At 45.0% G+C, this 72,089-nt stretch overlaps 1 protein-coding gene across 1 annotated transcript; it reads left to right on the plus strand.

The window, feature by feature from the left end:
* The first annotated feature begins 255 nt into the window (after window positions 1-255).
* On the plus strand, window positions 256-40,372 carry LOC139371815 (multiple C2 and transmembrane domain-containing protein 2-like). Its single transcript, XM_071111963.1, has 23 exons — window positions 256-388; window positions 1,463-2,552; window positions 4,748-4,807; window positions 4,911-5,007; window positions 7,926-8,068; window positions 8,295-8,371; window positions 8,452-8,563; window positions 8,676-8,696; window positions 11,205-11,405; window positions 12,111-12,241; window positions 12,468-12,654; window positions 12,832-12,925; window positions 13,038-13,140; window positions 13,240-13,342; window positions 13,466-13,567; window positions 13,730-13,804; window positions 14,149-14,268; window positions 26,058-26,177; window positions 27,295-27,336; window positions 32,706-32,815; window positions 33,004-33,113; window positions 37,135-37,232; window positions 39,465-40,372. Exons 2-23 carry the CDS (start codon window positions 1,506-1,508, stop codon window positions 39,522-39,524), a joined length of 3,213 nt encoding a protein of 1,070 aa, XP_070968064.1. The 5' UTR covers window positions 256-388; window positions 1,463-1,505; the 3' UTR covers window positions 39,525-40,372.
* Window positions 40,373-72,089: the final 31,717 nt, after the last annotated feature.

The following is a 72,089-nucleotide window of genomic DNA, read 5'->3' on the forward strand; positions in this document are numbered from 1 at the left end:
TTATGAAGCACTTCCATAACTTGAGGATTTCCCTGACTTTTCAAAATAATATGCTAAGTACAGTAAAGGTATACATTGTGCTATAATCCACGACTTCAACCTGCTATTAGTGGACAGAAAATATCACTATGTCATGAAACTCACCTGGTGGGACTGGTGTGGCCTGTTTGGCCCTGCTGTTGCTCTCCACCCAATCATCAAACCTATCTAGAACAAGAGCATGTATTTATAAGTTCATTTGAAAGGGACTTCCTCATTTTCACCATACTATTGTCTGAGGGCAGTCCACTGACTAGCTCTCTGGAAGTTTCCTGAGACAACGGACTTGGAACATATTTCTATTTCCTCTTTGTAAGGTTGTGGAGCAGCGTTGTAACTGTCTAAGAAAGTATGTGGCTGTTTCATCATATTTCATTATCCAAATTCTGAGGCTGTTATATTATGATAGTTTGTTAACCAATCTTTATAGAATGATGATTTTAGTTTTCTATGTCTGATGTGTGCCTCGTAGATTGTGGTGATATAGCCTAGGCCCAGGTAAAGAACATTTGTTTTTGAGAGGGGGAGAGGAGAGGGATGAGGTCAGATTATAAATGGCCTATTTGGATGTCTCTTATTGACATTGGATTTCTGCATCTTAAAGGTCCAATGCAGCTGTTTTAATCTCAATATCAAATTTATGGGTAACAACTTAAATACCTTACTGTGATTGTTTTCGTTGAAAATTGTGAAAAATAAACAAATAGTTTCTTAGCAAAGAGCAATTTCTCAAGCAAGAAGAAACCACTCTTACACTTAAATTATCATAATTTTCAACATTTCACAGTATTATTCCGTACGTTTGTTTATGTGTAACTCTGTGTTGTTGTTTTTGTCGCACTGCTTTGCTTTATCTTGGCCAGGTCGCAGTTGTAAATGAGAACTTGTTCTCAACTGGCCTACCTGGTTAAATTATTACAACATCATAGTGTGGAAATGTATATAAAATACAGGAAAATCATGTTTTTGACTGCACTGGGCCTTGTATTATCTATACAAACTCATCATATAAGCTGTGATATCTTTCTCTCTACCATAACAAGATGCTACAGCTAATATTGTATCTTTGTATTGATGTATCTTTTTGGCTCTGTGGCTTTTTTTAACCCCATGTCATCAGTAGGAGTGAATAGTGAACGGATACGAGTAAACGGCAGTTCCTACAGTAAATTGAATAACAATGTGATTTGTGTACCAAAAGCTTGGCAAGTGTCATTATATCATTACAGTATCACTCAGGGCATTGTGCCAATATAGATTCAGAGTTTGCGCCCAAAAGCGTCCCTGAATGCCACTCCTATGATGAGAACCAAAACAATTGTGCAATCATGTTTGTCAGGCCTGAAGCTTTTTTTTTGTAAGAGTTCAGTAGACAGTACTACTTAAACAATAATGCTGATACTACTTCATCTTGTTGTTGCAGTCTCTGTGTGAAAAGGTGTGGTCTGCTGCCTGCACCACTCAGCATGGACCCAAAGAAGAAGACTGTGTGGGAGAACCTGCGTGAGAAGACCAAGACCCAGTTCAACAACATAAAGAAGAAGAAGACCCCTGGGAAACTGGAGAAGAAGAAGCCCAAGCCCCTGCAATACAGGCGCAGTATATCAGTGCCGGACCTGAGGTTTGTTCAGGCTGAACCATCTCCCACAGACAGTGCCTTCTGCACAGCCCCAGACGCCATCTTCTTTGACAGCTCTTCAGGCTCCGGTGATAATACCTCTGTTAACTCAGTCCCTCTATCCACTGACAGGCTGACTGCAACTGATGCAGGCCCCTCAGGTAGAAAGACTGTGTATGATTTGACTTTCATAGATAACATGAATGTATCTGGATCTAAAATGATTGCACCGGTGGAGACACAAACTCTCTATGAAGAATCTGAAGAGGAGGACATGGCAACCTTTATGGGTGGAATCCACACACCATTAGACAAACAGAACACACCTGCAGAGAGATCTACTTCTTATGCTTCTTCTTCTTCAGCAGTGGACAGAGGAAAGCCACCTACCCCGAGATCAAATTCTCCACATATTCCTGTGCCCACACCAAGATTGGCTGCTTCAGTAGAGAGAATGAATATTTCTACAGAAAGATTGTTCTTCTCTAAAGACAGAGTGGTCACTTTTAGCGACAAAGTGAGTGCATCTGCTGAAAGATCTGCCTCTTCTGTCTCAGACCAAACAAACCTGGTTACAGAGAGACTGGCTGCTTCCAGGGAGCGAGGGAAACAACCAGCAGAAGTTAGATGGTCTGTTCCTACAAATCCACTTGACAGACTGAACATCTCTCCAGATAGATGGTCTCTGCCAGTGGACAGGGCAGACAGAATGGGCACCCCAGACAGGATGGGCACCCCTGCAGACAGTGGGGACGGTTCTGTGTGTGGAACCCCGTTCGAGGAACAAGCCTACTCGTTCTGGCCCACTGACTCTGAGGACCTGGATATGAGGGAGCCCTCCTTCTCGACAAACATCAGAGACATCTTCTGCAGGGAGCCCCAGGAAGACATTGAGGTCAGATACCATACTAACCTTGTACTTTACAATACCCTCCACAGATATAGATATAGACCTACTGCATACAGTGTAAAGTCTAAATGCGGACTGACAGATTTCACACGTTTTGATAGAAAATACATGTTTCTATGTGACAGTAATACAGGAGGATAGTTTAGTGACCAAGACACAGTACAGTGTGTTAAAGCAGTGCATTTTCACTGGGGTCTAATTAGCATTTGCAAGCTCTTTTTTCATATTCAAATACTGTGGTCTGGGTTTTCACACCCTTGAGCTGTTATGCTGACTCTATGCCTAGAAGTTTTCTATGATCAGTCTCCAGATCAGCTACAATAGATATACTTTAAAGTCGTGGATTGTGAAACCCTAATTGCTACATCCATTTTTGGACTAAATTAATGATATATACCCATTGAATTTTGAAGAATTATAACTTAGGAATTCCTTATGAGCTTAGTTCAACTATCATAACTCATCAGAACCCAAAATATGAAGTTGTTTTACTCTCAATGTTTGTAAACAATGTAAATGTGAGAGGACTGGGCATTTGAAATGTTTTGATTATCTTAGTACTTGCAGGATTTGTTTTAGAGTACTCGAATGAAAAAATATATATAATAATTAGAAAACGGCCCGCACTGGATTTCTGTTGTTGCATTTATCTATATGCCAACAGTACGGAACAATGCCTAATTGATCATAACCATTACAGATAACACATCCTAATTGCTAAATTGCCTCATATATATATATATTTATATATAATATCGATGAAAAAAATATTGCCATTTAAGATTAATTTATTGAAACCATAATATCAAATCTTTGAACACAATCTTCAAAAAGGCAGCTACATCAGAAGTGGTGCTTGCTTATAGAAGCCTTATGTTAGGAATCAAAAGGACTATGTAAAGGTAAGTTAGGTAATTAAATGTCAACTGAAATCAAATTGCCCCATATATACTGAACAAAAATATAAACGCAACATGCAACAATGTCAAAGATTTGACTGAGTTACAGTTAATATTAAGGAAATCAGTCAATTGAAATACATTCATTAGGCCCTAATATATGGATTTCACATGACTGGGAATACAGATAGGAATCTGTTGGTCACAGATGGGCGTGGATCAGAAAACCAGTCAGTATCTGGTCACCATTTGCCTCATGCAGCTTGACACATCTCCTTCGCATAGAGTTGATTAGACTGTTGATTGTGGCCTGTGGAATGTTGTCCCACTCCTCTTCAATGGCTGTGCGAAGTTGCTGGATATTCAGTTCCAGTTTCTTTGTGTGTGATAAGCATATGATTTCTCATGGATAGGGACATGTGTTTTGGTTAATCATGTCAAACAATCTGGATTTGAACCTTTATTTTTAGCCATTTCCAGAAATGAGAATTCAACCCAAAATGATGATGGCGCTGGACCATCTGACATGAAAAGGAAATCGGACAGTTTGATGAAAAGCTTTAAATAACGACAAAAATCCAGGTCATGCAAAATGATTAACCAAAACACAGGGCCCTACTCATGGAGTTAGTTGTGCTGTGATAGGAGAGCTTGAGCTGGTCCAACGCTCTTAACCGCTAGGCTACCTGTCGCCCTGTTTTCAATTTTGACCAGAGTTATGAAATAAATCAGACAGTTTTACAGTATTAGAAAAAAATGAATCTCTGGTTAAAGATCGAGTTCTGACTTCCGTTTGAGTACTCGATTAAACACTGTATACAGTAGCTTAAAAACATGCTTAAAACGATCATTTTGATTTCATGGACGGTCAGTCCTTGTATCCATAGAGAGTGGTTACGAAACAGAGGCGGTTGGCCGCTTTGTTACTGTTTAAAATAACATTCTATCTTTAAGACAATGCTTCAGTGATTCTTTGTCAGAAATCCCATTGCAGATAGCAATCCCTATACTCATATAATGTATATGCTGAGCAGAAGAAACCTTATTTTAGTAGCTCTTATGCTGACCTGAAGTCCCGTCCATTGTATTAAATGTAGATCTGTCTTATTACAAGGCCAGACATTGTTGAGGCTACAAACCTGCCTTACTGGTTGCCGGTACAATTATAGTACCTGAGGTTAAAAAGTGGTAAACAACGTGACTGAACATGATAACATCTACATTTGTTCCATTCTTTGTAGATGTCTTTTTGATAAGCTTACATTTTTTTCTCTCCCTTAGTTACCCAATGAGCACAATGACTTCTATGCCCAACTCTTGCAGGGTCAAGCAGGCAACAATGTGAGTACTGGACTTGGATGTCCTGACCTTGTCAATGATAATGGACAACACTAAGATTTTAGACTATAAAGCATCATATTAATGTGATTCCTTTCCTTGACAGGCTGTGGCAGCAAGGGGCCCACCAGGTCCTATCCAGAAGTACCTCCTCACCGTCAACCTGAAGGAGGGCAGGAACCTGGTCATCAGAGACCGCAATGGTAAGTGGACGAAAATAACCTGGTACTTTTGGAGGTCTACATATGGATGAATGTAAAGTCTGAGGCATGCTGGGTATATTGATAGACGCATACTTTCAACTTGAGAAGGTGTCCCTTATGCCGTGAGTAGGATGATGACAAAGCAATTCATCATATTTACTTTGTTGATCTTGATTTTGAACATGTCATCAAGAAAGTATTTTTTAGTTGAAGCACATACATTACAAAGGGCCCCTAACTGTGTGGAATGTATTTTTGACAGTGATTCCAGTCAGACCAGAATCTGACGCCAAAACACACCCAGGAGCCTTCCCTTAACAACATGTGTGGAGAAACAAATGATGTGGTATGGTTTTCATAACCAATGCAAATTTAGATGCAACATGTTTTTGTCAGTTGGAGAGTTCATGCAATGTTTCACTGTTGCTGTTAAATAACATTTTCCCGCCACAAATGACAAGCTGCCACCTGCTGGAGGTTTGCTAAAATACATCCTAGGAAGTTAGGACCTCTGCTGTAATTCGTAGTGTTCTGAACACATTGAAGGAAATCCCTAGTCTTAAATCACAATGGTTGTAAATGTTTATGTTAACTTATGTCATACTTATTATTTTGGTCTGTATAGGACAGTAGATGTTGATATGTTGGCATGTCATAAACTGAGTATACTCAAGCAATAATGTACGAGGGGGTGTGATATATGGCCAATATACCACGGCTAAGGGCTGTTCTTAGGCACCACGCATCGTGGGGTACCTGGACACAGCCCTTAGCCATGGTATATTGGCCAAATACCACAAACCTCTGAGGTGCCTTATTGCTATAATAAACTGGTTACTAACTTACTTAGAGCAGTAAAAATACATGTTTTGTCATACCCATGGTATTACATTTTTTTTGTTTGACCTTTTAACTAGGCAAGTCAGTTAAGTACAAATTCTTATTTTCAATGACGGCCTAGGAACAGTGAGTTAACTGTCTTGTTCATCGGTAGAACAACATATTTTTACCTTGTCAGCTCGGGGATTCAATCTTGCATCCTTTCAGTTACTAGTCCAACACTCTAACCACTAGGCTACCCGCCGGATATACCATGGCTGTCAATCAGCATTCAGGGCTCGAACCACCCAGTTTATAAAAAACATTAGGATCACCTGCTCTTTCCATGACATAGACTGACCAGGTGAATCCAGGTGAAAGCTATGATCCCTTATTGATGTCACTTGTTAAATCCACTTCAACCAGTGTAGCCAACTTGAGACAACTGTGGGAAGCATTGGAGTCAACATGGGCCAGCATCCCTGTGGAACGCTTTCAACACCTTGTAGAGTCCAAACCCCAACGAACTGAGGCTGTTCTGAGAGCAAAAGGGGGCGCAACGGTGTTCCTAATGTTTTGTACACCCAGTGCATGGCATTCCATTATAGACAGCAGATAAGATACCGAAGGCTTGTGGAATACTGCTGACTGCTTGGGGTTTGTATCCCAAAATTATTGATTGTTATATTTAATATTTACTGAATATGATGTAGTCTCCCCTTCAAAATACAACTAAAATATTTCTCATATGCATACCTCAATTGTTCAATTTCTCAGTCATCTGCCCACTGTCATTGTGGGCTTGTTGGGATGCAATGCAATTGGTTTGGGGAAGCAGCGACCTCAACTGTCCATAAACTGAATTGCTGTTTGAAAGACACAACATGGACTTTATTCATTTCTCCGCTGCTATTGAAAACCAAACATCTCTGGAACATTTTGTTTATTTTATTTTATGAACATATCGGTTGGAGGTTTTTGGCTGAAATTCAATCAAACATGTTTTTTGTCTGCAATCTTAAGTTCCTCCTCTTTGCCTGGCTGACCGCTGCTGCCATATGCAGGCTATATTATTTTCTCTATGTAACCCTCAGCTTGTGCTAAGGTTTCTTATGTAACTGTCGCCGTGGCTTCACTAACCTTGTCGTCTCGGGCCACAGCTCCCTGCTAGTTGAGACCTTACTTTTCCTGACAGGATGGCACCATGATGATGATGCAATACCCACACGCCCCTTGCCTCTCCACTGTTTGCCCTACAATCAACACGGTGCCTGAGACCCACCAACACCATCCACTGTCATTACATATTCTGAAAGGACCCTCGCCACCAGCCCCCACTTCTCTTTTTTTGTTCTCCCCTTTTTTCGCGGTTAATTTCAATGGTCACCATTCTGTCACGCCAGAGCTTTTCTCCTCACTGGCTGCCACATTCTCCTCCTGTCAAGTTGCCTGGAGGTTTTCCTGTCAGACTGGCAGGGCGGAGCTGCTGTGGGTCCTGCCTGCCTTTGGGAGATGTTCATTTGGAGTGGGGAGCTGACAGGCCTGACAGCCCATCCCCACAGGGCCTTTGTCATGTGATTCAAGCCTCCCTGCAGGTTCTCTCAAGCACCCTTTCATTTCTCCATACAAATGAAGGCATGGGACTGGCTTTCATTTTTCAGGCAATCTTCATACCATGGCTGAGACAAAGACGCCCCGTCCCCCCACCCCACCACCAGGCCGACTTACTTAACAGGCTTGTGAGATTAACACTGGTTGCTCCTGGTTTCAGGACTTTATTTGCTGGTTGCTTCATGCTGGCGAGAGTTTCTTCTCTTTCACAAATAAACAGATACATCCCTCTGTTTTCATAAATACATGTGCGGTGTACCTCATCCCTGCATATCTCAGTCTCTGTGTGTTCTAATTGGTGCGGATCTGACTGGTTTCCTGTCATATATATTACATTTTGTACGTTTATTTTTTAATACAATTGTTGTATAAATGACACCCCTTTGCAAGTACGAATTTGTCTCATATCATGATTGATTGTGTTGATAATCTGATATTGCTTTTATCTGCAATTTTCTGAACATTCCGTTTTGTTTTTGAATCTCTAGGTACAAGTGATCCTTATGTCAAGTTCAAACTGGAAGGGAAGACGATTTACAAAAGCAAAGTTGTGTATAAGAACCTAAATCCAAAATGGAGCGAGTCCTTCTCCTTCCCCCTGCAGGATCGAGAGCAGGTTGTTGACGTGAGGGTGAGTGTCACGTTGATTTGTTGTTTTGACTTAGTTTGTCTAAGTAACACCTACAAATGAACGGCAATGGACTTATACTGTCATAAAAGTGACAGATTGACACTCTAATCATGTCATAGCTATGGCCTGCAAAGGATACAAAACTGACATGCAATAACAGTTCATTGTGCCAAACCTGATTGACATACAGTTTTTATATTGAATATGGTGTTTCTAACTGTTGCAGGTCTATGATAAGGACCTAACCACTGATGACTTCATGGGTTCCAGCACGATTGTCATCAAAAACCTTGAATTAGACAAGTGAGTAATACACATGCTCTGCTAATCACTCAGTGTATTATCTAGTAAACTGCAGTACGTCTCTGTCTCTCTTTGTCCAGGACCGGTGAGATGGTGTTGAGTCTGGAGGACCCCAACAGTCTGGAGGATGACATGGGGGTCATCGTCATGGACACATGCCTCACTTTTAGAGACGCTACTATCAAAAAACGTGTAAGCCTGATTTGATTTGAGTCTAATGTTACATCCCTAATTTTCAATGTCAATATTTTCAATCACTATATTTTCAAATTTTCCTGATTTTTTTTCTTCTTCTCATTAACAGAAATGGCACCAGAAAAAGAGGGTAGGATCTAGAATGTTCTATTTTCCACTGGTCTCCTTTCTACTTGCATAATTTAGTTGTGTGCATCTTATTCTAAAATCTGTTCAATGTCAGTAAATGCCAATGTCTATTGCTAGAATAGACATACAGTACTAGACTTACTAACAGTACAACCATTACTTTAGTCAGAGAAATCCAAATATGGCTGAGATTGTGCCTGATATCCAGCAGCAGGGGGCAGTAGATCACTGTATTATATATGACTATCATAACAAAGAGCGAAGTATAGACCCAGGATTTAGTTTTTTGTGCATGCATTTTCAACCTTAAATAATGTATTTTGTACACATGGTTTCATAATGACAAGTTGTATTTTCAAGTGTCAGACTAAACCATGCATATTTACTTGTTGACTAAGCACAGTTTGGAGTAGAGCCTTTATTGGGTTTAATATACAGCCCTTAATACAGCTCTCTCATTTGAAGCATTGTGATGAAGGCTGAAATTGGATGCAGTTAGTGTTGATGTGTTTTGGACTGGTGCTCTTCTCATGATGGTGCTTGTGGGTTTATTCTCACACCTATCCAGTCACTTCATCTGCCACTGTTTCATCTCTCTCTGAATCTGAGTTTGATGTTAAACAGGTAAGAAATAAAGCACAATTCACATAGTCACTGTATGCTCTGCAGATGGATAAATGGGCAGATAGAAAGACAATGTGAAAATGTTCATCACATCGTGGTGCAAATGTACCCTGTCATTTGGCAGAGGCAGATGGCGGTACCAAGACATTTCGGTGGCCGTATGACAATGTTAATGTGATGTTTGAACCCATATTTTTAGCAAAGATGATATTTCTCTAAATTACTGTTCCATTTGACACCTATCTGATGGCCGGGACTGAGCACTAAGCTAGTCATTCTTCATCTCCCACTGCTACTCCCCACTCCTGTTCACTCTCAACACTACCACAGAGACAACTACCACAGAGACAACTACCACAGAGACAGTGAATGGCAACTGCCCCAGTAAAACTCTGTTTCTGTGCTTTGCTTGATAGTGTTTCTGTCTGGAGGAGGCCGTGTGGGAGGAGGGGTGGGGTGGAGCTCTGATGTTCGAGGCACATTGCCAGTGTGGGATGCCGAAGATTCGCGAGGTTGATAATTCCCAGGCATAGCGGGCAATAACCCAGATGTTAGGATGTAATATCACAGCTGTGGATGGACAGAGCCGAGGTACCAGCCAAATGGACCTAGGTTTGAGCTCATCCTGCTCGTCCCCATGCTGTCCCACCATATGGAAGCAATCGCATACCCCTTTTAGGACCAGGAATAGACTCTCTTTAGGGGCCACTTACAGTTAAGTGGAATTGTTTTATTGGCCGCTGAGATAGAACTCTGTCCAAGATAAACACTTGGGATGACTTGGCCAGGCCCTACTTTATGTCGCTCCTCCACTCCTCTGTATTCCTCCTCTGTAGAGAGCAGAGCAGGGGTATTTATAGGGCCGAGCAGCGCTGTGCCGTGGTATTCCATGTTAATGCAGGTCCCTGAGACCGGCGTACAGGCTCTGATCCCCAGCAGCCTGGGCCCTGGGCTGCGGAGTGGGCGGTGACCCTGGAGAGAAGGGGAGAGGAGATGGGAGGGACTGGGTGGCAGGGGAGCCGTTTGAAGCTGTGCCGGCCAAGGCAGCAGAGGGAGACAGAGTATCAAAGAGGCCAGAGCAGATTATAGCCCTGCTCTTTAATTAGTCAGCCCACACAACCTCTCTCTCTCTCTGCTGTTTGTTTTGAAAGAGACGGCCTATCACTGCACAAGCTCAAGGGAACTTTAACACAGGGACACATATCAAGGCCTGTTTCTCCTCCTCTGTTTCCCGCTGTGCCACGGCAGGACCGTTGGATCATTTGGGAGGGGCTGTCCTTGATGTCTCAGTGTTTTGACATCCTGGACATTTAACACCCTAATAGTTGATTTTAGAAATTTGATTGGACAATTGAGATAAGAGATATCACTGAAGACAGTCAACATTTTGGTTTGGGATTCAGTGAAGAATAGACCAATGTGTACAATGCTGTGTATATCATTCCCAGACTGTATGTACACCCGTGCATAATTTGCTGATGAGAGGGTTGTGTGGTTGGATTGCATCATTACTCACTGCTGCCTGCTGTCTCCTGTGCAGTATGCCAAGTGTCCTGCCTCCCCCCACTCTGTCTCTGGGTCTGTGATGAGTGGGACTGTCACAGCCAGGGACATCTGGCTGCTGTGCTCTGCTCACTGACATTCCCTCTCTCCAGGAACTGCACCTCTCCTCGCTGGTGTGGCTCTGCTGCTGTCACTGGAGATGGGCTAATGTTCTCAAACAGAGAGGGTCTGGAGCCTAGCGGAGTCCTACAGTACTTTCATACAATCCATATATGTAATGCCAGATTTGAGGGGCAGGTGAATGAAGTGGGGTAGCCACTCAGAGTGTTTTGTCATGGAGGGAGTCCTAATGTAGCTGTGTGTCCATGTTTGTGTCTCTTAGGGAGTCCAGAACCAAAAGGGGAACCAAACCCAGCCCCAAGATAAAGCCCAGATCCAGCGCTCGGCTGAGGCCACCAAGAACAGCCAGCTGTGGAGTGGAGTGTTTGGTATCACCCTGGTAGAGGGACAGGACATGCCTGAAAATGTCCAGGGGGACATCTATGTGCGCTACAGACTGGGAGAGCAGAAGTACAAGAGCAAGGTGAGCTTCTTTCTCAATCTATTTCTCCTTGGGTTTTTTTGCCTCCTCCATTCCTCTTTTCTCTTCCCCTACCCTTTTGCACATGCTCTCCACTGGCATTTCACCCCCCACTTTCTCTCATTCTCTGTCTCTCCCTCTCTCTCCTTCTCTCCCTCCCTTTCTCTCAGCAGGGGCCTGTCAGTGGCTCACCTCCACCTTGGCTCACTGGGGCATGGCAGAGCAGCTCATTAGACTGGGCCACTGTACAATCTCCCTACTATGCTCTCCTTCAGGTGGAGGGCTTCACTATGCTTTACTTGATTTGCATACCCAGCATGCCCTGCTCATCTACCTCTACTTGTTGGCCTCCCCCCTGATGATTCCGCAGTGCGCCCGTCTTGTGTTTTCATGTCATTTCTCTGTAAACCTCTGGTTTCGTTTCAGCTTGTTTGTTGAACAAAGCTAATTCTAATTGGATGCTGTCAGTGTTTACGATCCCAGAGAGGAGGCTGAGGTGCGCTCACACAAAAAACCCTCCTCTCCTCTCCCCCGCCCCTTCCTGGTAGCACTGAATGAAGACTTAATCCACCTGTCATGTAGTCTCTGCTCACTGTGACACTGCATTAAACCTGACACTGCTCCACACCAGGCTCTGTGTGTGATTGTGCCAGTGCCCACCTACGCTACAGTACTGTATCAGCACTCTGCTCTTTCTCTCTCCCCCAGAACCTGTGCGTTCAAGCCAACCCTCAGTGGAGGGAGAGGTTTGACTTCAACAAGTATGAGGACTGTCTGGAGCCACTGCAGGTGGAGGTGTTTGCGAAGAGAGGCAGGAAGAGCGAGGAATCCTGGGGAATGTGAGTATTGATTTGCTTGATTCTGAGTGTTGTTTTTGTGGTACGACTGCTGTTCTTTGAAATAGACATATGCATTGCTTGCTGTTTGGGGTTTTGGGCTGGGTTTCTGTATAAGCACTTTGTCTCATCTGCTGATGTTAAAAGGGCTTTATAAATATATTAGATTTGATTTAAATTTGATTCTTATTAAGTAGTGATATTGAAGACTGATCCCATCGTTATCTAGGTTTGAGGTGGACCTGTCCAGGCTGCCAGTAGCCACTCAGCAGCTCTACACTCATGTCCTGGACGAAGACAAGGGCAGGCTGGTGTTCCTGGCCACCCTCAACCCCTGCAGTGGGGTGTCCATCAACGAATTCAACAAAACTCCCCTGGAACAGCCAGACGAGAGAGACCAAATCCTAGAGAAATATGTTAGCATGTTTAGTGACATATTACTATTTATTCATGCCACTTTTGACATTTTACATGGTTGAATTAATATAAGTGCTACCAGTAGATAAGTAAGTACATTTCAAAAGCTCTCTAGGAATACTAGCTTGCGTTAATACATTTAAGTAAGACTGGTTTGTATCGTTTTATTTTTGCAGAGTTTGAAGAACTCGCACAAAAGTTTGAGGGAGGTTGGCTTCCTTCAAGTCAAGGTTGTCAGTGCCACAGATCTCACATCAACTGATCTCAATGGTGATGTATCACTCCACTTTTAGTCATTACCGTTTTAACTGGTTAAGTTACATGGCTAAGTTCATCTACAATTGCACACACATTTTAACACAGCTTTCTTCTTTCTTTGCAGGGAAAAGTGATCCATTCTGTGTACTGGAGCTGGGGAACAGCAGGCTACAGACTCACACCATCTACAAAACACTCAGCCCTGAGTGGAAAAAAGTCTTTACATTGTACATGTGTTTTTACTTGGTCTTTTAGTGTACTTTGCATACATTGATGCAAGTGAATGTATTCCTTCGGATTCGGACTAACTGGTTATCTGTTGGCAGCCCAATAAAGGACATCCATGATGTTTTGGAGCTGACGGTCTTTGGTGAAGACGGAGACAAAGCCCCAGACCTTCTGGGCAGAGTGGCCATTCCATTACTCACAGTAAGTTGGGGATCCTTGGATTTATAAGGGGCTTATAGTTTATTCATTGACATTGACAAGTCGTAAAACATGTCATGGGTCAGAGAGGTGCTATTGATTGTAATGCATTTTCCACCGCTACAGGTTCAGAATGGACAGCAGGTCACCCGGGGGTTAAAGAAAGCGAACTGGGGGGGTCCGGCCAAAGGGACCATCTCACTGGAGATGGAGGTCCACTATAACCCAGTAAGAACTCCCTGGCTGATTCTAGCCTAGCTAATGCTCTTTGACAGATGACCCAGTCATATACCCAACTCACTGTATACTGAGTTTTCCAATTGCATTGAGTTTCCTTCTCATTGCTTTTGGATTGGATTTGTCTTTGATCATTTGTAATATCTTTCTCAGGTTAGAGCCGGCATAAGAACCTTCAAACCAATAGAGGAAAAATTCCTGGAGGACAACCCAAAATTTGCCAAAAAGGTTTGTTTTAGCAATGAATTTTAGGCCTATATAATCTAAAATTCATGATTTATACACATAAAGCATGGTAGACACAATTTGTCGGATGAAGGAGTGAAGTGTGAGTACTGGAACATGCCCCTCATATAACAGAAACAAAGCTGCCACAGGCAAGCAGCATAGAAGCTTTGATTGGTCATAGTCGAACTAATTGGCTTTATTAACTCCAGACATCAAACTAGTAAAGCCACACAGCAGCAAATAAGGCCTTGAGTAAACCTGAATAAACCTGCTTATGAATCATACACATAAAGCCTTTAATCAAGTCATGCTAACTGCCATTTGCCATCTGATTCTCCCATTAGGTCCTTGCCCAGAATATCTACAGAGTTCGGAAAATCACCATGGCACTGCTGCATACGTTACAGTACATTAAAAGCTGTTTTCAGTGGGAGAGCAGGCAGCGGAGTATAATAGCCTTCCTGGTAAGTCATTGCCCCATGTTAATGAACTAGCGCCAAGCCTTGGGCTGTGCAAGTGGTGTCTCTGTCCTATTTCACTGCAGAACATTTGAACCCTTTCCTTCTATGTGAAATAGATAATGGACAGTATGGTTAAATCAGGTATACATATCTAGATTCTTGTTACTGTTTCTCAGTCACGTACTTCCAATGAATCGAAGCTCCCATCTTCATTTTGCATTTGAAAGTAAAGTAGAAGCTGTGCTCTATCCTTTAATTCAAACCCCACTTGTCTTCCTTCAGTGTTCTTCTGGCACTAGGGCTTTATGTGAAGGGCTTCGGTCTGGCCGTTTGGTCATCTGACTTCCTGGTAAAGCATTCCCCCTGCTCTTCTGTGTGGAGGAGGAGTGACAGTCGGCCTGGGAGATTTGAACCTTGTATAAATGTCTCTGTTTAGAGGTTTTAATGAGGCGTTGTGATCTATTGCCCTAAGCTGAAATAATCTTTATTTCACCCCGTGAATCCCCCTTAAAGTACATGTAATGTCATGATTAAGAGCATCCTCTTGCCATAAAGCCCTGGCAGCGTCAAGTCAGGGTGAGGAAGCGGTCACAGACAGATCCCTTTCTTCACAGCCTTTATTCCTCTCTATGTTCTGTTTCGGGACGACGTGCATTTCATACCTGGTGTATTCTTTAAACCCTGCTCACTGATCCTCAGGTGGATGTCCCCTCAGGCAATGGCCTGGCTCACCATATCAGAGCCTGTGGTACAGGTATAGACAGACAGACAGACAGACAGACTGACTGACTGACTGACTGACTGACGGACGGACGGACGGACGGACGGACGGGACGGACGGACGGGAATGTAGAGTATATTGTATGCAAATAGATAGGCAGAGACTTTGAGGGAGAAAAGCAGGTAGTCAGCCATGCGGGCGGGCAGGAGAACAGGCAGTCAGGAAAGCAGGAGGGTAGGCCGGCTGACAGGTCAGCGGTATAGGGCCATCTCCTGGCCCCCATCTAAAATGAGATGCTGTGCAGGCCACCAGAGTGTGGTAGTCTTTCTTTTTCACTTCTACTACACCTGCTGTTCAAGACAAGCCCACAAATAGGAGATCTGGGGAGGGAAAAACAGGGATTACTCTGGCATACCTCTGCCAGAAATATGTACATTATTTTATTACTGTGTGGTAAATAGATCTAAATATGTATACTGTAAGTAGATAGATCTTTTGTTGATTTAGTATGAGCATAGTGCTCCTGTTGAAAGTAAGGAAATGTTTTCTGTGTGTTGTCTTATCTTCATTGGAGGAAGATGGACAGTTTGGTACCCAGGCAGTTCTATTTAGAGACAGACACTGCAATAGAGCAGTCTGGCTATCTGCAGTCCACTGAGCCCTATGGCTTCCTCTGGAATGAGGTGTGCTTCCCAAAGCGCTGGTGTCAAAGGTGCCTGAGACTTGCCTGAGGAGAGAGTGAATCAGCCTGCTGATAAATAAGTAGTGTTTATCACCCACTCACCAGCAGATAGAGTTAGACCGGAGAAAAGTTCTGATTTCTAATCAGGCATCTCATCCACAACACCTCACTGCATGATGAGCAGCAATAATCAAAGCCGGAATATGGCCTTCGGATCGACAGTCAGAGAACTCCTGGGCGTGAGTAAAAACACAGACAGACAAAATCCTTGCCATGTGAGACGAGAGGGCAGCCGAGGGGCCTTGACAGCCATTACAAGCCCTGTGACATACCACTACACACGCTAGTGCCCTGGCCCTCTGCGGGGTCAGCGACAGCACAGCCACACTAGGGCCACTCCTCCTCACAACAAGTCCTCATTTGCAATTAAGTTTGTGTTTGGAGCCATCTGAAGCAGCATGCCACCGTGTGCCTTAATGAAAGCAGCTCCCTCTCCTATATTTATATCTTTAGGCATTGGTAATAAGGTAACTGATTCAGACACTGACAGATGGCCTCTGCTTGCCTCTTAGATGTGCATAATTAGAAGACTGTCTGCTCTTTTCTACAGCAGCACTCTGCCTCTGCTTCTCAGAATATGCTGCTAGGAACGGCTGCAGTGTTGGCTCAGCCTTTAATATACATTACAATACATTATTTATCAGCCAGCTAGACCATTCCTGCTGTTTTACTCCATATGCATCCTGTAATGCATTACCGCTGATGTGGTTTCATCCCAGGACTGTGGGATCATTCGCTAGTGCCTTACCAGGAAGCCTTAGCCACCAAGCTGCTGTAAGTCCCATAGGCTAATGCTCTGACCTGCTCACAACATGCAGTATACATTGCTGCTCAGATGAAGCAATCATTTCAGGGAATGTGGATCTTCATGTGTGCGTTATAAAATACCTTTTGGTATGTGTAAAGTATTTTTAGTTTGTGTGAGAGATTTGTCTGACAAAAAGTTCACTGCAATCTAATCTCCCATGAGCTGCATTGGCAATGTTTTGCCCTGTAGGTCTGCATCAGGTCTGGTCTATGTTAACAGAGGGATGTATGGAGAATGTTAGAATTTTTTATAAACTTCTCAGGCACATAACTTTTCCCTGTGACAATCAGAGAACTATGTATTCTGAGTAAATTGGGTATATAATGTACTCTGTTTGGAAATCAAGATTGATGGCTCATCAGGCGTTCTACTGCCATAGAGTAATATAATGCGAAGAGGAAGCCTCGAAGGAATGCAAACTTCTGCAGCACTGTCATTTTTTGCAAGGCTGGAGGTTACTGATTCTGATTGCGTTGTCTCCTTTGTAAGTGAAGTTATTTTCCACCCATAGGTTTGTTTTAAAATGGCGACTTTCTAATTAGGCCATGTTAAAATAATCTTTCTCACACATAAAAAAAAAATTATCCTGCAAAAGCCTCACAAACCTCATCAGTGAACGGAAATGCAAACAAGAAATGTATATATTTTTCAGTGCTTGTTTATGCTACAGTAATGAGCTTAGGAAGTGCCTTTTTCTAAAGTTTGACAACGGCATGTCCCCTTCTTCTGAGAGAGAGAGAGCGTGACAGCTAAAATCTTCATCAAATAACTCCCTTTTAAATGTGCTTCTCCCCAACACTGAGCTAGATGAATGTGCTATACATCAGCAGCAACTGCAGAGAGAGGGGTCACCCAGAGTTCTTTCCTGCAGACATTTTCAGTGCCTGCAGAGGGAGCTATAGCACTGCTGAACTATGTAGTGGAGAGCCTGATGGGAGGTCACTTACTGCTCCCAACTAGAATCCTTCATGGGAAAATACTGTGAAAGTGAAATCCTCCATTCTGTGGATCCGCTGGATCAACAGAACAGAAGTTTCTCAAACATACTAAATGAGCATGTATTAGCTGGCCATATTAATCTGTTTCAGAAGTTTAAAGTTGAGAACAATTTTGATTTAGATGAAATGGATGTAAGTATAAAAATGAAAAGGGGTTCATTTACACTTGAAAGCTGATTTTGAGCTTTGCTGTCATTAGAGCGCTTTAAGTATTTAGGTAGAATTAATATTTAACATATGAGCTAGTCTCGTCTGTCAGGAGTTCTGACTAGGAAGAAACCTGTATACCTTATGAGATTATTTGAACCATTTTCTTTTTGACACTGCCAGGTAGCAACTGTTTTAGACATCATTTGACAGCCTGTGAAATGCTGATTGCCTCTCATCACAGAATGTAAAGATGGTATTTGATAAATGTTTGATCCGGTGCAGCTGTAAACACAGTTGGCAGCTGCCAAGGCTGCTTTTTTGGGCTGATAGACTCCTTGTCTCCCAGATGAGAGCAGGACAGGGTCAGATCTGGATCCAGTGGTCCCGGGGGACCACCTGTGAGGTGTCGCTGCACAACCCCCCCTCCGCGCCGGCCGGGGCTATTACCCAGAATACCAGGACGGCCAGGATCAAAGGCATAATCAGCGCTGTTATAATTATTCTATTTAACACCGTCCCCCAAAATGACATGTTTGGTGAGCACTGATCGTTTTGGTTTACTGCAATGCAGTAATGCAGTATGTATGACCAGAAGAGTGTGAGAGGAGTATAAAGTCAAACTGCGTGAGTGCCTGAGAAACTTCCTCTCGTTCCTTTCTCTGCATCTGCTTTCTTTCTGTTGAAAAAGTTGGAGGACTGTGTGTGGCTCGGCTGGCTGGCCTTAAAGGAGTGGGTTCTTGCTGTCTCAGGGGGGTTACACTCTTAAACTCTATGGCTGTGGGAGTTCTCACAGAGTTTGCAGTGGGAATGTGGCAGGGAGGGAGAGGGAGACAGCCCTTGATGGTGATGTGTGTGTGCATGATTTAGAAAGTAGTCTGAGATGTATTAATTATTAATGAATAGGATATTAGTATCTGGAAACATTAAGCGATGCCTTCTTTTAAAAAAATAATCAGTATTGTTGTTATTGAGTCGCCATTGTGGATTGCAGTGTGTCAGTTGACAACTCTTGGGGCTAGCTGGTAACCGTAACCTTGAGATGCTTCCTCTTATAATACAGAGAGCCTTTCTCTGGCAGACTGTTGTCCTCTTTCAATTAGAGCGCTAAAATAACAGATTTCCTGCAAAATAATAAATGTTATATGCAAGTTTATTTTAATAATTCATTGGCTTGTATTGTGAAATATATTCATTTTCATAAACTTTTTGAAATATGACAAAGTGGCATGAAAGAGGATAAACAAGCCAGATGATGTTGCTGTGATTAACACTGCAGGCCTCTGTGTTGGTGCATCTGCCGTGGTGCTTTGTCTGTGTGTCTGTAGCGGTTTTACAGTCAGGTCCAAAATTATTGGCACCCTTAGCAAAAAAAAGAATGTATAAAATAAATAAAATACAAATACTGATGCTCTATGCTCAAGAAACGTAATAATACAAATGCTCTGAGAAATGTATTCTCTCAAAAAGATAGGGGTAAAATTATTAGCACCCCTGTTTTCAACACCTGACCTCGCGAGAATGACTACCCTGAGCCTTTTTCTAAAATATTTTATCAGATTGGAGAACACGTTGGGAGGGATCTTCCTCCATACAGAATCTTTCCAGATCCTTGATATCCTTCGTCTCTGCTTATGGACAGCCCTGTTTAATTCAAACCACAGGTTTTCAATGGGGTTGAAGTCCGGAGACTGAGATGGCCATTGCAAAATGTTGAATTTTGTGGTCAATTAACATTTTGGGGGGGATTTTGATGTGTGCTTGGGGTTATTGTCTTGCTGAAATATCTACTTGCGGCCAAGTTTCAGCCTCCTGGCAGAGGAAACCATATTTTTGGCATACATGTCCTGGTACTGGGTAAAGGTCATGATGTCGTTGACCTTAAAAAGGGCCTCAGGACCAGTGGAAGCAAACATCAAAGCTCCACCACCATATTTTACAGTAATTATGGGGCTATTTTCTGCATATACAACTTTATTTCGACGCAAAACGCACCACTGCTGTTCATGGCCAAAGAGCTTTATTTTCATGTCGTCCTACCAGAGCACCAGTTCCAATCCAAGTGCCAACGCCATTTAGCAAACTCCAGGCGTTTACATTTGTTGAATGACAAGAAAATAGAGCTCTTTGGCCCCGTGGTGTGTGCTGTATCATAATGACTGCCTCTAACACGCTCACCACCTTCCCAGTCACAGAGGACACACCTCCCCAGGCGGCTGCTGCAGAGCCTGCGACCTGACCGCCCCTGTGTGTTGCTGTGACTGGGCAGGATTCGGCCCCGGCACGCTAATGTGTCTGTGAGTCGAGCTGACAGGGAGGGAAGGGAAATAGAGTCCACGCCACTCCCTCCCTCCCCACCTCCTCGGGGGGAAAAGGCTCGCATGGCGGATCTGTCACCCAGGAGGTCGCTCAGTGTTAACGCTCCCGACACGGATTAAACACTTGTGGCCAGTGCTGGAGCTTGGGGTCGGAGTGGCCACCACTGACAGGCACCACGGGGCCCCTGCTGACCACCCTGGTCCAACCCTGGTCCAGCCTCACTCCACCCTGCCTCCAGATATGCTCCAGCCTTGGCATGTGTCAGACAGCCAGGGAGACAACGGCTAACACCAGGCCTGCAAGCTAATGCTAATACCCTGCCGCTCTTCTCTTGTCTTCCCTTCCCTTTGATAAAGAGCCCACTATTACTACTGTACTGTAGTACTGGCACCTAACTAGCCGCAGAATTTTCTTAGCTAACATTAATTGATTTGGAAACCTTCAATTTCCTTGTTTTATTAATCATTATTCAGATAAACTAAATTAGATTCATAAATATTAAATACATTTCCAGATTAGAATTTGATTCAAATTGATGGAGTTTAGATATTAATTTGTTAGATTTACTGTTGTTCCATGGCATACACTACTTACAAGCCACTGTAGTAAGTAGAACAAGAGTTTCTTAAAAAAAATATATATATGGCCAGAAACTCTTCTATGTATACCAATGGTTTATTTGTGTGAACTGTGTATACATTCTTTTGTGGAGCTTCTACAGCTGATATGGATGGTCATGCTCAAGAGGGAGATGAGATTTCCCCTTTATCACTCTCAGTAGAATGCAGCATCTCTCTTTTCTATCCCTCTTTTTCGCTCTCGCTCTCCCTAGTCGATAAGACTTGAGCTGAGCATATTTTAAATATTTATTCAGCGTTAGCTCCGAGCACCATGGCTGCCCACACACTCTACCTGCCCTGCAGAGAAATCTTATCTGCTTCCTCTCTGCCTCCGACACCCCCTGAAAGCCTGTCCCCGTATTGGCCCGAGCTCACCACAAATTACATGTCTCATTGCTCGGGGTTTACACATGCTTTAAAGCCTGCCGCCCAGTAGCATCCCCAACATTAGCCCTCAACCAGACTCTCTGTCCCAGCCTGGCCAGTGGGGGCCTTTGATTCATTATAAATCCATTTTTTTTTTGTATTTTAATTGAGGAAGCAATGCAGATTACTCCTAGTGCCCTTGATTTCACCCAGAAAAGTACATCTATATTACGTTTTTCCCCCTTTTACATGTTGGTATTTTGATCTGTCCCACGCACGCACGTGCACACACACACACACACACACACACACACACATACCCCTGGAGCCTGTAGTCAGCCTTGTTAAACTTATTCAGCTATGTTCATGTAATCTGGCATCCATCCACATCCCCACTGACTGACCGCCATAATGCTGGTTGGCTTTCTTCTCTCCTCTCTCTCTGCTCAGTTTTTCTCTTAGCCACAGTAGCTTTCCAAGCGCAACCACGGGTAAATATGAGATGAACACAGAAGAGAAAATATTTCCCATTAGAGCTGTTTACAGTAGTATTGTATTTGTAATTACTGTGTCCTCTTTAACACATGCGTAATGTCCGGTTAATGAGTGATACGCTATTGGTAATAATTGCTATAATTGTAGGATTAAATATAATTCTCTATATCATCACATTTCATTAGTTGGCATATGCAGTATATACTGTGGTATATGTTTACATGAAGCTGTGTAGACATGCCGGGTTTGGCAGACCTCCTGTCTAGTGTTAAAGTCTGTCAGTCAGTAGTCTGGGTTGGTAGACTGGGCCTCTCTCCCATTAATCAATTTGCAGGATGGTAGAAACTCTTGAAGAGGGCATCTTTGTCCTTTTGTTCCTGCTGCGGTCCCCTCTCCCCCTCCTGGGAGAGTGTGGGTGGTGTGAGCTGCCATGCTTGCTCAGCTTTAAGAGTTATTTTATTCACACTTTTAATCGCTGAGTGCTTTATTATTAGGTGCTGGATTCTGCTGGCCAGGGGATCTGCATGAGAAGGCGCAGAATGCATTTACTGGAATCATATTAATGGCACTATAAAACAAATCTGTCAGCCTGTTGTTAACCCCGCTGGCAGAGTGGCGCTGCCCAGGGTCGGCCCTTCTCCAGGCTCTTACAGGTGGCTAAGGAGAGTACATCTCCATCACCTACTCCAACGCGCGCTAATAGTTTTATTAATTCATTATTTTCCCCCTAGACACCCCATGCATGCATTATCATGCAGGCATTTTTCAGCTAAATGGTGTTTGTCACGGGAGGTTTTCTACATGAAAGACACTCCTCCCAGACATACTAACACTTGTTCAATTACAAGTCGTTCATTTTCCGTTTCTGCTGTGTGGAAACGTACCTTTCAGGTAGATCATTAATTATTAGCTTCCCTGCTTTCTGTTTGTTGCTTTATGTCCTTTTGGTGAAATAAATGACTGCTTTACCGCTCATGTAACATATTAGTGTTGTAGTATTTTGGACATTAAGGTTCCTGTTGTCATGTGTAATTTGTAGCGGGATAGAAAATACGTCAGGAAGGCTCTCAAGACTGAAATGAAATATAGCCCAACTTTGAGGCCAATTAAAAGGTGGATTATTTTCAATATAAATTTACACTTAAGCCTGACAGGTTGCACTTTGTCCACACCGTCCTTTAATCACTCACGCTTGGCGCTAATAAAACATAAACCACTTAGCGGGGAATTAGTTCCATCTCCATTTCACAGAAGCAGCAGAGAATGTGAGGAGACAGGAGGAAAAATATACCTCTGCTCATTAATGAGGGATATCTGACGGCTAAGAGGCAGCTCTGTGCGCCTGAGCGAAGGAATCCGAGAGGCTTTCCCAGATGTTCACAGTAAAATGTGTATTAGTGTTTAAAAACCGAGAGGGAAGAATTGAGAAGATATTTCTGACAGTTTTGGTTTATACCCTCATTTAGGCGCTCAGTTTATACAAAAGGCATTGTATTTCTCTAGGCTTTTATCTTGTCCACCAAGCCAGAGCGCGGTGAGCTGAAATTTGCATTAGTGGGCGATTATGAATACCTGTGACAGATTCTCTCTGCCGGCTCCCTGGGAGGAAATGAATTGGCTCCCTCTGTTGACTCGCACAGGAAGACAGAGACCAGGCAATTAGACTTTAGTGGTTTATGTAGCAGCTTTTGCAGGGAGGGCAAGGGGGTTCAACATTCCTGCTGGGCTCATGTCAGTTTCCAGGCAAATTTTATTCCTTTCTTTTTATTTTAAAGGGAAAACTCTGGATATGACAGGCTACCTGTCTGCCAGCCTGCTGAATTCCTGTGGGTTGAAAACAGTGTCGCTTTAGAATAGCCTCGTGCGAATAGAGGTGACAACATATGACGTAGGTTATTCATAACCTAAAGGACACATTTTGAAGCTACCTCCACACATCATGCATATTCATTTTTTACCTTTAGGTTTTTCCACCAGTGTTAGTCGTCGCTGCATAATTCAACTCATTTGTTATGGAGAAATTACAGTAACATATTGTTCATATTAGGTCTTCACATCTTGGTTATCCCACCGTGTTTCTGCTTGTTCCTACACTTCACATTACTCAGATATTATTGAACGAAGCCTAGGGCTGTGAGGGCCCAGTGTTTACAGCATTACTCATGGTTCACGTTTCCCTGGTGGCAGTTTGAATCCATTGAACCTAGGCCTTGTGTGGCAGTAGGTAGACTGCCCCAGAGCCAGTAGGGCTGGAGACAGGCTGATATGACAAGACCAGTCTGCTGTTTACAGGGCTCAAATGGAGGCCTGAAGGCCCCACTGGTTCACATCCTGTCTCAGGACTAAGTCAAACATATTGTTACTGTAACAAGCCCCCAGCAGTCCACACTCAGACTGCACAGCATGCTATTGTAGTGAGCTATTGGAGTGCAGGCATCCCAATTCTCATTTCATTGGGTGTTCTAAGTTACTAGGTTTGTTTTCTTTCAACCTTTTGGTTAAGTTCTTCCTCTCATGAAAACAAAGTTTAAGAAAAGAGGAGTTTTTGAACCTTTCAAAGATTAAATTGTATTTTATCCCCAGGTTGTAAGGGTAGGCAACAACACAGCTTCAAGTTCCTTGGAGTCCACATCACAAACAAACTATTATGGTCCAAATACACCAAGACAGTCGTGAAGAGGGCACGACAAAGCCTATTCCCCCTCAGGAGACTGAAACGTTTTGGTATGGTCCCCTGATCCTCAAAATGTTCTACAGCTGCACCATCAAGAGCATCCTGACTGGTTGCATCACCACCTGCTATGGCAACTGCTCGGCCTCCGATCGCAAGGCACTATAGAGGGTAGTGCGTATAGCCCAGTACATCACTGGGGACCAGCTTCCTACCACCCATGACCTCTATACCAGGTGGTGTCAGAGGAAGGCCCTAAAAATTGTCAAAGATTCCAGGCTTACAAGTCATAGACTGTTCTCTCTGCTACCGCACGGCAAGCAGTACGGGAATACCAAGTCTAGGTCCAAAAGACTGCTTAACAGCTTCTACCCCCAAGCCAACAACTAATCAAATGGCTACCCGGACTATTTGCATAGACCCCCTTTTTTTACGCTGCTGCTACTCACTGTTTATTATATATGCATAGTCACTTTACCCCTACCTACAGTACTTGTACATATTACTTCAATTACCTCGACTAACCTGTACCCCCGCACATTGACTCGGTATCAATACCCCCTGTATATAGCCACGCTATTTCATTGTGTTACTTTTTGAAACTTTAGTTTATTTAGTATTTTCTTAACTCTTATTTTCTTAACTGCATTGTTGGTTAAAGGCTTGTAAGGAAGCATTTCATGGTAAGGTCTACACGCGCACGTGACAAATAAAATTTGATTTGATTTATAGAATGGCGTATATCCATTACAAAATAAAAAAATGTCAGAAATGGGTAAAATGAATGTCTACGCCAAGTGTTACCCAGTAATAGATTTAAACTAAATTTGGAGGACTTTTTTAAATTTCTTCACGTCAACGGGCTAGTGCGCTCCTCCTCACACATTGTGGATAATTCCAGCTAGAGCCAGACTCATTAGGCTGTCACTAAATGGGTTTAAATGCAGCCGTCCAATTAGTGCTCTGCTGTGAAGTGCAGTGGGTGTTGTTCGCTGTTCTTAGCGCCGCTCCTTTACAGAATTATGAGGGATTACTCATTCAGTGTGATCCATCTTATTTCTACCAGGGGTCTTGGCTTTTCTCACTATCATCGCTGTGGAGAGGTAAACGTTGCAAATGCTCCTCCAGTTGCCATATGCGCCTTGTCACAGTCAGACAGCCGGAATGCTTCCCAATCTAAGAGGGTTAGATATGCTGTATAAGAGACAGCCTACTCTTGTCAGACTTTCTGTTCTGCAGAAAGGGACACTGCCAGCACATGTTATCTCTGTAAATAAATTTGATTTTGGAATATTAAAAATCCTTCCCAAAGGTCTCTTACTTCCCAGCCACTAAGAGGGGGCTCTGATGCTGTATAGCAGTGATCATCAAGTAAATTCAGCTGTAGGACAATTTGTTTTCTTGTGCGGATGGTCAGGGGACCAGAACATAATTACAAATCATTTGTAGACTGCAAATTGATCACAAGAAGCCAAAACAGATATAATATTTGACTAGAACATAATATTTCAAACATTGCTTACATTTGTATATGATCACATATCTCTCTGTTATGCGTGGGAATACCTTGAAGCTGATTTGCTGGTGTTTTTACAGTCTTTTATGTCCAACAATGAAAAAAACATTGTGCTCAGAAAACTTAGGCCGCCAGTTGGGGTACCCTGCTGTATAGTGTCGTGGCATAGCTTTGCAGTCTGCTGTGTTGTTCATGGGGCTTGGGTGGTGGGTAAACCCATTGTTTGTTTTGAGTGGTGAATGCTGGGATGTGGGGGGAGGACATTGTGTCCGTGATGTCTGGGCTTGGGTTCTGGCCCATGTTGTATGAGGGCAGTGCCACCCGCCGTGCTGTATCCGTGTTGTTCATGAGTCTCCCCCTCTCCCACCCTGTCCTTCCTGTCCTTCCAGATCTTCATAGTGACGGTGTGGGCCTGGGAGCTCTTCATGCTGCCTCTCTTCCTGCTGCTGCTCATTGGCTGGAACTACTTCCAGATCACCACAGAGAGGATCAGCAGCAATCAGGACCTGGTGAGTGTCTCCTATATTGTACTGTACTCCATACAGCTCTGGTCTATACTACACATGTCACAGCAGCTCTTCATGTTTCTCCTGGCCCACTCACCGGTCAGAGAGACAGGAAACACAGGGATAAATACACTGGGGAAAATAAGCGACACCTGGAGGGGGTGGAGACAATCACAGGGACAGGTGAAACAGATCAGGGCGTGACAAGAGTATGCCCTTAGCATCATTTTTTGCTAAATGTATTAATAAAAAATATATGTATTTTTTTTACCATGTTGATACCAATACAGTATTATTTCAGCAATGTTGTATGCTGAAATAATACTGTATTGGTATCAACATGGTAAAAAAAAAAAAAAAAAAAAATATTTTTTATTGATGTTGTGTAGATACTGTTGTAGACAAAGTGCATTGAGTACATTCTCAAGATGACATGGCTATCTCCTCTGTATCAAAGCCTAGGTTATGGAAATCAAGTCTCCCCTAGCCATGTCTGTAAAGGTTAATGCTGTTCACACTTCTCAATGCCCTCCACTTTCACTGTGTTGTAAACCATCTCGACGGCCGGGGCCTTGGCCTGCAAACATCCCCTCCCTGCAGCAACGTCCCCATCCCCAACCCTAGCTCACTGATTGTTTGAGGCTGCTGGCAAAGATGCAGTCCCCGGGAAATGTTAAAGCCTGGATTCACCCTCATATCCAGTGTGGAGCCTCTTTCACCTCTCTGTGACCCTGTGCCCGGCAGTAACACAACCCTGTTCCCAGGCAATGTCACAGTGTGCACCATGCAGGGGTCAGGGATGACTTGATGTAAAAGGATCTAGGCAACAGCATCCAAATTAAATGTTTTTTTCCTCTTTCTGTTTTTCTGTTGTGTTTATGTTGTGAAGAAATTAGATTGCTTTGCTGTGACAGTGCTCTTGTGAGGAAGGCCCTCTTTCACCTCTCCTTTTGTGTGAGGTCACCCCTGTGATGCCGTCTCTATGGAAACAGGCCTCTCCCAATAGGGGTATATGTACTAGAGCAGAATTTCATTACTAGGTGTTTGTTCAAAATGCTCCAGTGCCCGCGTGTGTCCTTGTCCATTTGAAAACACACTACCTCTCTCCATTCTCATGTAGGTGAACATGAACATGACCGATGATGAGGAGGAAGATGAGAAGGTATTTTATTTCCTTAATTTTGGACTATTCTATAGTATATTCTGTATGCCAGCTGTGCAAGTTCTAGTTGGGACTTTTGCATAGTTCCACTGGAAATCCTTTCTCAGAAGCTTGTCTTTACCCAAGAAGAGAACATTTCATGCACTCAAAATTAGGACAGACTGTAGGTAAACAGTAATAGCATGTGAACAAAGACATTTCCTTCAGCACCTGCAGTCTATTTCATTGAGTATTCAGTATCACTATAAATGTGCTCTGCCGCAGTGTCCCAGCCCCTTTAAACTCCAAATCTATGCTAAACTGCATCATTAATTGACGTTTGTCTGTCGTTGGAGATATTAGCAGCGAGTGAAGATTTTCTCACTAGACTTTTCTAAATGGGATGGTTACTATGAGATTAACCTTTTCCCTACAATAACAAATGAGGCTAAGAGTATGTACTTACTGTTCTATCGAGATTATCAGTCGCTTAAACAATTGGATCTCTATATTCATAATGAGGCCTTATTTATAATCGTTCATCTGAACTTGATAATACCAAAACAATTATTTGAATGCCTGTCCACCAGTGGACGTTCAAATTATTCCATTCCAGCCATTACAATGAGCCCATCCTCCTATAGCTCCTCCCAACAGCCTCCACTGCTGCCCACACTAAAAGAAGAAGACAAAAGTGTCATGTCTTTTCCTCCTTGTTCCTCTTATCTAGACATTTCCGTTCATTTTGGTTAGGAGAGACAAGAGTTAATGGGATGTGTATTATTGCTTTATGGTGGAGAAGTGGGGAAGTGTGGAGCTGCTGCAAAGCCTCCAAGCAATGACCCCTCTGCAGTGCGCCTGGGCCCAGGAATCATATCCATAATGTGCTTAATATATTCTGTTGTGATGACCGGAGGCTACCATCATCTACGGAGAGGAACACCCTCTGCTAAAAAACAGGCCTGTCCTCCAAATCCTGTCTGAAAGCACAGGCTACTTCATGGTATGTGTGCATACACATAATACAGCTTACACTTAGTTGCACTGCGTTTGTAATCATAGCTTAGAAAAGACAACCCAGTCCCCAAACAAATAGTAGTGATATGACAATTGTGTGTTTGTATGAATAGTGAATGAGGATGTGCTGCTTTTGTTGCTTTTAATACTTCTACTACTGAATAGGATCATTAGTAGCAGGTCTTTATAATTTCATTCATCCTCAATGATTTGGCTTTTTTGTATTTTTATTCTGTTTGTTTTCTCCTTTAGATTAAAAAATAAGTATGTTTTTAAAAAGCAGGGAGTAGATTTTTCAAAATACATGTTCATGTGTTGTGGAGCTCAGTGTAACGGCTTAAACCAAATCATTCTTGTTCCTTGAAGTCCTCTCTGAAAGGTTTAACGTGAGCCCACTAAGCCCATTCACACTCTGTGAAAATGAAATATCTGCTTTCATTGACTAATTAAGCAGTTGCCTGTGTTTGTTTTAAGATGTCAGCTTTAATTTAAAGTGGCTTATTTGAAAGTCGTGTTATGGTTTTGCTGTCACTTAAATGTGATATCAGGCAGACAGACCAAGCAATGTAGCTTTACACTTCATATCAAAGTGCTCTTTCAAACTGTTTGGGGTTAAAGAGTGATCAGTGTTAAATTTCATGACTTCAAACGCACAATTTTTTTATTGTAGTCCTTTCGCTAAGAAGTGAATAAAGGCTATTCCCTCTGAGAAGGTTACCATTGCCACTCAAATGTTTTTTCCCTGTTTTCCCCTGGAGGAAGGAGATATGTAAACTTCCGATAGAGCAGTTGGAATGTGAGAGCATGACGTTAAAGGGAGACGAAAACCCCGGCTACGTTACATCAGGATAATACACAACAGATCTCTCTCTCTGAACAAATCTGTCCTCAGGGAAAAAGACAGCTTACAAATGATGTGTGGCCAAAGTGACTTCCCTTTGGCCTTAGGTATCAATTGTGTAGATGGACAATATTTATTAAATAACATTAAAAAAACTAGAAAAGCAAAACAAGCCCATAGATCTCCACCACAATGAACAGAGAAGATAAAAACAGGTCTTCTATGGTCCCTGGCTGGTATGGCTGGTCCAGGGTAAATAGGGGGGAGTGTTCCTCCTCAAGCACTGCCCAGGGGAGCAGGGGGTTGGGTAGGTGGGTTGGGGGGGTGACAGACTGAGCTGAAGGGGTGCTTTCCCTTACCCCCTCAGACCCTAGTCACCACTGGGTCACCTTCAGCACACCAGCTAGACAGACTGCTGATGTCATAGTCAGTGATGTGCATCATGGGAGGTATGTATCACGTACTGCCTCTGGGAGCTGCTCACTCCTCACACGTTTGTTTGTGTATCCATTTGTTTGTTAGCTCGTTTTAATATCATAAAAGAATCCACGTCAAAATCACAGGTGTTTTACATTAAGATTAACGTTTCTCTTCTTTGTGGAATAAGTCACTAGAAAATATTCAGTCAAGCTTTGAATGAATATTCAAATTTGGTTCCATTTATTCAAATTAAAGCAATGTTAAATTAACTTTTTTTTCAGCAGTTTATTATGCCCCACATGCCTGTGAAACCACATTTTCTATTTACCTTTGTGCAGGAGATCAAATCTGTTCCCTTTAAAAGGTATAGCTTTTACAATTTTATCTGAAATGAGAATATGATTTGACACAGGTTTCCTAATCAGTACACATTTATGATTTATGTGGTCCATCCCCACCAGTATACCCATCCCTTTCACTTCAAAGGAAGCCATTTTATTTATTTTTGTTTACCAGCAGCACAGAACAATTTTGTAGGCGGCTAAAAGGGAAAATGAACGAAGATAAATAATATCATCAAATGAGTGATGTAGTAAAGGACTTCCAATGCTCATCACTAAGGAGATGGAGGACTTCAAGGGAGATGAAAGGTGATAATCATGAGAGCTTATTGATGCATACTTTAAAGTACATATCATTTGGATTCTTTTTTTTTCAAAGAAACCTCAATTATTATTATTCTTATTGTTTATTTTTCTTCACCTAAGTCATCTTTGGCTACATCTACCTTGTGCACACAGTCCTATCTGTTCTAAATAAGAGTTCATATCAGACTTGATCAGATTTGAATCCTAATTCATGTTTAGGGGGCCTTAATCAATTTTAGATAGGCTCAGATTCCCTTTCATATCTCTAACTGATGAGGCTATCCAGTGAGCTCTCATTTCCCCGTGCGCAACTCTCTGTCCATCAGGAGCACACAGACATGGATCTTAATGGCTTTTTAGCAGGCACAAACAGTTTCCTCTGCTGTGACTCAGAGCTCAGGAGAAAGAGCTAAATTAACACCTAATGTGAAGTAAATGATACGCATTCTGCATTCACATTAGACTGAGGTTGGAGTTTTTTTTGTCTCGCTGCAGACCGTTTCTCTTCTATAAAACTATGATACATAGGATGATATCTTCAGTACTATCCCTCTCTCTCTATTGTATGACACTATGGGATAGTAATCTATTCTATAGGATAATAGGCTTCAGTACTATCCTCTCTCTATTGTATTACAGTATGGGATAGTAATCTATTCTATAGGATGATACTCTTCAGTACTATCCCTCTCTCTCTATTGTATGACACTATGGGATAGTAATCTATTCTATAGGATGATAGGCTTCAGTACTATCCCTCTCTCTCTATTGTATGACACTATGGGATAGTAATCTATTCTATAGGATGATAGGCTTCAGTACTATCCCTCTCTCTCTATTGTATGACACTATGGGATAGTAATCTATTCTATAGGATGATAGGCTTCAGTACTATCCCTCTCTCTCTATTGTATGACACTATGGGATAGTAATCTATTCTATGGGATGATAGGCTTCAGTACTATCCCTCTCTCTCTATTATATTACACTATGGGATAGTAATCTATATCATCTATAGGATGATAGGCTTCAGTACTATCCCTCTCTCTCTATTGTATTACACTATGGGATAGTAATCTATTCTATAGGATGATAGGCTACAGTACTATCCCTCTCTATTGTATTACACTATGGGATAGTAATCTATTCTATAGGATGATAGGCTACAGTACTATCCATCTCTCTCTATTGTATCATACTATGGGATAATACTCTCATCAAGGATCTCTGAGAGAGCATATTTGAGATATTTCCAGCGGCCTCGTGGGAATTGCTCTCTTCCTGTGGTTGTTGTGGAGGAGACTGGGGACTGACAGTGGGGAGTCTCGCTGCTCTGTGCTGCCTGGCGGACAGCGTGTTTTCCCAGGGGCTGCCTCATGAGACTCTGATAAAAGCATTCTGTCTGGACACTGTCACTGAGCCCAGGCTGGGGCTGGAACTGCCTTCTAACACAAACATATAGACATCCTCAAGCCTCCTGTTAGACTCCATCAGATACCTCCCTCGCTCTTCTCTGTCATCATTCCTGTCATTATGTCCTCCTTTTGATGTGAGTCTTCTCAGCCCTCTTTAGCTTGCATTACTGGTGTTATCATCTCCAGCCTCTCCTTCTGGAAAGCTTCCCAGCGCTGCTTCTCCTCTGCTGTTAGCAGCACTCATCTGATCATGTCTAATTCAACTCAAGACAAGCCTGAGAATATCTCTTCCCCCCCCACACACACACACTGAAATTGACTGACACCTTCCCATACCATGGCCATCTGGTCTATATAAGATGTCTGTATCATATCACAACTTTTGCACTGTGATATTTATATATCAATACAAAATGAACACTATAACACTATATATACACTTTGTTGGTGATGAATGTGGACATTGCCGTAGTCCATTCACATGATATGAGAGTTGTATATGAGTGAGAATACATCCAATGATTACAACCCTGCGCTCTGGGGTGGCTGAGCCACTTCTCCCTCACACACACAGAGAGGTGTGAGGACAGACCGACAAACAGACTGAGTATAGAGGTGGGTGGGATAGCACAGGCAGAACAAGTCCAAACCCGCTGTATGGAGACTTGTGGGGTTGGACTCCCTTACAAGTTGCACCATACATCCTCTGTCTGCTCTTCCTGTCTGGGTCATCTGGCCTGCTGCCTGATTACTGATGGCCATTTTATGTCTTTCTCATCCTCCAGTTAATCTGTGTTTTAGATGTAGAGTACTTCCATTGTTTGTGGCAGACAAAAGTGGAAATCTCAGTCATCCTCATGACAGCTTTTCAACATTGAATCTGCCTCATTTTCAAAAGCATAGTCTGAAGAGACATCGTTTGCTCATTATAGGCTATTCAATAGATCAATTACTCATGATAGCACAGCAGAGATAAACTGGGCTTTGTCTGCTTCCTCAAACAATTGACATGCAGCACAGTAGACCTCATCAGTGCCTTTGTGTTTTTAGGAATCAGGGAAAAAGGGACTGATGGACAAAATCCATATGGTCCAGGAGATCGTCATCACTGTCCAAAACATTTTGGATGAAATCGCATGCATCGGGGAAAGAGTCAAGAAGTAAGTTTTACATTTAAAGTTTTGGAAATGTTTCATAACACATTACAGTATACTGGAGTTCAATATTCTCTGTAACAGTGGGTGTATACGGCTTTGGCTAGCAACTACATTATTGATTGTGCAGTATCTTGTATCCTCTTAGTCATAATGATATTCTGACTTTATTTGATGTAATATTTCATCCACAGCACATTCAACTGGTCTGTACCCTTCCTGTCCTGCCTGGCCTGCTTGGTTCTCTTTGTGGCAACAGCAACATTATACTACATCCCACTGCGCTACATTATCTTGATATGGGGTAAGTCAAATATACACCATTATTTGAATAATACATACTGTATTTTGGAATGGATAGCTTCCCCTTCTGCCAAACATTGTTGTAAGAAGACAATTACAGGGAATAGCACTTATATCCATTATCATTATAACGTGTTCTTCATTGAAGTCATTTGAACATACAGCCATCCTCACATCTCTGTAATGCCCAGAGCTCAGGCTGCTAACTCCAGAGGCCCATTGTGCTCAGAGCTCACTCAGTGGGGGATGTAAGCAGACCAGTCTGAGGCTAGGCTCAGGGTCTGTGAGAAAACAAAGCCGAGCAGCAAGGCAGAGAGCATCATGCTGTATATAAAACAGGATGTCCTTGGGCAGTGTAGGCTCCTGATGTAAACCCTCATTATCTGCTCCAGTCCTACAGAGGAAGACAGTCGTCTCAGCGGTCAGAGGGAAACAGACACTCCTCCTCCAGCTGTTAGCCCACAACTAACTGTACTTCCACACTGCCTCCAACACAATCAATACCAAAATCATATCAAACAACAGCACTGATACACTCTCCTGACTCCCCAGTTAACCCCCATCTCTGGTTGTAACGCAAACCTTTCATGTCGTCTGCACACATTTAGGTCCTTAGGTTCTTTGTGTACACGTCGAGGTAAGCGATGTAGCTAGCTGTGAATATATGGTCTCATTAGAACCTAGAGGTATTTGTTTGCTTTCTAGAAAGAGTGTGGAATGCAACCAAATGGGTGGAAATAACAGTATTGAAAATTAGATAAAGAATAAACTTTGTTTGAATGGAAACAGAAAAAATTTTTTGGTTGTTTGACTGATATGAAAAGGTGGTTGGGGGTGGAGTGGTGATAGGGGGAAGGGGGAAGGGAGATTGGTAATCTCTGCTCCGGGCTTTAGTACTGTATGTGTACTCAGAGGACCTGAGTCGCCCTTGGACACGGACTGAAATGTATGTTCTGCAGTCAGCCACCAGGCTCTGTTCAAAAGCTCTTATGGATGTTTGTGTTACTGTGCACCTGCTGCCTGCATTACAGCATTCTCTGTACTGTTGAGCTGCCAACATACAGTACCAGTCAAAAGTTTGGACATGCCTACAGTACTCATTCAAGGGTTTTTCTTTATTTTTACTATTTTCTACATTGTAGAATAATAGTGAAGACATCAAAACTATGAAATAACACATGGAATAATGTTGTAACCAAAGAATTGTTAAACAAATCTAAATATATTTTTAATTTTAGAGTCTTCAAAGTAGCCACCCTTTGCCTTGATGACAGCTTTGCACACTCTTGGTTTTCTCTCAACCAGCTTCACCTGGAATGCTTTTCCAAAATTCTTGAAGGAGTTCCCACATATGCAGCGCACTTGTTGGCTGCTTGTCTTTCACTCTGCGGTCCAACACATCCCATACCATATCAATTGGGTTGAGGTCGGGTGATTGTGGAGGCAGGTCTTGTGATGCAGCATTCCATCATTCACCTTCTTGGTCAAATAGCCCTTACACAGCCTGGAGGTGTGTTCGGTCATTGTCCTGTTGAATAACAAATGATAGTCCCACTAAGCGCAAACCAGATGGGATGGCATATCGCTGCAGAATGCTGTGGTAGCCATTTTGGTTAAGTGTGCCTTAAATTCTAAATAAATCACAGACAGTGTCACCAGCAAAGCACCTCTATACCATCACACCTCTTCCTCCATGCTTCACGGTAAGAACCACACATGCAGAGATCATCCATTCACCTACTCTGCGTCTCACAAAGACAGCGGTTGGAACCTAAAATCTCAATTTTGGACTCAGACCAAAGGACATATTTCCACCGGTCTAATGTCCACTGCTCGTGTTTCTTGGCCCAAACAAGTCTCTCTTCTTATTGGTGTCCTTTAGTAGTGGTTTCTTTGCAGCAGTTCGACCATGAAGGCTTGATTCACACAGTCTCCTCTGAACAGTTGATGTTGAGATGTGTCTGTTACTGGAACTCTGAAGCATTTGGGCTGCAATTTCTGAGGTGCAGTTAACTCTAATGAACTTATCCTCTGCAGCAGAGGTAACTCGGGGTCTTTCTTTCCCGTGGCTGTCCTCATGAGGGCCAGTTTCATCATATCGCTTGATGGTTTTTGCGACTGCAGAAACTTGTTTTCTGCATTGACTGACATCCATGTCTTAAAGTAATGATGGACTGTCGTTTCTCTTTGCTTATTTGGCTGTTCTTGAAATAATATGGAGTTGGTCTTTTACCAAATAGGGATATTGTCTGTATACCACCCCTACCTTGTCACAACACAACTGATTGGCTCAAACACATTAGGAAGGAAATAAATTACACAAATTCACTTTTTTACAAGGCACACCTGTTAATTGAAATGCATTCCCATTGACTACCTCATGAATCTGGTTGAGAGAAGAGTGTTCAAACCTGTCATCAAGGCAAAGGGTGGCTACTTTGAAGTATCTCAAATATAACACATTTTTTAACACTTTTTTTAGTTACTTTATGATTCCATATGTGCTATTTCATTGTTTTGATGTTTTCACTATTATTCTGCAATGTAGAAAATAGTAAAATAAAGAAAAACCCTTGAATGAGTAGGTGTGTTCAACCTTTTGACTGGTACTGTATACACGACATATACAAAAATATGTGGACACCCTTTTGAATTAGTAAATTTCAGCCACACCTGTTGCGGACAGCTGTATAAAATCAAGCACACCGCCATGCAATCTCCATTGACAAACATTGGCAGTAGAATGGCCTTACTGAAGAGCTCAGTGACTTTCAACGTGGCACCGTCATAGGATGCCACCTTACAAGTCAATTTGTTCAATTTCTGTCCTGCTAGAGCTGCCCAGGTCAACTGTAAGTGCTGTTATTGTGAAGTGGAAACGTCTAGTAGCAACAACGGCTCAGCCACGAAGTGGTAGGTCACACAAGCTCACAAAACAGGACCGGCGAGTGCTGAAGCGCATAGCGTGTAAAAATCATCTATCCTCGGTTCCAACACTCACTACCGAGTTCCAAACTGCCTCTGGAAGCAACATCAGCACAATAACTGTTCGTCGGGAGCTTCATGAAATTGTTTTCCATGGCCGAGCAGCCGCCCACAAGCCTAAGATCACCATGCGCAATGCCAAGCGTCGGCTGGAGTTGGTGTAAAGCTTGCCACCAATGGACTCTGGAGCAGTGGAAAAGTGTTCTCTGGAGTGAGTATCACGTTTCACCATCTGGCAGTCCGACGGACGAATCTGGGTTTGGTGGATACTAGGAGAACGCTACCTGCCCGAATGCATAGTGGCAACTGTAAAGTTTGGTGGAGGAGGAACAATGGTCTGGGGCTGCTTTTCATGGTTCGGGCAAGCCCCTTAATTCAAGTGAACAGAGATCTTAACGCTACAGCATACAATTACATTCTAGACGATTATGTGATTCCAACTTCGTGGCAACAGTTTGGGGAAGGCCGTTTCCTGTTTCAGCATGACAATGCCCCTGTGCAAAAAGCAAGGTCCATACAGAAATGGTTTGTCCAGATCGGTGTGGCCTGCACAGAGCCTGGACCTCAACCCCATCAAACAACCTTTGGAATGAACTGGAACGCCGACTGCGAGCCAAGCCTAATCGCCCAACATCAGTGCTTGTTGTGGTTGCATGGAAGCACATCCCAGCAGCAATGTTACAACATATAGTGGATAGCCTTCCTAAGAAGAGTGGAGGCTGTTATAGCAGCAAAGGGGAAACCAACTCCATATTAATGCCCATGATTTTGGAATGAGATGTTTGATGAGCAGACTTTTGATCATGTAGTGTATTATTATGATGATACATATCAATGCCCTGTCCATACAACCCCACCATCTTATTGATATACAGATTCAATTTAGTTCCAGGGATCAATTTAATACCATCACAAGGTGCAATTTCTCATACAGCGGTGAAAGAGCTAGGGATGGGGTCACAATATTGTTTTCTCCTTGTAAAAATATTCAGGTCTCGATGACACCTTTATTTATTAATGTGTCCTTGTTTTCACAGGCGTTAACAAATTTACCAAGAAGCTACGCAACCCGTATGCCATTGACAATAATGAAATACTGGATTTCCTCAAGAGGGTGCCTTCTGATGTTCAAAAGGTAAGGGTTCAATTTCACATACACATAGAGGGAGGGAATTCCCTGAAGATATCTGCATTATTTGCTCTAACAGAATTCTCAAGTGTTGGGGAAATATATCCTCTGGCATTGTTTGATTATTAATGAACTCACGCGTTTAAAGCACCCCTGGCCCAATTATTTCTGGCGGTGGTTTGATTCAGTTGCCCCGTTGCCTGGATGGGGTCTGCTCTGATCTGTCCTCCACCATATCGCTCCAGCCTCGTCCCTGATTAGCAGTTTTGTCTCTGTGATAAAAGCGCTGTGGCGTCGGGGCCTGTGATTGGCCAGGGGCCGGCAGAGGGCCCCTGACGTCTGTGGTTGTCTGTGGCTAGTGTGACCAGCTCTGTGTCAGCTTAGACACTCTGACGTGGCCCCCGCCACATCAGGGTGGGGGAGTCAATTAATGTAGTCGTGAGACCCGGCCATCCTGCTGGCTGCCATATGTGATCATATATTAGCCATGGCTGATATGTCATTTGCCGTTACATCACAGGGCTGGTAGCAGGGCAGGGTGCTGTCGGGGTACGTGGTACTGGGTGTTCATCCTGTTCTCTCTCTGTTCTGTTCTCTGACTGAGAGAGGCTGAGTGTGGGCAGGAAACGGAGCAGCAAACAGTGCCTTCCTCTCCCAGGTACAGTACTCCACAAACAGTATTCAGCTAGGATACGTGACTGTCTGGATCTAGAAAGACAATGAACCCCAGTCTCTTTCTCCACTGCCCCCTTGATGTTGTCACTCTGAGAGTTATTGCCAAATGTTCAGTGATGTTGGAGAGAAGCCTATGTGATTTTTTTGGCTGAGTAAAGTTGGCAAAACAACAAGATGAATACATTTAGATTTGCCATATTTTATGTCTCACATCTTTTATGTGACACATTGTTAAAGTTTTAAAAATGACTCCATTGGGACAATACTTTTTAGTCTAGTTTACAGATGAACTATGTCATGGATGGTGGGTACATAACAAAACAAAACATTCATAATGACTCATCAGTAGATAAAGTTTTGTGAATAATAATCTGCCGAACAAGACAAAGACAAGAACCATAACAATAGTTATTACCTTAGAACTCCAACCCTTAGATAGGCCGAGGTATGGACACAGTCTAGCCATATTACAAAGGCTGGAAACAGGCTCCTGTCTCACAGCAAAATTACTTGGCAATTAGTGCCTGTGCAAATCTACAAAGCCCCCCCAAACCGGGACTTCTGACAGGAGCTTGTCTGTCCTGAAATAAGAAGCATCTGTTAGTTCTAACAGTTTCATGTTCTGATGCAGACGGCAGTCACTTTGTTCCCTCATTCATTCCATCTCCCATTCTAATAATCAGGGTTTGGTAATTAGTATGAATTCTCTACCTTGATTCAACAGAACCATGTTATTGTTGTAGCAACAACAAAAATGCTTTTGAAAGCAATTTTTCTTCAAACTTCATTTTGTCAAGTTTCTAAATCTTTTTCCAACTATCAATTGGTTTCACATTATGGTTGTTTTGATTCATTTTTGGGGCCTGTTACTTTCAGTAGAGACTACAAAATTGGACAAAGATATTTTAGATACTTAGTTTTTCAACCATTTGCCATAGTAAGTTCCAATTTGGAAGTTTAATTCTAGACTTTCAGCCTTGATTTCTGTTACAAATATGTTTGGACGTGTAGGAATCTGTGTAAACCTGAAATCTTTGATGTTGAGCATAATTCTGCAAACATAACTGAAAGGAAACTGGGGTTTAAAGTTAAAAAGTGGCAGGTCTCTTTTCTCGGATGAAATCAAAGTCAACTTTTAGTTCCCATTGAAGCATGTCAAATTCGACATCCCATTGATGCCAGTTGCTACTCTAGTTAAGAAACCCCTGGCTGAGGCTATTCTTGGCTTCGTACAAAGTTTTCTCCGAAAGGACACAACTTGCAATGAGCGATTATGCAGTTTTACAACTCCCTCACTGGCAGGTCTTCTCAACAGTTGATGTCTGCTTCTAATATTGCGATTGTGGCAGAGGAGGGGGGAGTGCGCTGGTACGGAACCCTTGACTTCTCAAATCCTTCCTCCCTGTGATTAATCCCCTCTGCTCCTGTGTTTAAAAAATGATTCATTACAGGCAAGCCCGCCTCGCTTTCCCCTGCACCAGCTCTCCTCGGGGGAGCCATTACCGTGCGCTCCACTGAGCTCAGATTACCTGCCTCCGACCAAACTCCTGTTTGTTTTTACAGGTGCAGTACAGCGAGCTGAGAGCGCCCAGCGTCCAGAGCCCGCCACGGAGGAGAAGGTAAGCCCCTTGGACATGCTGGATGAAAGGCCCGGGCTCCTTTTGAAAATGGCACGGCCCAGTCCGCTACGATGGCAACGCTCCAGTGCCAGCAGAACCTGCGACCCCTCACCGCCTGCTCCCCCCTCTCCCGTGCTCCCTGCTGTGGGGGTGCAGTCAGCCGCTCTCCCGTTTGTGTGTCTGCCACCCCCCTGACAGGGGCTGTGCACTGCACCGGCTAGGGAGGCAGCACATGGAGCTGTCAATCACAGAGCCAGAGACGCCGTCTGCCCGCATCCATTCATGCATTTTAGAAAAAGAATGAGAGCTAGAAAGTTTGGTTTAACTCAGACCTCTGCTGTTTGGCTTTTATTGGTTTGAGTAGTATATCTGAACCGCTGCAATGCTTTGAATCATTTACATTTTATTTTCATATAAGGGCAAATTGGTATATGTAATACTGTAGGTGTGCTAAATCCATGTAATACTTTGTACTTTGTACATTCCTACCAATTTAAATTGATCTCTCAAATATAGACTTTTGGTAAAGTATTACAGGCATTAATTTTGTACTTTTATGGTTCTCTTTTTATGTAGGCCGATGCTCATAACGGTTTACTACAAAGCCTTTTTATATTCAAGGTGCATATCATTATTTTAATTTGTAAAATCAACTCTGTACAATCCCTTTGATCAAATATTTTGTATTATGAAGAATTGATTTTCTGAACAGATTCAAAGGAAAGTTAGACACATGTAACTTTGATACTCTAGTGCAACTTCTCACGTTTCCTGTTTTGATGTCTGTCTTATTTGTCAATTCTCAAATGAAAATGTGATGAATTGTAAAACCTCGAAAAATCCAATCTCAAACTGTAGTTGCTCCACAATGATTTTCTTCCTAACTGCACTGGGAATGGATTACACCACTTCTCTCCCTGAATACACAGTAAATACATCTGATTACACAACACACCCATTGGAACAGAGCTCATGCATCGGCCACCGCTGTGCCTTGGTTACCGAGCTCACATCAAAGCCCTGTATGTCGGTCCGGCGCAGTGGCTAATGCAGTGCTTTTGTTGCCTTCTCACAATAACAGGGTCCAAATGAGCGGGCGCTCATCTCACAGAGAGTACTCTTCATCTTCAGCACTTAATGCTTCACGTTTCCACTAAAATCACCTCAACTACCAAATGTTGGCTACACACAGGGGATAGTCTTTCTCTCCATGATGGAGTTCCTGGAAGAGTAACATATGCTCCCTACTCCATCAGACATAATCCTCAGAGGGTCTTTCACGGTTTGCTTTGAGGCATCTTCAAATCATTCACAACGATTAGCCTCAAACATTGATGTGATGTTACTTAGAGATGATTATTGGTGTGTTTAGAAGATTGTTTTAGATCTTATATGTATTAGATTTGAATGCGATGATTTTCAAACAGTTTTATCCTTGATGGGCCTACATTAACTGGCTCTTTCATTGCCTTTGACAAATTACAATCTGTTTTTAATGGGAAATCAATTCCTCATGACATTTCCAGACTGCACATATTGGATAAAATCCTTATGGAGTATTTCTTGCTCATGTACCAGTGGAACTTTAATCATATAACATGTTATCAGAGTTCTTAGAGTCCTTTTTGTCGTTGGATCTCCACACAGTAGGCCTTTGAAATAACTTATTGTTTGGTTGGTGTGTCCTCAGATCTGCTCATTCAAAGAAAGAGTAAATAAATAAACAAGGAACACTTAAAAATAGCCCTAGTTTGAGCAGAGTTTTGGCGAGCCCTGGACCCCAGCACTGGAAGTTTGTTCTAGCTGATTGGTGTGCTGAGCATCCCAGTCGGGCGGGAGGGCGGGTGATCTCCTTCCTCTGCAGTAGCACGCTGGTGAAAGAGCATCTATCTGTGCTTTGTGAAGAGTTTGATTGGCTCAGGGGGACCTGGTGGAGCCCCAGGCTATCTCTTTTGACAGGCTGATAGAGACATCACTGGGCTCTCCCAGGAGCTGCCACCAGGGGTCCATTTCAAAGTGAGGGGGAGTGGAGGTGACCCTGAGCTTCTGACGAGCTAAATCCCACATACAAGCTGAAACCCTGCTGCATTCTGGGCTCCACTGGGGGTGGGGTGGGGGTGGCATGGAGGAGGAGGTGGGGTGCCCACAGAGAAGAACCAATGAGGTGTCCCGACAGGTGAAACCAATTAAGCATCACTCCCGGGGTACTGTTAATCATCATATTTTAACACACTCCAATACTGCTGTATCTCACACATACAGTGATGTGCTCTGCAATATGTTTGATCCTAGAAACTCGTTAGGATTCAAAACTTCTAAAAATACAAGACAGAACTTTCCAAACAGAAATATAACTGCAGCTTGTTACTGATGCATTGTTTCTGAAAGAGATGACCAAATAACTATTAAGTGACATTTTGTCTTGAAGTTACAATCACTACCTGTTCCATAATGTTTGACATGAGTATCGTTGGCTAATATTGATGAATTGAGCTTGGCTCTGGGGACTAATGGGAACTAAGAGGTTGGAGCTGTCATCAGTGGAGATATTATCAAGGCAAATTACGTCATTGGTATTAAGAGAGGTCATGGTGAATAGACTGTCTGCTTCCTAGCTGTCAAGTCACTGGCACTGAGCTTTTGGGCTTGGACGCCCTCTGTTAATGTTGAGTCATTCATTCAATGAGTTAAAGACAGGATATAGACAGGTTTAGGACTGCCATAGAATTCTCACCAAGCATAATGTCTCTTTCCTCTTCATAGAGAGGTAATCATATTTAAGAAATAATTTATAACTCTATTCCCTCTAGGGAAAAGCCCAAATCTCAGCAGATAAGTCACCATGCAATCTGGTCCCTGAATGCATTAGAAACTCCCTGGATGTTTTACAAGCTTGCTAATAAACATTTGAGCCACATAGCAGTTAACATTGCCTGGATCATATTGTTTCCACTAGTTGTTGTTGTTTTTGTGCGCTGTGTGGCAGTGATGTCTTCATCAGTCTGTCAAAATGGAAGTGCCTGCAGCTGTGGTGGATCCCCCCAGAGCCTGTCACACTCCTTGTTTCCATGGTAGTCCTTCAGGCAGCACCACAGGCAGGCTGTGCGCAAGGACCCCTACAACCTGTTTTTTCAGCAGTCGCTCCTGTGATGTGCAGCCCTGAAGCGGGCGTCAAACTAGCAAGCGCAAACACAGAGAACACTGATGTGATCCCTTCTCTCCTTCGCAGGTGTACCGCCCTGCCTTTCAGATGATGCCAGCAAAGGCTTCATTTTATTATGCCACTACACTCCGCACCTCTTTTTTAGTAATTGTTACATGAGTGATTTCGTGATGGTTCTCTGACCTCCCATCATGGAGACACTATTTCACCACAGTGCCGCATAGTGACAGAGGCACTACTCTTGGTCATACTTACAGGTGTCAAATCTCTTTGGTTATAGCTATTTGTTCTAGTGGTACCAATTGAAAAACGGCCAATGAGATTAGCACTAGTGCCCTGAGTCTGGGCTGCCTTGAATTAAAATGCCAGAGGTCAGGGGCTACTCTAAGATGACCTTGACACCAGTAAAGTGGAAGACTCACCTGGAATCAACTCAGTAACGACATCCAAATGACGGGCCAGATTGTGTTGCTACAGTCCCAGATTGGTCTCCCTCCATAAGCATGTACCTGAGGAGACAGCATGTGGAGCTTTTGAAAAGACATCCAAGCCTATATTCAGGTGCCAGTTTGCTCTGTAGGAGTCGGTTTATCCTCCGTGTCAACTACAAAAAACCATGCAAATAGATTTTATACTGACAGTGTCATTCGTTATTCAAGAACAAACTCGAATGACAGGAATACTAGAAAGTGCAAGAACAGGGACTGATATGGTCTCTAGGATAAGGGGTGGAAATATGACTGCTAATGGTGGCTGTTTCCAGAAGTCATGGTTTGGTAATAATTTATACAGTGGCCCACTGTACTCTGTGGTGTAAAGACATGGCAAAAGCCATAATTCTTTGTAACATATCAAAAATAGAGGGTTTAAGAGCTTAAATTAAATCATTGGCCTTTAAAAGCATCTCTCCGAGGGGCAGCCTGCATTAATAAATTCAACTGATTCTGCTTTAATATTATTCAGAGTGCATTAAAATGAAGCGAACAGCTGGGATCACGGCCAGTCTCTGGAGCATTGCCTGGGCCGTGAGTGGTGGTTGAATGCAAAGCATGTCGGAGGCAGTGCTGTGGCCCAGCATGGCCCTACATGCTGGATGCAGGGCCACAAGGTCTCTGTTACAGGTGCAGGCCTGACAGGCACTGCTCTAGGATCAGGGGGTCCTGACATGGGCCTCAGGATAGCTACTGTACTGCCTACCTTGGAACAATGTCACATGAACAGAAACCAGGGCCTTGCAGCCAATCAGGTCAGACCAAATTGTTACTGTTGCTGAGAGAACCTTCAAATGGTCAGTAATTCAAAACGTTATTTGTATTGGAAGCTAGGACATTGTCATCAAGATGCCTCTACACTGGTTTCAACTTTATTTTCTTATTCTTCAAGATAGCTTCCCAAGACTCCCTGAAAAACAGTGCCAATTGCTACTGAGTTTACCCTGGTTAAACAAATAAAATTGAACTAAAGCTCTACATCCTTGACAAAGAACCTTGAACATATTTGTAGGATAAACAGAGTTCAGGTCTGACTTTAAAAATACAAAATACAGTTTTAAAAAGCAATAGAACTGTAAAGCCTTTAACTTCTTGCGTTACCTCGATGCTCTGTACTTAGTGTGAGCGTCAGGCAACAATTCACAGAATAATCTAACTGCATATTTCCTTTGAATTAACACTGAATGCAATGTGAGTCTGAGCCCCCTGAGGAAAGAGAACAATATTTGGTTTGTTAAATCTGCTAAAGACACTGACTGTTTCGCAGTTGCAAACCCTGGAAGAAAAAAATACAAATAAAATCAGGTATCAATAGAGATAAGTACAGATCAACTTTAGTTTCATTGAAAGTGGGAGAGGAAAAACACATTTCCATAGTGGCTGGCACATGGATGACTGCAAAAGTGTTCAATAGGAATAGCCTTTCATCAAGGACACCGTTAGGACACCTCTGACACATTCTATAGCATCAGAATGAATATGTATATGCAGTCCTTAGGAAAGAGACACAGCAGAATTACAAAGTGAAGTCATGGTGGGAAAATCTAGCGTGATAAAGAAGCCCAATCTGGAGCTGATATATTTTGATCTGCTGTGAATTTAAAAGAAGCTAAATATTAATGTAATGAACATGATGGGAGACAGAGAGCTGGTTTCAAGCACATTGGGATCTGGAGAGTGAGCTGCGTTCAGGGGATCTATGTGTTTGAGAGTGTTAGTTGGAGTTCCGTACCCCTTCCAATGCACCAGGTAGTGGATGCGACCACCCAGGTTCTTGGAGTCAAGGAGGGCTTGGGCGGAATAAGCCGGTGCTCCGCCAACATCAAACGGAGGTGCGCCACTGGTGGATGGAGAGGGCTGTACCTCACAGGCTTAAGAAGGGACATAAGGAAGGATGAGGATATCCGGAAATGGCGGGGCAACTGGAGACGGTAGGTGACAGGATTGATGCGGTATGTTATTTTGAAGGGACCAATGAACGGGGGACTGAACTTTTTGCAGGGTTCACGAAGCCAGATGTCCCGGGTAGAGAGCCACACACGTTGCCCAGGGTGGAAGAGTTGAGTAGGTCGGTGACGCCGGTCAGTGAAGAATTTCTGGGAGAGGGAAGCTTGATGTAGGTTCCGATGTGCGGCCTCCCAAACCTGCTCACTCTGTCAAAACCACTCATCGACGGCAGGCACAGTTGATGGGGGGGGGGGTTAGTATCTGAAGACACACTGAAAAGGAGTGAGATTTGCACCAAGGAGTTCTGTGCGTATTCGGCCCAGGCTAGATAGCGACTCCACTTGTGTGGTCGGTGGGTGCAGTGTTGGCGAAGGTACATCCCTATTTCCGTCTGCCCGTTGGTTTGGGGATGGTATCCGGAGGATAGGCTGATGGAGACCCTCAGTCGTTCGCAGAAGGCTCGCCACACCCTGGAGCCAAACTGGGGTCCCCGATCCGAAATGATGTCATCCTATCCAGATGAAACACCTGTTGGAACATGCACTCGGCCATTTCCATGGCATTGGAGGGCGTCCAAGCCCAGTGGTGTAGGTAAAAGGCTTGAGCTTATTGGTAGGTAATTTGCGAGGGCTCTTTGCCCATGCACATACGGGACAGAAAATAACGTCATCTCAGACGTCTGCTGTTAGGGATGACCACCAGAACTTGCGTGTCAGCATCTCCACGGTCTGGGTGATCCTGGGATGGCCAGAACTTAGCGAGGTATGGCACCACTGCGTTATTTGGTGTCTGACTGATGCCGGAACGTAGGTCTTGCCTGCAGGGGTTTCGGGAGGTGCTGGGTCGTGGCGTAGGGTCTCTTGGATGGATGATTGTATTTCCCACGACAGAAGATGGAGGCAAGATGGGCTCAGGAGCTGGATTAGAGGAATGGGAGTCAAACAGACTGGATGAGGAATCAACCATCACATTTTTCTTGCCAGACAGATAGGTGACAGTGAAGTTAAAGCGGGTGAAGAAGAGTACCCAGCGAGCATGTTTGAGGTTGAGCCTCTTAGCACTTCTTAAGTACTCCAAATTGCAGTGGTTGGTAAGGACAAGGAATGGGTGAGCTTATTGGTAGGTAATTTGCGAGGGCTCTTTGCCCATGCACATACGGGTTCAGTCCCCCGTTCATTGGTCCCTTCAATCCTCTATAGAGGTGGCTCAACAAGGTAGACTGAAGCAGTTCTTAAAACAGGCAGGAGACTATGACAGCAGTTCCCCTTGCCGCCAGGAGATGTAAGGGTCGCGAAGGCTTAGCCAGGGGTGACCGAGGATGAGGGGTTCTTTAGGCGAAGACAACGCCATTAACTGAATGACCTCAGAGTGAAGGAGGCCAATCTGAAGGGTGATACTTTCGGTAGTTGCGAGTCACAAGACCAGTTCCGAGAGGTTGTCCGTCCAGCGCATTAATCCTAACGGGGGGGAGGGGGGGGGGGATTAGAGGCACAGGTTTTCACGTAACCTCCGATGGCCGAGTTGCATGTGTTTGGGGCTATTAGACCGTGGTGGATGAGAGAAGGGCGTGGAAGACTCGCAGGCAATGGGCGAATGTATAGGTCTGCGGTCCACCAGTACGTTGCCAATGGATATGGACATCCGGATGTATTGGTTTAGGTTCGTTAAATCTCCTCTGCAGGCCAGTTTGGTCTAACTCCCGATTAAGAACCATCCGGTAGACTAAGGAGAGATGGTTCACTCCATCCACTGCCGGCAGCCATGGTGCGGAACTCAAGGGTATACTCAGTGGTGGAGCGATGGCCCTGTCGCAGCTCACATAACAGGTACCCGGTTTGACGACCTGAAACTTAATGGTCGAACACCTCCTTGAAGAGGGTGTGGAAATGTGATTCAGATGGCAGATCAGAACTTTGAGCGGCCCACAGGGTTGTGACCCAATCCAGAGCTTTGCCTGTGAGTAGGGAGATGACGAAGTCCACCCGGTCTTTGTCAGAGATTAAGTCAGCGGGGTGATGGTCTATGTACAGGTTACATTGCATGAGAAATCCTTGACATTTCCCTGGGGAGCCGTCATATTTATTACGCATGGATATGGGGGAGATGAACGAGAGGAGGCTGTGGCACCTGATATCGGTGAAGCAGGAAGGGACTGGTGAAGGAGGTCGCAGAGTTCATTGATTCGTTCCTCCTGTCGGGACAGACGTAGCTGCAGCTCCGCTGAATCCATCTGTCGTTTTTGGTGAGGTATTCAAGCACAGGGCGCAGCAGGTGTTCATTTGTAAAGGAGGAGGAGGCAGGTAGCTGGGTCCAGGGGCGGGCAGAAGGTCATACACAGGGGGGCCAAGAAGGCAACAGTACAGTCAGGGAAAATGTTAGTGACGTCGTCTGGGAGATCAGGCAATAGGTTGATAACAGGAAATCCGATAAAGTACAGGCAGGGAATAGGCAAAAGGCGTCGTTAGTGAGGCAGATCAAAACTATCATACACGGGAGGATTAAATTACGGGAAACCAAGAGCTACAAATAGAAGTGTGTCACAATACAAACAATACCTCACAATGATGGGGTGCAAAGAACTGAACTAAATAGTGTGTGTAAATGACATACAGGTGTGTGAACAGGTGATCAGAATTCAGGTGATTGGGATCTGGAAAGTGAGCTGCGTTCAGGGGATCTATGTGTTTGAGAGTATGAGCTGGAAAGTGGGCTGGAAAGTGAGCTGCGTTCAGGGGATCTATGTGTTTGAGAGTGTGAGCTGGAAAGTGGGCCGGAAAGTGAGCTGCGTTCAGGGGATCTACGTGTTTGAGAGTGTGAGTTGGAAGCAGACATTACAATTAAAAGTTTATTATTTAACCAAAATAGCATACACTACACATTTGAAATATCAACAGCCACACAATAATAACACACTGACACAAACATAATATCACCATACTATTTTCATCTATTAGAGTAACCAACGGTATTTCAGGAACTACCTCGCATATCTTCAATCAATGTCTTTATTCAAAGCTACTTGTGTGTTTCACGCCTCTCCGCCTTCCCCAGCACAATGCATACTGAATTTGGCCTTGAATGTTTTCAGTTGGTTTATCCTATTGTCTTGCTTATTAATTTGATGCTTGAATCAACTTTTGGAATTCTAATAAGCATAGTGATGATGTAGTGCATCACTTTAAATCTGACCAACAGTGGTCCTTTTAAGTTTCTGAAATGGACACAATGCACTAGTACTGTCAGAGTGACACATGCAGCAGTACTGTCAGAGTGACACCATGCAGCAGTACTGTCAGAGTGACACCATGCAGTAGTACTGTCAGAGTGACACCATGCAGCAGTACTGTCAGAGTGACACCATGCAGTAGTACTGTCAGAGTGACACCATGCAGTAGTACTGTCAGAGTGACACCATGCAGTAGTACTGTCAGAGTGACACCATGTAGCAGTACTGTCAGTGACACCATGCAGCAGTACTGTCAGAGTGACACCATGTAGTAGTACTGTCAGAGTAACACCATGTAGTAGTACTGTCAGAGTGACACCATGTAGCAGTACTGTCAGAGTGACACCATGCAGTAGTACTGTCAGAGTAACACCATGTAGTAGTACTGTCAGAGTGACACCATGTAGCAGTACTGCCAGAGTGACACCATGTAGTACTACTGTCAGAGTAACACCATGCAGCAGTACTGTCAGAGTGACACCATGTAGTAGTACTGTCAGAGTGACACCATGTAGTAGTACTGTCAGAGTGACACCATGTAGTAGTACTGTCAGAGTGAGACCATGCAGCAGTACTGTCAGAGTGACACCATGCAGTAGTACTGTCAGTGACACCATGTAGTAGTACTGTCAGAGTGACACCATGCAGCAGTACTGTCAGAGTGACACCATGTAGTAGTACTGTCAGAGTGACACCATGTAGTAGTACTGTCAGAGTGACACCATGCAGCAGTACTGTCAGAGTGACACCATGCAGCAGTACTGTCAGAGTGACACCATGCAGTAGTACTGTCAGAGTGACACCATGCAGTAGTACTGTCAGAGTGACACCATGTAGTAGTACTGTCAGAGTGACACCATGCAGCAGTACTGTCAGAGTGACACCATGTAGTAGTACTGTCAGAGTGACACCATGTAGTAGTACTGTCAGAGTGACACCATGCAGCAGTACTGTCAGAGTGACACCATGCAGCAGTACTGTCAGAGTGACACCATGTAGTAGTACTGTCAGAGTGACACCATGTAGTAGTACTGTCAGAGTGACACCATGCAGCAGTACTGTCAGAGTGACACCATGTAGTAGTACTGTCAGAGTGACACCACGCAGTAGTACTGTCAGAGTGACACCACACAGTAGTACTGTCAGAGTGACACCATGCAGCAGTACTGTCAAAGTGACACCATGCAGTAGTACTGTCAGAGTAACACCATGCAGCAGTACTGTCAGAGTGACACCATGCAGTTGTACTGTCAGAGTGACACCATGCAGCAGTACTGTCAGAGTGACACCATGCAGTAGTACTGTCAGAGTGACACCATGCAGTAGTACTGTCAGAGTGACACCATGCAGTAGTACTGTCAGAGTGACACCATGAAGTAGTACTGTCAGAGTGACACCATGCAGTAGTACTGTCAGAGTGACACCATGCAGCAGTACTGTCAGAGTGACACCATGAAGCAGTACTGTCAGAGTGACACCATGTAGCAGTACTGTAAGAGTGACACCATGCAGTAGTACTGTCAGAGTCACACCATGCAGTAGTACTGTCAGTGTGACACCATGTAGCAGTACTGTCAGTGACACCATGCAGCAGTACTGTCAGAGTGACACCATGTAAGTAGTACTGTCAGAGTGACACCATGTAGTAGTACTGTCAGAGTAACACCATGTAGTAGTACTGTCAGAGTGACACCATGTAGCAGTACTGTCAGAGTGACACCATGCAGCAGTACTGTCAGAGTGACACCAAATAGTACTACTGTCAGAGTAACACCATGCAGCAGTACTGTCAGAGTGACACCATGTAGTAGTACTGTCAGAGTGACACCATGTAGTGGTACTGTCAGAGTGACACCATGAGGTAGTACTGTCAGAGTGACACCATGCAGCAGTACTGTCAGAGTGACACCATGCAGTAGTACTGTCAGAGTGACACCATGCAGCAGTACTGTCAGAGTGACACCATGCAGTAGTACTGTCAGAGTGACACCATGCAGCAGTACTGTCAGAGTGACACCATGCAGCAGTACTGTCAGAGTGACACCATGCAGTAGTACTGTCAGAGTGACACCATGCAGCAGTACTGTCAGAGTGACACCATGCAGTAGTACTGTCAGAGTGACACCATGCAGCAGTACTGTCAGAGTGACACCATGTAATAGTACTGTCAGAGTGACACCATGCAGCAGTACTGTCAGAGTGACACCATGCAGTAGTACTGTCAGAGTGACACCATGCAGTAGTACTGTCAGAGTGACACCATGTAGTAGTACTGTCAGAGTGACACCATGCAGCAGTACTGTCAGAGTGACACCATGCAGCATTACTGTCAGAGTAACACCATGCAGCAGTACTGTCAGAGTGACACCATGCAGCAGTACTGTCAGAGTGACACCATGCAGCAGTACTGTCAGAGTGACACCATGCAGTAGTACTGTCAGAGTGACACCATGCAGCAGTACTGTCAGAGTGACACCATGTAGTAGTACTGTCAGAGTGACACCATGCAGCAGTACTGTCAGAGTGACACCATGCAGTAGTACTGTCAGAGTGACACCATGCAGTAGTACTGTCAGAGTGACACCATGTAGTGGTACTGTCAGAGTGACACCATGAGGTAGTATTGTCAGAGTGACACCATGCAGCAGTACTGTCAGAGTGACACCATGCAGTAGTACTGTCAGAGTGACACCATGCAGCAGTACTGTCAGAGTGACACCATGTAGTAGTACTGTCAGAGTGACACCATGCAGCAGTACTGTCTGAGTGACACCATGCAGTAGTACTGTCAGAGTGACACCATATAGTAGTACTGTCAGAGTGACACCATGTAGTACTACTGTCAGAGTGACACCACACAGTAGTACTGTCAGAGTGACACCATGCAGTAGTACTGTCAGAGTGACACCATGCAGCAGTACTGTCAGAGTGACACCATGCAGTAGTACTGTCAGAGTGACACCATGCAGCAGTACTGTCAGAGTGACACCATGTAGTAGTACTGTCAGAGTGACACCATGCAGCAGTACTGTCAGAGTGACACCATGCAGTAGTACTGTCAGAGTGACACCATGCAGTAGTACTGTCAGAGTGACACCATGCAACAGTACTGTCAGAGTGACACCATGCAGTAGTACTGTCAGAGTGACACCATGTAGTAGTACTGTCAGAGTGACACCATGCAGCAGTACTGTCAGAGTGACACCAAGCAGTAGTACTGTCAGAGTGACACCATGCAGCAGTACTGTCAGAGTGACACCATGCAGCAGTACTGTCAGAGTGACACCATGCAGTAGGACTGTCAGAGTGACACCATGCAGCAGTACTGTCAGAGTGACACCATGCAGTAGTACTGTCAGAGTGACACCATGCAGCAGTACTGTCAGAGTGACACCATGTAGTAGTACTGTCAGAGTGACACCATGCAGCAGTACTGTCAGAGTGACACCATGCAGTAGTACTGTCAGAGTGACACCATGCAGTAGTACTGTCAGAGTGACACCATGCAGCAGTACTGGCAGAGTGACACCATGTATTAGTACTGTCAGAGTGACACCATGCAGTAGTAGTGTCAGAGTGACACCATGCAGCAGTACTGTCAGAGTGACACCATGTAGTAGTACTGTCAGAGTGACACCATGTAGTAGTACTGTCAGAGTGACACCATGCAGCAGTACTGTCAGAGTGACACCATGCAGCAGTACTGTCAGAGTGACACCATGTAGTAGTACTGTCAGAGTGACACCATGTAGTAGTACTGTCAGAGTGACACCATGCAGCAGTACTGTCAGAGTGACACCATGTAGTAGTACTGTCAGAGTGACACCACGCAGTAGTACTGTCAGAGTGACACCACACAGTAGTACTGTCAGAGTGACACCATGCAGCAGTACTGTCAAAGTGACACCATGCAGTAGTACTGTCAGAGTAACACCATGCAGCAGTACTGTCAGAGTGACACCATGCAGTTGTACTGTCAGAGTGACACCATGCAGCAGTACTGTCAGAGTGACACCATGCAGTAGTACTGTCAGAGTGACACCATGCAGTAGTACTGTCAGAGTGACACCATGCAGTAGTACTGTCAGAGTGACACCATGAAGTAGTACTGTCAGAGTGACACCATGCAGTAGTACTGTCAGAGTGACACCATGCAGCAGTACTGTCAGAGTGACACCATGAAGCAGTACTGTCAGAGTGACACCATGTAGCAGTACTGTAAGAGTGACACCATGCAGTAGTACTGTCAGAGTCACACCATGCAGTAGTACTGTCAGTGTGACACCATGTAGCAGTACTGTCAGTGACACCATGCAGCAGTACTGTCAGAGTGACACCATGTAAGTAGTACTGTCAGAGTGACACCATGTAGTAGTACTGTCAGAGTAACACCATGTAGTAGTACTGTCAGAGTGACACCATGTAGCAGTACTGTCAGAGTGACATCATGCAGCAGTACTGTCAGAGTGACACCAAATAGTACTACTGTCAGAGTAACACCATGCAGCAGTACTGTCAGAGTGACACCATGTAGTAGTACTGTCAGAGTGACACCATGTAGTGGTACTGTCAGAGTGACACCATGAGGTAGTACTGTCAGAGTGACACCATGCAGCAGTACTGTCAGAGTGACACCATGCAGTAGTACTGTCAGAGTGACACCATGCAGCAGTACTGTCAGAGTGACACCATGCAGTAGTACTGTCAGAGTGACACCATGCAGCAGTACTGTCAGAGTGACACCATGCAGCAGTACTGTCAGAGTGACACCATGCAGTAGTACTGTCAGAGTGACACCATGCAGCAGTACTGTCAGAGTGACACCATGCAGTAGTACTGTCAGAGTGACACCATGCAGCAGTACTGTCAGAGTGACACCATGTAATAGTACTGTCAGAGTGACACCATGCAGCAGTACTGTCAGAGTGACACCATGCAGTAGTACTGTCAGAGTGACACCATGCAGTAGTACTGTCAGAGTGACACCATGTAGTAGTACTGTCAGAGTGACACCATGCAGCAGTACTGTCAGAGTGACACCATGCAGCATTACTGTCAGAGTAACACCATGCAGCAGTACTGTCAGAGTGACACCATGCAGCAGTACTGTCAGAGTGACACCATGCAGCAGTACTGTCAGAGTGACACCATGCAGTAGTACTGTCAGAGTGACACCATGCAGCAGTACTGTCAGAGTGACACCATGTAGTAGTACTGTCAGAGTGACACCATGCAGCAGTACTGTCAGAGTGACACCATGCAGTAGTACTGTCAGAGTGACACCATGCAGTAGTACTGTCAGAGTGACACCATGCAGCAGTACTGGCAGAGTGACACCATGTATTAGTACTGTCAGAGTGACACCATGCAGTAGTAGTGTCAGAGTGACACCATGTAGAAATACTTTCAGAGTGACACCATGCAGTAGTACTGTCAGAGTGACACCATGCAGCAGTACTGTCAGAGTGACACCATGCAGTAGTACTGTCAGAGTGACACCATGCAGTAGTACTGTCAGAGTGACACCATGCAGTAGTACTGTCAGAGTGACACCATGCAGTAGTACTGTCAGAGTGACACCATGTAGCAGTACTGTCAGAGTGACACCATGCAGCAGTATTGTCAGAGTGACACCATGCAGCAGTACTGTCAGAGTGCCACCATGCAGTAGTACTGTCAGAGTGACACCATGCAGCAGTACTGTCAGAGTGACACCATGCAGTAGTACTGTCAGAGTGACACCATGCAGCAGTACTGTCAGAGTGACACCATGTAGTAGTACTGTCAGAGTGACACCATGCAGCAGTACTGTCAGAGTGACACCATGCAGCAGTACTGTCAGAGTGACACCATGCAGCAGTACTGTCAGAGTGACACCATGCAGTAGTACTGTCAGAGTGACACCATGCAGCAGTACTGTCAGAGTGACACCATGTAGTAGTACTGTCAGAGTGACACCATGCAGCAGTACTGTCAGAGTGACACCATGCAGTAGTACTGTCAGAGTGACACCATGCAGTAGTACTGTCAGAGTGACACCATGTAGTGGTACTGTCAGAGTGACACCATGAGGTAGTATTGTCAGAGTGACACCATGCAGCAGTACTGTCAGAGTGACACCATGCAGTAGTACTGTCAGAGTGACACCATGCAGCAGTACTGTCAGAGTGACACCATGTAGTAGTACTGTCAGAGTGACACCATGCAGCAGTACTGTCAGAGTGACACCATGCAGTAGTACTGTCAGAGTGACACCATATAGTAGTACTGTCAGAGTGACACCATGTAGTACTACTGTCAGAGTGACACCACACAGTAGTACTGTCAGAGTGACACCATGCAGTAGTACTGTCAGAGTGACACCATGCAGCAGTACTGTCAGAGTGACACCATGCAGTAGTACTGTCAGAGTGACACCATGCAGCAGTACTGTCAGAGTGACACCATGCAGTAGTACTGTCAGAGTGACACCATGCAGCAGTACTGTCAGAGTGACACCATGTAGTAGTACTGTCAGAGTGACACCATGCAGCAGTACTGTCAGAGTGACACCATGCAGTAGTACTGTCAGAGTGACACCATGCAGTAGTACTGTCAGAGTGACACCATGCAACAGTACTGTCAGAGTGACACCATGCAGTAGTACTGTCAGAGTGACACCATGTAGTAGTACTGTCAGAGTGACACCATGCAGCAGTACTGTCAGAGTGACACCATGCAGTAGTACTGTCAGAGTGACACCATGCAGCAGTACTGTCAGAGTGACACCATGCAGCAGTACTGTCAGAGTGACACCATGCAGTAGGACTGTCAGAGTGACACCATGCAGCAGTACTGTCAGAGTGACACCATGCAGTAGTACTGTCAGAGTGACACCATGCAGCAGTACTGTCAGAGTGACACCATGTAGTAGTACTGTCAGAGTGACACCATGCAGCAGTACTGTCAGAGTGACACCATGCAGTAGTACTGTCAGAGTGACACCATGCAGTAGTACTGTCAGAGTGACACCATGCAGCAGTACTGGCAGAGTGACACCATGTATTAGTACTGTCAGAGTGACACCATGCAGTAGTAGTGTCAGAGTGACACCATGTAGAAATACTTTCAGAGTGACACCATGCAGTAGTACTGTCAGAGTGACACCATGCAGCAGTACTGTCAGAGTGACACCATGCAGTAGTACTGTCAGAGTGACACCATGCAGTAGTACTGTCAGAGTGACACCATGCAGTAGTACTGTCAGAGTGACACCATGCAGTAGTACTGTCAGAGTGACACCATGTAGCAGTACTGTCAGAGTGACACCATGCAGCAGTATTGTCAGAGTGACACCATGCAGCAGTACTGTCAGAGTGCCACCATGCAGTAGTACTGTCAGAGTGACACCATGCAGCAGTACTGTCAGAGTGACACCATGCAGTAGTACTGTCAGAGTGACACCATGCAGCAGTACTGTCAGAGTGACACCATGTAGTAGTACTGTCAGAGTGACACCATGCAGTAGTACTGTCAGAGTGACACCATGTAGTAGTACTGTCAGAGTGACACCACACAGTAGTTCTGTCAGAGTGACACCATGCAGTAGTACTGTCAGAGTGACACCATGCTGCAGTACTGTCAGAGTGACACCATGCAGTAGTACTGTCAGAGTGACACCATGCAGCAGTACTGTCAGAGTGACACCATGCAGTAGTACTGTCAGAGTGACACCATGCAGCAGTACTGTCAGAGTGACACCATGTAGTAGTACTGTCAGAGTGACACCATGCAGCAGTACTGTCAGAGTGACACCATGCAGTAGTACTGTCAGAGTGACACCATGCAGTAGTACTGTCAGAGTGACACCATGTAGTAGTACTGTCAGAGTGACACCACACAGTAGTACTGTCAGAGTGACACCATGCAGCAGTACTGTCAGAGTGACACCACACAGTAGTACTGTCAGAGTGACACCATGCAGTAGTACTGTCAGAGTGACACCATGCAGCAGTACTGTCAGAGTGACACCATGCAGTAGTACTGTCAGAGTGACAACATGCAGCAGTACTGTCAGAGTGACACCATGCAGTAGTACTGTCAGAGTGACACCATGCAGCAGTACTGTCAGAGTGACACCATGTAGTAGTACTGTCAGAGTGACACCATGCAGCAGTACTGTCAGAGTGACACCATGCAGTAGTACTGTCAGAGTGACACCATGCAGTAGTACTGTCAGAGTGACACCATGCAACAGTACTGTCAGAGTGACACCATGCAGTAGTACTGTCAGAGTGACACCATGTAGTAGTACTGTCAGAGTGACACCATGCAGCAGTCCTGTCAGAGTGACACCATGCAGTAGTACTGTCAGAGTGACACCATGCAGCAGTACTGTCAGAGTGACACCATGCAGCAGTACTGTCAGAGTGACACCATGCAGTAGGACTGTCAGAGTGACACCATGCAGCAGTACTGTCAGAGTGACACCATGCAGTAGTACTGTCAGAGTGACACCATGCAGCAGTACTGTCAGAGTGACACCATGTAGTAGTACTGTCAGAGTGACACCATGCAGCAGTACTGTCAGAGTGACACCATGCAGTAGTACTGTCAGAGTGACACCATGCAGTAGTACTGTCAGAGTGACACCATGCAGCAGTACTGGCAGAGTGACACCATGTATTAGTACTGTCAGAGTGACACCATGCAGTAGTAGTGTCAGAGTGACACCATGTAGAAATACTTTCAGAGTGACACCATGCAGTAGTACTGTCAGAGTGACACCATGCAGCAGTACTGTCAGAGTGACACCATGCAGTAGTACTGTCAGAGTGACACCATGCAGTAGTACTGTCAGAGTGACACCATGCAGTAGTACTGTCAGAGTGACACCATGCAGTAGTACTGTCAGAGTGACACCATGTAGCAGTACTGTCAGAGTGACACCATGCAGCAGTATTGTCAGAGTGACACCATGCAGCAGTACTGTCAGAGTGCCACCATGCAGTAGTACTGTCAGAGTGACACCATGCAGCAGTACTGTCAGAGTGACACCATGCAGTAGTACTGTCAGAGTGACACCATGCAGCAGTACTGTCAGAGTGACACCATGTAGTAGTACTGTCAGAGTGACACCATGCAGCAGTACTGTCAGAGTGACACCATGCAGTAGTACTGTCAGAGTGACACCATGCAGTAGTACTGTCAGAGTGACACCATGTAGTAGTACTGTCAGAGTGACACCACACAGTAGTTCTGTCAGAGTGACACCATGCAGTAGTACTGTCAGAGTGACACCATGCTGCAGTACTGTCAGAGTGACACCATGCAGTAGTACTGTCAGAGTGACACCATGCAGCAGTACTGTCAGAGTGACACCATGCAGTAGTACTGTCAGAGTGACACCATGCAGCAGTACTGTCAGAGTGACACCATGTAGTAGTACTGTCAGAGTGACACCATGCAGCAGTACTGTCAGAGTGACACCATGCAGTAGTACTGTCAGAGTGACACCATGCAGTAGTACTGTCAGAGTGACACCATGTAGTAGTACTGTCAGAGTGACACCACACAGTAGTACTGTCAGAGTGACACCATGCAGCAGTACTGTCAGAGTGACAACATGCAGTAGTACTGTCAGAGTGACACCATGCAGTAGTACTGTCAGAGTGACACCATGCAGCAGTACTGTCAGAGTGACACCATGTAGTAGTACTGTCAGAGTGACACCATGCAGCAGTACTGTCAGAGTGACACCATGCAGTAGTACTGCCAGAGTAACACAATGCAGCAGTACTGTCAGAGTGACACCATGCAGTTGTACTGTCAGAGTGACACCATGTAGTAGTACTGTCAGTGACACCATGCAGCAGTACTGTCAGAGTGACACCATGCAGCAGTACTGTCAGAGTAACACAATGCAGCAGTACTGTCAGAGTGACACCATGCAGCAGTACTGTCAGAGTGACACCATGCAGCAGTACTGTCAGAGTGACACCATGCAGCAGTACTGTCAGAGTGACACCATGCAGTAGTACTGTCAGAGTGACACCATGCAGCAGTACTGGCAGAGTGACACCATGTATTAGTACTGTCAGAGTGACACCATGCAGTAGTACTGTCAGTGACACCATGCAGTAGTACTGTCAGAGTGACACCATGCAGTAGTACTGTCAGAGTGACACCATGCAGTAGTATTGTCAGAGTGACACCATGTAGCAGTACTGTCAGAGTGACACCATGCAGCAGTACTGTCAGAGTGACACCATGTAGTAGTACTGTCAGAGTGACACCATGTAGTAGTACTGTCAGAGTGACACCATGCAGTAGTACTGTCAGAGTGACACCATGCAGCAGTACTGGCAGAGTGACACCATGCAGCAGTACTGTCAGAGTGACACCATGCAGTAGTACTGTCAGAGTGAAACCATGCAGTAGTACTGTCAGAGTGACACCATGCAGCAGTACTGTCAGAGTGACACCATGCAGTAGTACTGTCAGAGTGACACCATGCAGCAGTACTGTCAGAGTGACACCATGTAGTAGTACTGTCAGAGTGACACCATGCAGCAGTACTGTCAGAGTGACACCATGCAGTAGTACTGTCAGAGTGACACCATGCAGTAGTACTGTCAGAGTGACACCATGTAGTAGTACTGTCAGAGTGACACCGAACAGTAGTACTGTCAGAGTGACACCATGCAGTAGTACTGTCAGAGTGACACCATGCAGCAGTACTGTCAGAGTGACACCATGCAGTAGTACTGTCAGAGTGACACCATGCAGCAGTACTGTCAGAGTGACACCATGTAATAGTACTGTCAGAGTGACACCATGCAGCAGTACTGTCAGAGTGACACCATGCAGTAGTACTGTCAGAGTGACACCATGCAGTAGAACTGTCAGAGTGACACCATGTAGTAGTACTGTCAGAGTGACACCGAACAGTAGTACTGTCAGAGTGACACCATGCAGTAGTACTGTCAGAGTGACACCATGCAGCAGTACTGTCAGAGTGACACCATGCAGTAGTACTGTCAGAGTGACACCATGCAGCAGTACTGTCAGAGTGACACCATGCAGTAGTACTGTCAGAGTGACACCATGCAGCAGTACTGTCAGAGTGACACCATGTAGTAGTACTGTCAGAGTGACACCATGCAGCAGTACTGTCAGAGTGACACCATGCAGTAGTACTGTCAGAGTGACACCATGCAGTAGTACTGTCAGAGTGACACCATGTAGTAGTACTGTCAGAGTGACACCACACAGTAGTACTGTCAGAGTGACACCATGCAGTAGTACTGTCAGAGTAACACAATGCAGCAGTACTGTCAGAGTGACACCATGCAGTTGTACTGTCAGAGTGACACCATGTAGTAGTACTGTCAGTGACACCATGCAGCAGTACTGTCAGAGTGACACCATGCAGCAGTACTGTCAGAGTGACACCATGCAGTAGTACTGTCAGAGTGACACCATGCAGTAGAACTGTCAGAGTGACACCATGTAGTAGTACTGTCAGAGTGACACCGAACAGTAGTACTGTCAGAGTGACACCATGCAGTAGTACTGTCAGAGTGACACCATGTAGTAGTACTGTCAGAGTGACACCATGCAGTAGTACTGTCAGAGTGACACCATGCAGCAGTACTGGCAGAGTGACACCATGCAGCAGTACTGTCAGAGTGACACCATGCAGTAGTACTGTCAGAGTGAAACCATGCAGTAGTACTGTCAGAGTGACACCATGCAGCAGTACTGTCAGAGTGACACCATGCAGTAGTACTGTCAGAGTGACACCATGCAGCAGTACTGTCAGAGTGACACCATGTAGTAGTACTGTCAGAGTGACACCATGCAGCAGTACTGTCAGAGTGACACCATGCAGTAGTACTGTCAGAGTGACACCATGCAGTAGTACTGTCAGAGTGACACCAAGTAGTAGTACTGTCAGAGTGACACCGAACAGTAGTACTGTCAGAGTGACACCATGCAGTAGTACTGTCAGAGTGACACCATGCAGCAGTACTGTCAGAGTGACACCATGCAGTAGTACTGTCAGAGTGACACCATGCAGCAGTACTGTCAGAGTGACACCATGTAATAGTACTGTCAGAGTGACACCATGCAGCAGTACTGTCAGAGTGACACCATGCAGTAGTACTGTCAGAGTGACACCATGCAGTAGAACTGTCAGAGTGACACCATGTAGTAGTACTGTCAGAGTGACACCGAACAGTAGTACTGTCAGAGTGACACCATGCAGTAGTACTGTCAGAGTGACACCATGCAGCAGTACTGTCAGAGTGACACCATGCAGTAGTACTGTCAGAGTGACACCATGCAGCAGTACTGTCAGAGTGACACCATGCAGTAGTACTGTCAGAGTGACACCATGCAGCAGTACTGTCAGAGTGACACCATGTAGTAGTACTGTCAGAGTGACACCATGCAGCAGTACTGTCAGAGTGACACCATGCAGTAGTACTGTCAGAGTGACACCATGCAGTAGTACTGTCAGAGTGACACCATGTAGTAGTACTGTCAGAGTGACACCACACAGTAGTACTGTCAGAGTGACACCATGCAGTAGTACTGTCAGAGTAACACAATGCAGCAGTACTGTCAGAGTGACACCATGCAGTTGTACTGTCAGAGTGACACCATGTAGTAGTACTGTCAGTGACACCATGCAGCAGTACTGTCAGAGTGACACCATGCAGCAGTACTGTCAGAGTAACACAATGCAGCAGTACTGTCAGAGTGACACCATGCAGCAGTACTATCTTAGTGACACCATGCAGCAGTACTGTCAGAGTGACACCATGCAGTAGTACTGTTAGAGTGACACCATGCAGTAGTACTGTCAGAGTGACACCATGCAACAGTACTGTCAGAGTGACACCATGCAGTAGTACTGTCAGAGTGACACCATGTAGTAGTACTGTCAGAGTGACACCATGCAGCAGTACTGTCAGAGTGACACCATCCAGTAGTACTGTCAGAGTGACACCATGCAGCAGTACTGTCAGAGTGACACCATGTAGCAGTACTGTCAGAGTGACACCATGCAGTAGTACTGTCAGAGTGACACCATACAGTAGTACTGTCAGAGTGCCACCATGTAGTAGTACTGTCAGAGTGACACCATGCAGCAGTACTGTCAGAGTGACACCATGCAGCAGTACTGTCAGAGTGACACCTTGCAGTAGTACTGTCAGAGTGACACCATGCAGCAGTACTGTCAGAGTGACACCATGCAGTAGTACTGTCAGAGTGACACCATGCAGCAGTACTGTCAGAGTGACACCATGCAGCAGTACTGTCAGAGTAACACCATGCAGCAGTACTGTCAGAGTGACACCATGCAGCAGTACTGTCAGAGTGACACCATGCAGTAGTACTGTCAGTGACACCATGTAGTAGTAACGTAAGAGTGACACCATGCAGCAGTACTGTCAGAGTGACACCATGTAGTAGTACTGTCAGAGTGACACCATGTAGTAGTACTGTCAGAGTGACACCATGTAGTAATACTGTCAGAGTGACACCATGCAGCAGTACTGTCAGAGTGACACCATGCAGTAGTACTGTCAGAGTGCCACCATGTAGTAGTACTGTCAGAGTGACACCATGCAGCAGTACTGTCAGAGTGACACCATGCAGCAGTACTGTCAGAGTGACACCATGCAGTAGTACTGTCAGAGTGACACCATGCAGCAGTACTGTCAGAGTGACACCATGTAGTAGTACTGTCAGAGTGACACCATGCAGCAGTACTGTCAGAGTGACACCATGCAGTAGTACTGTCAGAGTGACACCATGCAGTAGTACTGTCAGAGTGACACCATGTAGTAGTACTGTCAGAGTGACACCATGCAGCAGTACTGTCAGAGTGACACCATGCAGTAGTACTGTCAGAGTGACACCATGCAGTAGTACTGTCAGAGTGACAACATGCAGTAGTACTGTCAGAGTGACACCATGCAGTAGTACTGTCAGAGTGACACCATGCAGCAGTACTGTCAGAGTGACACCATGTAGTAGTACTGTCAGAGTGACACCATGCAGCAGTACTGTCAGAGTGACACCATGCAGTAGTACTGTCAGAGTAACACAATGCTGCAGTACTGTCAGAGTGACACCATGCAGTTGTACTGTCAGAGTGACACCATGTAGTAGTACTGTCAGTGACACCATGCAGCAGTACTGTCAGAGTGACACCATGCAGCAGTACTGTCAGAGTAACACAATGCAGCAGTACTGTCAGAGTGACACCATGCAGCAGTACTATCTTAGTGACACCATGCAGCAGTACTGTCAGAGTGACACCATGCAGTAGTACTGTTAGAGTGACACCATACAGTAGTACTGTCAGAGTGACACCATGCAACAGTACTGTCAGAGTGACACCATGCAGTAGTACTGTCAGAGTGACACCATGTAGTAGTACTGTCAGAGTGACACCATGCAGCAGTACTGTCAGAGTGACACCATCCAGTAGTACTGTCAGAGTGACACCATGCAGCAGTACTGTCAGAGTGACACCATGTAGCAGTACTGTCAGAGTGACACCATGCAGTAGTACTGTCAGAGTGACACCATACAGTAGTACTGTCAGAGTGCCACCATGTAGTAGTACTGTCAGAGTGACACCATGCAGCAGTACTGTCAGAGTGACACCATGCAGCAGTACTGTCAGAGTGACACCTTGCAGTAGTACTGTCAGAGTGACACCATGCAGCAGTACTGTCAGAGTGACACCATGCAGTAGTACTGTCAGAGTGACACCATGCAGCAGTACTGTCAGAGTGACACCATGCAGCAGTACTGTCAGAGTAACACCATGCAGCAGTACTGTCAGAGTGACACCATGCAGCAGTACTGTCAGAGTGACACCATGCAGTAGTACTGTCAGTGACACCATGTAGTAGTAACGTAAGAGTGACACCATGCAGCAGTACTGTCAGAGTGACACCATGTAGTAGTACTGTCAGAGTGACACCATGTAGTAGTACTGTCAGAGTGACACCATGTAGTAATACTGTCAGAGTGACACCATGCAGCAGTACTGTCAGAGTGACACCATGCAGTAGTACTGTCAGAGTGCCACCATGTAGTAGTACTGTCAGAGTGACACCATGCAGCAGTACTGTCAGAGTGACACCATGCAGCAGTACTGTCAGAGTGACACCATGCAGTAGTACTGTCAGAGTGACACCATGCAGCAGTACTGTCAGAGTGACACCATGTAGTAGTACTGTCAGAGTGACACCATGCAGTAGTACTGTCAGAGTGACACCATGCAGTAGTACTGTCAGAGTGACACCATGTAGTAGTACTGTCAGAGTGACACCATGCAGCAGTACTGTCAGAGTGACACCATGCAGTAGTACTGTCAGAGTGACACCATGCAGTAGTACTGTCAGAGTGACAACATGCAGTAGTACTGTCAGAGTGACACCATGCAGTAGTACTGTCAGAGTGACACCATGCAGCAGTACTGTCAGAGTGACACCATGTAGTAGTACTGTCAGAGTGACACCATGCAGCAGTACTGTCAGAGTGACACCATGCAGTAGTACTGTCAGAGTAACACAATGCAGCAGTACTGTCAGAGTGACACCATGCAGTTGTACTGTCAGAGTGACACCATGTAGTAGTACTGTCAGTGACACCATGCAGCAGTACTGTCAGAGTGACACCATGCAGCAGTACTGTCAGAGTAACACAATGCAGCAGTACTGTCAGAGTGACACCATGCAGCAGTACTATCTTAGTGACACCATGCAGCAGTACTGTCAGAGTGACACCATGCAGTAGTACTGTCAGAGTGACACCATGCAGTGGTACTGTCAGAGTGACACCATGCAGCAGTACTGGCAGAGTGACACCATGTATTAGTACTGTCAGAGTGACACCATGCAGTAGTACTGTCAGAGTGAAACCATGCAGCAGTACTGTCAGAGTGACACCATGTAGTAGTACTGTCAGAGTGACACCATGCAGTAGTACTGTCAGAGTGACACCATGCAGTAGTACTGTCAGAGTGACACCATGCAGCAGTACTGTCAGAGTGACAACATGCAGTAGTACTGTCAGAGTGACACCATGCAGTAGTACTGTCAGAGTGACACCATGCAGTAGTACTGTCAGAGTGACACCATGTAGTAGTACTGTCAGAGTGACACCATGCAGCAGTACTGTCAGAGTGACACCATGCAGTAGTACTGTCAGAGTAACACAATGCAGCAGTACTGTCAGAGTGACACCATGCAGTTGTACTGTCAGAGTGACACCATGTAGTAGTACTGTCAGTGACACCATGCAGCAGTACTGTCAGAGTGACACCATGCAGCAGTACTGTCAGAGTGACACCATGCAGTAGTACTGTCAGAGTGACACCATGCAGTGGTACTGTCAGAGTGACACCATGCAGCAGTACTGGCAGAGTGACACCATGTATTAGTACTGTCAGAGTGACACCATGCAGTAGTACTGTCAGAGTGAAACCATGCAGCAGTACTGTCAGAGTGACACCATGTAGTAGTACTGTCAGAGTGACACCATGCAGTAGTACTGTCAGAGTGACACCATGCAGCAGTACTGTCAGAGTGACACCATGTAGTAGTACTGTCAGAGTGACACCATGCAGCAGTACTGTCAGAGTGACACCATGCAGTAGTACTGTCAGAGTGACACCATGCAGTTGTACTGTCAGAGTGACACCATGTAGTAGTACTGTCAGTGACACCATGCAGCAGTACTGTCAGAGTGACACCATGCAGCAGTACTGTCAGAGTAACACAATGCAGCAGTACTGTCAGAGTGACACCATGCAGCAGTACTATCTTAGTGACACCATGCAGCAGTACTGTCAGAGTGACACCATGCAGTAGTACTGTCAGAGTGACACCATGCAGTGGTACTGTCAGAGTGACACCATGCAGCAGTACTGGCAGAGTGACACCATGTATTAGTACTGTCAGAGTGACACCATGCAGTAGTACTGTCAGAGTGAAACCATGCAGCAGTACTGTCAGAGTGACACCATGTAGTAGTACTGTCAGAGTGACACCATGCAGTAGTACTGTCAGAGTGACACCATGCAGTAGTACTGTCAGAGTGACACCATGCAGCAGTACTGTCAGAGTGACAACATGCAGTAGTACTGTCAGAGTGACACCATGCAGTAGTACTGTCAGAGTGACACCATGCAGTAGTACTGTCAGAGTGACACCATGTAGTAGTACTGTCAGAGTGACACCACACAGTAGTACTGTCAGAGTGACACCATGCAGCAGTACTGTCAGAGTGACACCATGTAGTAGTACTGTCAGAGTGACACCATGCAGTAGTACTGTCAGAGTGACACCATGCAGCAGTACTGTCAGAGTGACACCATGTAGTAGTACTGTCAGAGTGACACCATGCAGCAGTACTGTCAGAGTGACACCATGCAGTAGTACTGTCAGAGTGACACCATGCAGTTGTACTGTCAGAGTGACACCATGTAGTAGTACTGTCAGTGACACCATGCAGCAGTACTGTCAGAGTGACACCATGCAGCAGTACTGTCAGAGTAACACAATGCAGCAGTACTGTCAGAGTGACACCATGCAGCAGTACTATCTTAGTGACACCATGCAGCAGTACTGTCAGAGTGACACCATGCAGTAGTACTGTCAGAGTGACACCATGCAGTGGTACTGTCAGAGTGACACCATGCAGCAGTACTGGCAGAGTGACACCATGTATTAGTACTGTCAGAGTGACACCATGCAGTAGTACTGTCAGAGTGAAACCATGCAGCAGTACTGTCAGAGTGACACCATGTAGTAGTACTGTCAGAGTGACACCATGCAGTAGTACTGTCAGAGTGACACCATGCAGTAGTACTGTCAGAGTGACACCATGCAGCAGTACTGTCAGAGTGACAACATGCAGTAGTACTGTCAGAGTGACACCATGCAGTAGTACTGTCAGAGTGACACCATGCAGTAGTACTGTCAGAGTGACACCATGTAGTAGTACTGTCAGAGTGACACCATGCAGCAGTACTGTCAGAGTGACACCATGCAGTAGTACTGTCAGAGTAACACAATGCAGCAGTACTGTCAGAGTGACACCATGCAGTTGTACTGTCAGAGTGACACCATGTAGTAGTACTGTCAGTGACACCATGCAGCAGTACTGTCAGAGTGACACCATGCAGTAGTACTGTCAGAGTGACACCATGCAGTGGTACTGTCAGAGTGACACCATGCAGCAGTACTGGCAGAGTGACACCATGTATTAGTACTGTCAGAGTGACACCATGCAGTAGTACTGTCAGAGTGAAACCATGCAGCAGTACTGTCAGAGTGACACCATGTAGTAGTACTGTCAGAGTGACACCATGCAGTAGTACTGTCAGAGTGACACCATGCAGCAGTACTGTCAGAGTGACACCATGTAGTAGTACTGTCAGAGTGACACCATGCAGCAGTACTGTCAGAGTGACACCATGCAGTAGTACTGTCAGAGTGACACCATGCAGTAGTACTGTCAGAGTGACACCATGCAGCAGTACTGGCAGAGTGACACCATGTATTAGTACTGTCAGAGTGACACCATGCAGTAGTACTATCAGAGTGAAACCATGCAGCAGTACTGTCAGAGTGACACCATGTAGTAGTACTGTCAGAGTGACACCATGCAGTAGTACTGTCAGAGTGACACCATGCAGCAGTACTGGCAGAGTGACACCATGTATTAGTACTGTCAGAGTGACACCATGCAGTAGTAGTGTCAGAGTGACACCATGTAGAAATACTTTCAGAGTGACACCATGTAGTAGTACTGTCAGAGTGACACCATGCAGCAGTACTGTCAGAGTGACACCATGTAGTAGTACTGTCAGAGTGACACCATGTAGTAGTACTGTCAGAGTGACACCATGCAGCATTACTGTCAGAGTGCCACCATGTAGTAGTACTGTCAGAGTGACACCATGCAGCAGTACTGTCAGAGTGACACCACACAGTAGTTCTGTCAGAGTGACACCATGCAGTAGTACTGTCAGAGTGACACCATGCTGCAGTACTGTCAGAGTGACACCATGCAGTAGTACTGTCAGAGTGACACCATGCAGCAGTACTGTCAGAGTGACACCATGCAGTAGTACTGTCAGAGTGACACCATACAGCAGTACTGTCAGAGTGACACCATGTAGTAGTACTGTCAGAGTGACACCATGCAGCAGTACTGTCAGAGTGACACCATGCAGTAGTACTGTCAGAGTGACACCATGCAGTAGTACTGTCAGAGTGACACCATGTAGTAGTACTGTCAGAGTGACACCACACAGTAGTACTGTCAGAGTGACACCATGCAGTAGTACTGTCAGAGTAACACCATGCAGCAGTACTGTCAGAGTGACACCATGCAGTTGTACTGTCAGAGTGACACCATGTAGTAGTACTGTCAGTGACACCATGCAGCAGTACTGTCAGAGTGACACCATGCAGCAGTACTGTCAGAGTAACACAATGCAGCAGTACTGTCAGAGTGACACCATGCAGCAGTACTATCTTAGTGACACCATGCAGCAGTACTGTCAGAGTGACACCATGCAGCAGTACTGTCAGAGTGACACCATGCAGTAGTACTGTCAGAGTGACACCATGCAACAGTACTGTCAGAGTGACACCATGCAGTAGTACTGTCAGAGTGACACCATGTAGTAGTACTGTCAGAGTGACACCATGCAGCAGTACTGTCAGAGTGACACCATGCAGTAGTACTGTCAGAGTGACACCATGCAGTAGTACTGTCAGAGTGACACCATGCAGTAGTATTGTCAGAGTGACACCATGTAGCAGTACTGTCAGAGTGACACCATGCAGCAGTACTGTCAGAGTGACACCATGTAGTAGTACTGTCAGAGTGACACCATGTAGTAGTACTGTCAGAGTGACACCATGCAGCATTACTGTCAGAGTGCCACCATGTAGTAGTACTGTCAGAGTGACACCATGCAGCAGTACTGTCAGAGTGACACCATGCAGCAGTACTGTCAGAGTGACACCATGCAGTAGTACTGTCAGAGTGACACCATGCAGCAGTACTGTCAGAGTGACACCATGCAGTAGTACTGTCAGAGTGACACCATGCAGCAGTACTGTCAGAGTGACACCATGTAGTAGTACTGTCAGAGTGACACCATGCAGCAGTACTGTCAGAGTGACACCATGCAGTAGTACTGTCAGAGTGACACCATGTAGTAGTACTGTCAGAGTGACACCGAACAGTAGTACTGTCAGAGTGACACCATGCAGTAGTACTGTCAGAGTGACACCATGCAGCAGTACTGTCAGAGTGACACCATGCAGTAGTACTGTCAGAGTGACACCATGCAGCAGTACTGTCAGACTGACACCATGCAGTAGTACTGTCAGAGTGACACCATGCAGCAGTACTGTCAGAGTGACACCATGTAGTAGTACTGTCAGAGTGACACCATGCAGCAGTACTGTCAGAGTGACACCATGTAGTAGTACTGTCAGAGTGACACCATGTAGTAGTACTGTCAGAGTGACACCATGCAGCATTACTGTCAGAGTGCCACCATGTAGTAGTACTGTCAGAGTGACACCATGCAGCAGTACTGTCAGAGTGACACCATGCAGCAGTACTGTCAGAGTGACACCATGCAGCAGTACTGTCAGAGTGACACCATGCAGTAGTACTGTCAGAGTGACACCATGCAGCAGTACTGTCAGAGTGACACCATGCAGTAGTACTGTCAGAGTGACACCATGCAGCAGTACTGTCAGAGTGACACCATGTAATAGTACTGTCAGAGTGACACCATGCAGCAGTACTGTCAGAGTGACACCATGCAGTAGTACTGTCAGAGTGACACCATGCAGTAGTACTGTCAGAGTGACACCATGTAGTAGTACTGTCAGAGTGACACCGAACAGTAGTACTGTCAGAGTGACACCATGCAGTAGTACTGTCAGAGTGACACCATGCAGCAGTACTGTCAGAATGACACCATGCAGTAGTACTGTCAGAGTGACACCATGCAGCAGTACTGTCAGAGTGACACCATGCAGTAGTACTGTCAGAGTGACACCATGCAGCAGTACTGTCAGAGTGACACCATGTAGTAGTACTGTCAGAGTGACACCATGCAGCAGTACTGTCAGAGTGACACCATGCAGTAGTACTGTCAGAGTGACACCATGCAGTAGTACTGTCAGAGTGACACCATGTAGTAGTACTGTCAGAGTGACACCACACAGTAGTACTGTCAGAGTGACACCATGCAGTAGTACTGTCAGAGTAACACAATGCAGCAGTACTGTCAGAGTGACACCATGCAGTTGTACTGTCAGAGTGACACCATGTAGTAGTACTGTCAGTGACACCATGCAGCAGTACTGTCAGAGTGACACCATGCAGCAGTACTGTCAGAGTAACACAATGCAGCAGTACTGTCAGAGTGACACCATGCAGCAGTACTATCTTAGTGACACCATGCAGCAGTACTGTCAGAGTGACACCATGCAGTAGTACTGTCAGAGTGACACCATGCAGTAGTACTGTCAGAGTGACACCATGCAACAGTACTGTCAGAGTGACACCATGCAGTAGTACTGTCAGAGTGACACCATGTAGTAGTACTGTCAGAGTGACACCATGCAGCAGTACTGTCAGAGTGACACCATCCAGTAGTACTGTCAGAGTGACACCATGCAGCAGTACTGTCAGAGTGACACCATGTAGCAGTACTGTCAGAGTGACACCATGCAGTAGTACTGTCAGAGTGACACCATGTAGTAGTACTGTCAGAGTGACACCATGCAGCAGTACTGTCAGTGACACCATGCAGCAGTACTGTCAGAGTGACACCTTGCAGTAGTACTGTCAGAGTGACACCATGCAGCAGTACTGTCAGAGTGACACCATGCAGTAGTACTGTCAGAGTGACACCATGCAGCAGTACTGTCAGAGTGACACCATGCAGCAGTACTGTCAGAGTAACACCATGCAGCAGTACTGTCAGAGTGACACCATGCAGCAGTACTGTCAGAGTGACACCATGCAGTAGTACTGTCAGTGACACCATGTAGTAGTAACGTAAGAGTGACACCATGCAGCAGTACTGTCAGAGTGACACCATGTAGTAGTACTGTCAGAGTGACACCATGTAGTAGTACTGTCAGAGTGACACCATGTAGTAATACTGTCAGAGTGACACCATGCAGCAGTACTGTCAGAGTGACAACATGCAGTAGTACTGTCAGAGTGCCACCATGTAGTAGTACTGTCAGAGTGACACCATGCAGCAGTACTGTCAGAGTGACACCATGCAGCAGTACTGTCAGAGTGACACCATGCAGTAGTACTGTCAGAGTGACACCATGCAGCAGTACTGTCAGAGTGACACCATGTAGTAGTACTGTCAGAGTGACACCATGCAGCAGTACTGTCAGAGTGACACCATGCAGTAGTACTGTCAGAGTGACACCATGCAGTAGTACTGTCAGAGTGACACCATGTAGTAGTACTGTCAGAGTGACACCATGCAGCAGTACTGTCAGAGTGACACCATGCAGTAGTACTGTCAGAGTGACACCATGCAGTAGTACTGTCAGAGTGACAACATGCAGTAGTACTGTCAGAGTGACACCATGCAGTATTACTGTCAGAGTGACACCATGCAGCAGTACTGTCAGAGTGACACCATGTAGTAGTACTGTCAGAGTGACACCATGCAGCAGTACTGTCAGAGTGACACCATGCAGTAGTACTGTCAGAGTAACACAATGCAGCAGTACTGTCAGAGTGACACCATGCAGTTGTACTGTCAGAGTGACACCATGTAGTAGTACTGTCAGTGACACCATGCAGCAGTACTGTCAGAGTGACACCATGCAGCAGTACTGTCAGAGTAACACAATGCAGCAGTACTGTCAGAGTGACACCATGCAGCAGTACTATCTTAGTGACACCATGCAGCAGTACTGTCAGAGTGACACCATGCAGTAGTACTGTCAGAGTGACACCATGCAGTAGTACTGTCAGAGTGACACCATGCAACAGTACTGTCAGAGTGACACCATGCAGTAGTACTGTCAGAGTGACACCATGTAGTAGTACTGTCAGAGTGACACCATGCAGCAGTACTGTCAGAGTGACACCATCCAGTAGTACTGTCAGAGTGACACCATGCAGCAGTACTGTCAGAGTGACACCATGTAGCAGTACTGTCAGAGTGACACCATGCAGTAGTACTGTCAGAGTGACACCATGCAGTAGTACTGTCAGAGTGCCACCATGTAGTAGTACTGTCAGAGTGACACCATGCAGCAGTACTGTCAGAGTGACACCATGCAGCAGTACTGTCAGAGTGACACCTTGCAGTAGTACTGTCAGAGTGACACCATGCAGCAGTACTGTCAGAGTGACACCATGCAGTAGTACTGTCAGAGTGACACCATGCAGCAGTACTGTCAGAGTGACACCATGCAGCAGTACTGTCAGAGTAACACCATGCAGCAGTACTGTCAGAGTGACACCATGCAGCAGTACTGTCAGAGTGACACCATGCCGTAGTACTGTCAGTGACACCATGTAGTAGTAACGTAAGAGTGACACCATGCAGCAGTACTGTCAGAGTGACACCATGTAGTAGTACTGTCAGAGTGACACCATGTAGTAGTACTGTCAGAGTGACACCATGTAGTAATACTGTCAGAGTGACAC

Source organism: Oncorhynchus clarkii, chromosome 2 (genome assembly GCF_045791955.1).
Source record: "Oncorhynchus clarkii lewisi isolate Uvic-CL-2024 chromosome 2, UVic_Ocla_1.0, whole genome shotgun sequence".
Taxonomy (NCBI): domain Eukaryota; kingdom Metazoa; phylum Chordata; class Actinopteri; order Salmoniformes; family Salmonidae; genus Oncorhynchus; species Oncorhynchus clarkii.

Coding starts and splice junctions, on each gene's coding strand:
- LOC139371815 (XM_071111963.1), top strand. CDS start 1,506: ATGGACCCAAAGAAGAAGACTGTGTGGGAGAACCTGCGTGAGAAGACC. Junction 12,655..12,831: donor ACCAAATCCTAGAGAAATAT/GTTAGCATGTTT, acceptor TTATTTTTGCAG/AGTTTGAAGAACTCGCACAA. Junction 13,568..13,729: donor TGGAGGTCCACTATAACCCA/GTAAGAACTCCC, acceptor TATCTTTCTCAG/GTTAGAGCCGGCATAAGAAC.